Genomic DNA, 72089 nt, shown 5'->3' on the forward strand with positions numbered 1-72089 from the left:
TGGACATGAGTCTGAGTGAACTCCGGGAGTTGGTGATGGACAGGGAGGCCTGGCATGCTGTGGTTCATGGGGTTGCAAAGAGTCGGACATGACTGAGTTGCTGAACTGAATTGAACAATACAGATAAGGGTTTCCCAGGTGGTTCAGTGGTAAAGAATCTGCCTGCCAATGCAGGAGACACGGATTTGATCCCTGGGTAGGGAAGATCCCTTGGAGGAGAAAACGGTTCCCGGCTCCAGTATTCTTGTCTGGAAAATTCCATAGACAGAGGAACCTGGCAAGCTACAGTTCATAGAGTTGGACATGATTGTGCATTCACGCACGCACAAAACACATAAACCTTGAAGACATGCTAAGTAAAATAACCTGTCCCCAAAAAACAAATATTGTATGATTCCACCAATTGTATTGTATTGGGTTCAGTCACTCAATAATGTCTGACTCTTTGTGGCCCCATGGACTGTGTCCCATCAGGCTCCTCTGCCCATTGAATTTTTCAGACAAGAATATTGGAGTGGAGTGCCATTTCCTACTCCAGGGTATCTTGCCAACCTAGGAATTGAGCCCTTGGATTCTTTACCGCTAGTGCCACTGAGTAGTTAAATTCTTAGAGACAGAAAGTAGAATAGTAGTTGTCAGGAAGGCGGAAATTGAGAGTCATTTTTTAACAAGTATAAAGTTTAAGTTTGAGAAGATGAAAAAATTAATTCTGGAGATAGTGGTGATGGTGGCACAACAATGTGAATGTACTTAATGCCACTGAACTGTGCACTTAAAAATGGTTAAAATGGTGATTTTTTAAAAACTGAGGTATAAATAGGTATATAATTCATGATTTGGTATTTGTATAAATTGCAAAATTATCATCATAATAATAGCTAACATCTGTCACTTTACACAGTTCCAAAAATTTTTTTCTTATGGTTGGAATGTTTAAAATCTACTCTTTTAGCAACTTTCAAATATGCAATATAGTATTATTAGCTATAGTCACCATGCTGTACATTTTACATCCCCACGACTTATTTATTTTATGACTGAGTTCATACCTTTTTAATATCTTCACCCGTTTTTTCCACCCTCTTCATCCTCCCAACTCCCTGCCTTGCTTCTAGCAGCCACCAATCAGTTCTCTCTATCTCTGAGCTTGGTTTTTGGGGTTATTTTGATTATTTATTTTTGTTTTTGTTTTTTAGATCTCACATAAAATGAGGTCATGTAATATTGCTTTTCTCCATTTAACTCATTTCACTTAGTATAATGCCCTCAAGGTCCATCCATGAGGTAAAAAATGGCAAGATTTCATTCATTTTTATGGCTGAATAATATTCCATTACATATATGTACCACATTTTCTTATTCCATTCATTCATTAATAGACATTTAGATTGTTGCTGTTAAAATGGTCAATTTCATATGTGTGTTATCATGAATTTTTAAAATTTCCAACTGCTTCATAAATTTCTCTTTACAGGTTTTTTTTTGTCTGTTTGAATAAGATTCCAAAGTCTATGCATTACATTTGACTAACTGATCTCCTAAGTTTCTGTTAACTGATTACAATTCCATCTCACCTACCCCTATTTTAAAGTCATATGAAATAATCCTCTGTGTCATTAAAACACAGATCCACTCATTTGAAACATATTTATTTTGCTTCATTTTGTTTCCAGTGTTTATGGATTACCTTATTTATTTTTTCCTTTTTTATCTAGTTTTGTTTCAAGACAGTAAAATTCCATGGACAGAGGAGCCTGGCGGGCTACAGTCCACGGGGTCACAAAAAATAGGACATGATTGAGAAATTAGCACAAAAAAAACATTTACATAACTCCAACGTCAAATTTTGCCTTTTTGACTGTGTGGATCACAATAAACTGTGGAAAATTCTGAAAGAGATGGGAATACCAGACCACTTGATCTGCCTCTTGAGAAACCTATATGCAGGTCAGGAAGCAACAGTTAGAACTGGACATGGAACAACAGACTGGTTCCAAATAGGAAAAGGAGTACGTCAAGGCTATATATTGTCACCCTGCTTATTTAACTTCTATGCAGAGTACATCATGAGAAACGCTGCTCTGGATGAAGCACAAGCTGGAATGAAGATTGCCGGCAGAAATATCAATAACCTCAGATATGTAGATGACACCACCCTTATGGCAGAAAGTGAAGAGGAACTAAAAAGCCTCTTGATGAAAGTGAAAGAGGAGAGTGAAAAAGTTGGCTTAAAGCTCAACAATCAGAAAACGAAGATCATGGCATCCAGTCCCATCACTTCATGGGAAATAGATGGGGAAACAGTGGAAACAGTGTCAAACTTTGTTTTTATGGGCTCCAAAATCACTGCAGATGGTGATTGCAGCCATGAAATTAAAAGATGCTTACTCCTTGGAAGGAAAGTTATGACCAACCTAGATAGCATATTCAAAAGCAGAGATATTACTTTATCAACAAAGGTCCATCTAGTCAAGGCTATGGTTTTTCCTGTGGTCATGTATGGATGTGAGAGTTGGACTATAAAGAAAGCTGAGTGCCAAAGAATCGACGCTTTTGAACTGTGGTGTTGGAGAAGACTCTTGAGAGTCCCTTGGACTGCAAGGAGATCCAACCAGTCCATCCTAAATGAGATCAGTCCTGGGATTTCTTTGGAAGGACTGATGCTGAAGCTGAAACTCCAATACTTTGGCTACCTCATGCGAAGAGTTGACTCATTGGAAAAGACCCTGATGCTGGGAGGGATTGGGGGCAGGAGGAGAAGGGGACGACAGAGGATGAGATGGCTGGATGGCATCACCGACTCGATGGACACGAGTTTGAGTGAACTCCAGGAGCTGGTGATGGACAGGGAGGCCTGGCGTGCTGTGATTCATGGGGTCGCAAAGAGTCAGACACAACTGAGCAACTGAAATGAACTGAACTGAACTGAATGTCAAATTATCAAACTGTGTTTCAAGAAATCTAGCACCCAGATTTTTCACACCACCCAGATCCTCACCAATAACCATTTACAGTAGTTCTTTGTTTATCTTTCTGTTGTTTCATTAATACATGCAAAAACAAATATATATTTAAATCCCTTCTCCCTTCTAAAGATAAAAGGTAGCCTATTATAGATTGTTTTGCCCTTCGTTGTTTTTTTCCCCTAACTATTATTCACAGAAAGAAATAAAGATAATCTTCATTCTTTGTAACTACTCATGGTCCTCCATTGTGAGGCTGTTTCGTGGTTTATTTCAACTAGTTGCTTCTTGTTGAATGTTTGAGTTGTTCTCTATTTTGCTGTTATAAATTTGTGCCACTGTCAATTGCCTTGTATTTATGTCATTCCACACTTCCTGGTGAAACTTAAGGAAAGACTCCTTGAAATGAGGTTGCTGGATCAGAGCATAAATACCATATATTTATTGCTAGATATGGAAAAGTTTCTTTCACCAGGGCTGTATTCCCATCAGCAACATATGGGAAAGCCTGTTTTCCCACAGCCTTGCCAACAGAATGCAATTGTTACACTCCTGGATTTTTGCCAGCTTGGTAGATGAGCAATGGTGTTTTAATATAGTTTTAATTTTCATCTCTCTCATTAGGACCAAGTTTGAGCATCTTCTTTGTATCTGTAAAGTGCTGTTTATATTTCTTTTCCTTTGAACTGTGTGTGTATAGTTCTTGTTCAGTTTTATAATGTGATTTGTTTTCTTCTCACTTTGTAGAGTTCTTTAGATATTAGAGATATGAAGCCTTTTTCTGCAAGAGAAGTTGTCACTTGTATTTTCACTTTGCTTTTAGTGGCTTTTTGCCACCCAGAATTTTTAAATATAGCTAGAGTTATTAAAATTTTCACTTAACTTGAGAAATTTTCACTTAATCATATGTTGTAAAGGATTCACCATGCTTTTTTCTAGTATTTGTGTAGCTTCATTTTTTACATTCAGATCTTGTACCTATTTAGAATTTACACTGGTATACAGAATGCAGATTTTTATCTTTTTCACATGCCTGTCCATTTATCTCAGCATCACTTTTCTAAAAGTCTATATTTCTCCACTGATTTCAGATGTGGCCTTTATCATAACCTAAAATTCCATGTGAAATTTGGTTTATTTCCGGGTTTTCTATTTGGTTCTACTAATTTGTCTGTTTATTCACTTGCCAATATAATATCCTTCTAATTATAGAGATTTTGTGATACATTTTAACATCTGGTTTAAGATTTCACCCTCTCCCATTGTTTCCTTTTTTAAGACTTTCCAGGCTATTTATGTTTAATTGCTTTTCCAAATGAAATATATAATCTATTTGTTTAGCTTCAAGAAGAAATCCTGATAATCTGTGTATTATCAGAAAAGATACTTTACAATATTGAGCCTTCCTATTCAAACTGATGGTATGGCTTACTATCTATTCATGTTTCTTTTGTGTCGTTCAGGTATATTTTGTAGTTTCTTTCATCTATGTCTTGGTCATTTCCTATTAAATTTATGCTAAGTACTTTTTAAAATTTTTTGTTGCAATTATTAAAGGGGTCTTTTTATCAGTTATAATTTTTACATATGAAAGCTATTGCTGTCTACAAATTGATTTTACTAAGTTTCTCTTAAGTGCATTTGTAGCTTTTTCAATTATTTTTTGTTAGCTTTGCAGATATATAGTCTATAAATAAACAATCTCTCTCTAGTGGCACTGAATAATTTGAAAATTATTTTGGATAGTAATAATGATATTATCCATACAGTCAATGCTATGGTTTTTTTCAGTAGTCATGTATGGATGTGAGAGTTGGACCATAATGAAGACTGAGAGCCGAAGAATTGATGCTTTCAAATTGTGGTGCTAGAGAAGACTCTTGAGAGTCCCTTGGACAGCAAGGGCATCAAACCTGTCAATGCTAAAGGAAATCAACCCTGAATATTCACTGGAAGGACTGATGCTGAAGTTGAAGCTCTAATACTTTGGCCACCTGATGCAAAGAGCCAACTCATTGGAAAAGGCCTTGATGTTGGGAAAGATTGAGGGCAGGAGGAGAAGGGGACATCAGAGGATGAGATGGTTGGATGGCATCACCGATTCAAAGGACATGAGTTTGAGCAAACTCTGGGAGGTGATGAAGGACAGGGAAGCCTGGGGTGCTAAAGTCCATGGGGTCGCAAAGAGTCAAGACACGACTGAGCAACTGAAAACAACAACAAATGGTATTGGCCATCCTTGTCTTATTCCTGGCAGATATTTCTTTCCTTATTAAGTAAGATGCTGGCTTTGGGGATGAGATACCAATATTTTTCTGATGTACTTTTAGCTCCTAATAAACCTATCACTCTACTTATTATAGCTAAATGATGCTTCAGTATTACAGAAATCACCGAGTTGTTTTTCAAATGTTAACATATATGCAAATTACCAGGAGAGCCTATTTAAGTACAGATTATGATTCAGCAGGTATGAGCTGGGAGCTGAGGTTCTGTGTTTTTAATAAGCGTGCCCAGGATAGGCTGGGCTGCTGCTGCCCAAAGTGGACTACACTTTGAGCAGTGATGATCTGAAGCAAAGATAGCATTTTCTACTTTGCTTTTCAAAATAAACTTTAAAATAATTCAAAGTAGAGGCAAAATTATGAAAATTCTGGCTTTCAGTTTTAAGAGCCAGACTCTTAAAAGAGAACTGAGGGTTTGCTTGTTTTAGAAACATCTCCCCAAACTGATCTTTTAGCTCTCTGTGGACCAAGCCTGGAGAGCTAGTGTAGAGGTTTTCTCATAAGACACAGAGTATCAAGATGCAGGATATGACAAAAGGGCGGCTTCCTGCCACACAGGAAGAGGAAAAAAAGTACTCTGCAGCTATGAGGAGGAGTTCGAGGAGACAGAATTGAAACTTAGTTTCTGCAGCCCTTGTCAGAAAACCTCCCACAGGGCACTGCAGATAGAAAAGAACAGATAGTTCAAAGAACTCCAGAAGTGGAGGGAAGGCAGGATCCAGTCCAGCTCACTGGTACACTACAAGAGCCTTACAGGCACAAAGGCCGATGTTCAAAGCCCTCACAGAATGAGACGCTTTAGAAGCGACTAGCCAGAGAAGGCAATGGCACCCCACTCCAGTACTCTTGCCTGGAAAATCCTGTGGATGGAGGAGCCTGGTAGGCTGCAGTCCATGGGGTCACTGAGAGTTGGACACACTCAGTGACTTCACTTTCACTTTTCACTTTAATGCATTGGAGAAGGAAATGGCAACCCACTCCAGTGTTCTTGCCTGGAGAACCCCAGGGATGGGACTGCCATCTATGGAGTCTCACAGAGTTGGACACGACTGAAGTGACTTAGCAGCAGCTGCAGCTGCAGCCAGGCTCAAAGGACTAAGACCAGTCTTACCTTTCCCAGTGCCAGTATAAGTATTTATTATTGCTATTGGGTCTGGATTTCACACATGAAAAAATATTAAATAAATCGGAAGCAGACAGAGTCAGTCCATTCACCCACCCATTCATGCACTCTGCAGACTGAGTACTTAGTGTGTGCCAAGTTCTAGGGACACAATAAATAAGACAGAGCTTTCGACCTCATGGAGCTTAAAGTCAATAATGTCTGACATCTATCAGCAATGGTACTTTACCCAGGGATATAGATCTGAAAATCTACATACCCAAACCTGCACCTGGCAATCTAGTTCAATGGGTCTGGGAAGGACCCAGGAAAATATATTTTTTAAGTGCCCAAGTATTTCTCATGCTCAATTCTAGTTTCAGTACTTATATATCAGTAGAGTATTTAATTTTCCAACTAATTAAAAACTACAAATTTAACATTATGAGTATATGGTAGAATACTTTACAGTCTTTGGGGTTCTGAAAAACATTTTTGGAATATATGAAAATTATTTTTAGGAGACTTCCATATTAGTCATACTTTATTTTGGGACAATGCTTCACAATCTTTTAAATTATAACCTAACATGCACAAATCAAGATTCAAACATAGGGTATTATTTAATTAACACTTTCTTTTAATAATTTAAGCCAATTAGTATTTGCATATTTAATAATACTGTGAAAAGGAAGTTCTGGGGTTCAAATAGTAATTCTGTGAAAAACTGTTAAGTATATATATTTTTGTATTTGGGGTGTGAATGCATATGTATGTGTGTATGATTGTCCTATATTTGCAAATTCTGAATCTTGATATGTGTTGATATTTATAAAATAAAATTATTTATAAGATTTCTTGTATATAAAGATACGTATTTTTCCAGTAAAGACATTACTTTAATCCAAACTTTTTCCTGGAATCTTCTCCAAGCTTCATCCACACTCACACCCTAGATTTTGATTGTGCCAACGGTGGTTGAAGTTTTGTTGCATTGCCACAGCATAATTGCCCAAACCACTCTAAAAGGGAAATGTGATTACAGAGACCTAAATGAAGTCTGATATTTCCAAGATCTTGTTCAAATATCATCTCTCTGTTAGTTACCATATCCTATTACACTTCTTGTCACATTGCATTATGACATCAATTTACAAGTCTATCTCAAGTAGACTGCAAAGAGAAGTTTTTGATCTCAAGTCTGACACATCAATAAATCAATAAATGCTTAAGAAATAAATGAATGACTAGATGTGCATTTCCCATCTTCTTTTAAGAAATAATTTAACCAGCAGCATTTAGATAGTCTTCATTTTTTGTGCTCCTAAAATTTGACTTTACAATCAAACTCAATCATATAGAGCTTAGATCTCTTACTTCATCGGTGAGCTGTTTCTTTATCCTGAAGGCATAGAATCCACTGGACTAAGCAGTGGAAAGGATAGCAGTGGAAAAAAGCTTCTCTACATTCCAGACTCTGTTCTCAGGAAACCAGCCAAACCACAGACCTGAAAGTCAGTTAGTGTATTTGTGATAATAAGAAAGGCAAAATAAAATAGAAACTCTTACAGAATAGTTGCTTTTACAACAGTTCTACACTTACTTATTAAGCCAACCTTATACTCCTTTGCCTTAGTCAAGCCTAATGGTTTTGTTTCAAGTCCTTTTTATAATCTGGGAACTAACAACTTTCTTAAAAATCTTTCACTGTTTTTTATGAATTGCTTGAAGAAGGAACAATGGAGTTAGGTATACCAAAAAAGACCTAAGTACTGGAGATATAGAAGGAAAAGAGATCAAATGCATGTGTCCAGGGTTTGTGTAAAGCAAATTTTTTCCACAACCATGAAACTTAAAAGCTTAGAAACAGAGTATTTCTACAGAGAGTTGAAAAGACAATGTAGGTGAAGAAATATTGCCCCAAGAGTCTGAGCAATCCTAAACATATAGAGGGATTCCATGATAGCTGGTAAAGAATCCACATGCAATGTCGGAGACCCTGGTTTGATTCCTGAGCTGGGAATGGCTACCTACTCCAGTATTCTGGCCTGGAGAATCTGAGTTTCACTTCACTTACTGTTAAAAAAAATATAAAGACAGAGGGATAAGAATTGAATCCAGAAAAATAAACTAAGGCAAGAAAGCACAGATAAGTAAAGTCCTCATACCTCTGCACTGACATCTGGAAATGCAGAGAGTCAGCAAGAACAACAACAGAGAATAAAGCTAAATTCTGTGCCTAAGGCATGAGCTGCATTCAACTGGGATTTGACATCCTTAGTGTACCATAGTAAAAGGAGAGTAAGAGGTTACTGCAGATGAACCATTATCCTATTTCAGTGCTGGTATCACCAAATGTTGTCCCCCAAACATAAGCAATTTATGTGAGACATCAGGACCTCTGGAAAGTCATGGATAGAGAATGGATAATTTAAGCCATTACAGTAAATAAAAGATTAATATAATCTACACCATATAAATACACTTCATTTTTATCATTTTTGGCATTTGTTAATGTTTATGTTTTTGTGACATATTTGATATGGAAATATAGCCAGAGCAAAGATATAGTCCCTAGAAACAAATCTGTTTCCATTTACATTTTTATATTGACTGATGTTCTAGAAGAAAACTGTCAGAAAATAACTTTATAAAATATTTTTTCAAGCCAATACCCTGTGGAAAGTTTTGCAGATTAATTTATTAAAGAAACATATTTCTTAGATACAAAAGTTGCTGATACAAAAAAAAAAAACTATAGAAAGTGCCAAAAGAGTGAAAGAACTCAGTAAGTAAGCTTTGCTGTGCCATCAAATGAGAAAAGAATTTGGAGTCTAAAGACTCAGGAACAAATGCTATTTCTGCCACTACTACATTTATTTACCCATTTGAGAAAAATAATTATACTACATCACAAAATTTTAAGAGAATTAAATAAGATACTCTGTGTGCAGGAGCAATGTCAGCAAGATGGCAGAATAGGAAGTTCCAGACCTCATTCTTTCACAGAAACACCAATTTGAAAACCATCAAGAGATAAGAGCACCTGCCAAGAGCTCCAGAACCCAGATGAGAGATTATAGCACTGTGTGTACAGAAATGAACAAAAACATGCACTGAAGAGGGTAGGAAGGGCAGTCTCACTTTACCTCCAACTTCTTCAAATGAAGCTACACAATCAACAAAAGGGGACAAGGATCATGAAGAATCATGGAAACCTGACACCATCAAAGGCACAAAGTAAAACACCAGTAACTGGCCCTAAAGAAATGGAGATCTATGAATGACCTGTTAAGTAATTCAGGATATTCATCTTAAAGAAGCTCAGTGATCTACAAGGGAACACAGATAGACAAGTAATTGAAATCAGGAAAACAATACACACAAAAAATAAGAAGTTTAACAAAGAGATAGAAATCATAAAAAAAAAAAAGAAGAAGAAGCAAGCAGAAAGTCTGGAAGTGAAAAACCAATAATTGATCTAAAAATTCAAGAGAGAACTTCAATAACAGAATAAAGAATCAATGAACTTGAGAATAAATCATTCAAAATTACCCAATCAGAGGGGAAAATAAGAAAGAAAAGGAGTAAAGAAAGCCTATGGGGCTTTGGGATCATGTCTTGTAAGACATTATCAACTGAACCAATATATGCATATGGGAGTCCCAAAAGAAGAAGAGAACAAGAAAGGAGCAGAAAGCTTATTTAAAGAAATAATGGCAAAAATCGACTCAAAATTGAGAATGAAAATGGTCATCTAAATTTGTGAAGCCTGAAAGACCCCAAATAGATTTAACTTAAAGGGACTTGCACTGACCTAACATAGCTAAACAGTCAAAAGTCAACAAAAATTCTGAAATAAATAGAAGAAAAAGGGACCTTGTCACATACAAGGGAATCCCCATAACACTAGAAGCAGATTTCTCAGTAGAAATCTTGCAGGCTAGAAAAGAGTTAAATCATATATTCAAAGTGCTAAAAGAAAAAATGATCACTACCAGCCAAGAATTGATACTTTCAAACTGTGGTGTTTGAGAAGACTCTTGGGAGTCACTTGGGCAGCAAGGCAAGCAAATCAGTCAATCCTAAAGGAAATCAACCCTGAATATTCATTGGAAGAACTGATGCTGAAGCTGAAGCTCCAATACACTGGCAACCAAATGCCAAGAGCCAACTCAATGGAAAAGACCGCGAGGCTGGGAAAAATTGAGGGCATGAGGAGAAAGAGGCAACAGAGGATGATATGGTTGGAAAGCATCACTGACTCAAAGGACATGAGTTTGAGTAAACTCTGGGAAACAGTGAAAGACTGGGAAGCCTGGCGTGCAGCAGTCCATGGGGTCACAAAGAGCTGGACACAACTTGGTGACTGAATGATATAAATGGAGGGCTGCCCTGGTGGTTTAGTGGTAAAGAATCTGCTGCCAATACAGGAGACATGGGTTTGAGCCCTGATCCCAGAAGATCTCGCATGCTGCAAGGCAACTAGTCCATGAGCTGCAACTGTTGAGCTTGTGCTTTATAGCCTGGGAGCCACGACTACTGAGTCCACATGCTGCAACTAGTGAAGGCTGTGTGCCCTAGAGCCCATGCTCCACTCAAGAAAAGCCGCCACAGTGAGCAGCCTAAGCGTCACAACCAGAGAACAGCTCCCACTCTTAATACAACTAGGAAAAGCCCTCAAGCAATGAAGATCCAGCACAGTCAACATGAATACCTAAAATTACTTTTTTAATGGATTAAACTCACCAATTAAAAGACAGAGTGGTGAAATAGATTTAAAAAGATAAGATCCTACTACCTACTGTTAATGAAAGATCCATTTTAGATTTAAGGACATATATAGGCCAAAATGAAGGGATGGAAAATGATATTCCAAGCAAATGATAACCAAATGAAGGACTTCCTTGGTAGTCCAGTGGTTAAGACATCATCCTCTAAGGCAGGGAGCGCAGTTCAGTCCCTGGTCAGGGAGCTAAGATTCCACATGCCTCAGAACCAAGAAACATAAAACGGAAGCAATATTGTAACAAGCTCAATAAAAACATTAAAAATGGCCCACATTGGAAAAATCTTTTTAAAAAATAATCAAATGAAAGCAGGATTGCCTATAATTATACCAAAACTGTTGTTATATGTATCTAATATCAGAGTATCAAAATTTACAAAGCAATCATTTACAGATCTGAAGGAGCAAATAGACATTACAATAACAGGAAAGTTCAATAATCTGCCTATTCAGTTCAGTTCAGTTCAGGCGCTCAGTCGTGTCCGACTCTTTGCAACCCCATGAATCGCAGCACACCAGGCCTCCCTGTCCATCACCATCTCCCGGAGTTCACTCAGACTCACGTCCATCGAGTCCGTGATGCCATCCAGCCATCTCATCCTCGGTCGTCCCCTTCTCCTCCTGCCCCCAATCCCTCCCAGCATCAGAGTCTTTTCCAATGAGTCAACTCTTCGCATGAGGTGGCCAAAGTACTGGAGTTTCAGCTTTAGCATCATTCCTTCCAAAGACATCCCAGGGTTGATCTCCTTCAGAATGGACTGGTTGGATCTCCTTGCAGTCCAAGGGACTCTCAAGAGTCTTCTCCAACATCACAGTTCAAAAGCATCAATTCTTCGGCGCTCAGCCTTTTTCACAGTCCAACTCTCATATCCATACATGACCACAGGAAAAACCATAGCCTTGACTAGACGGACCTTAGTCGGCAAAGTTCTCATGATGTACTCTGCATAGAAGTTAAACAGGGTGACAATATACAGCCTTGACGTACTCCTTTTCCTATTTGGAACCAGTCTGTTGTTCCATGTCCAGTTCTAACTGTTGCTTCCTGACCTGCATACAGATTTCTCAAGAGGCAGGTCAGGTGGTCTGGTATTCCCATCTCTTTCAGAATTTTCCACAGTTTATTGTGATCCACACAGTCAAAGGCTTTGGCATAGTCAATAAAGCAGAAATAGATGTTTTTCTGGAACTCTCTTGCTTTTTCGATGATCCAGCAGATGTTGGCAATTTGATGTCTGGTTCCTCTGCCTTTTCTAAAACCCGCTTGAACGTCAGGGAGTTCACGGTTCACGTATTGCTGAAGCCTGGCAAACTCTAGAACCAGACATGTTGGAATGTGAAGTCAAGTGGGCCTTAGAAAGCATCACTATGAACAAAGCTAGTGGAGGTGATGGAATTCCATTTGAGCTGTTTCAAATCCTGAAAGATGATACTGTGAACGTGCTGCACTGAATACGCCAGCAAATTTGGAAAACCCAGCAGTGGCCACAGGACTGGAAAAGGTCAGTTTTCATTCCAGTTCCAAAGAAAGGCAATGCCAAAGAATGTTCAGACTACCACACAATTGCCCTCATCTCACATGCTAGTAAAGTAATGCTCAAAATTCTCCAAGCCAGGCTTCAGCAATACGTGAATGGTCTTGATCCCTGTCTCCTGCACAATGTCACGAACTTCATTCCATAGTTCATCAGGCACTCTATCTATCAGATCTAGACCCTTAAATCTGTTTCTCACTTTCACTGTATAATCATAAGGGATTTGATTTAGGTCATACCTGAATGGTCTAGCGGTTTTCCCTACTTTCTTCAATTTAAGTCTGAATTTGGTAATAAGCAGTTCATGATCTGAGCCACAGTCAGCTCCTGGTCTTGTTTTTGTTGGCTGTATAGAGCTTCTCCATCTTTGGCTGCATAGAATATAATCAATCTGATTTCAGTGTTGACCATCTGGTGATGTCCATGTGTAGAGTCTTCTCTTGTGTTGTTGGAAGAGGGTGTTTGCTATGACCAGTGCATTTTCTTGGCAAAACTCTATTAGACTTTGCCCTGCTTCATTCCGTATTCCAAGGCCAAATTTGCCTGTTACTCCAGGTGTTTCTTGACTTCCGACTTTTGCATTCCAGTCCCCTATAATGAAAAGGACATCTTTTTTGGGTGTTAGTTCTAAAAGGTCTTGTAGGTCTTCATAAAACCGTTCAACTTCAGCTTCTTCAGCGTTACTGGTTGGGGCATAGACTTGGATAACTGTGATATTGAATGGTTTGCATAATGACCAAATTATCCAAACAGAAAATCAATAAGGAAACAGCAGATTTGAACTATAATACAGACCAAACTAAGAGACATACAAACAATTCTTCCCAACAGGAGCAGAACATACATTCTTCTCAAGTGCACACAGAACATTCTCCATGACAGATCACATGCTAGGTCACAAAACAAGTCTTAATACATTTAAGAAGACTGAAATCATTCCAAGAATCTTTTCTAACTACAATGGAACAAAACAAGAGCTGAAAAACCAAAGAAAATGGGGAAAAAATCACAAATCCATGAAAATTAAACAACACGCTCTTGAAATATTTGGCCAAAGAAGAAATCAGAAAAGGAAGTTAGGGGTCTCACTGATGGTCTAATGAATAAGAATCTGCCTTGCAATGCAGGGGATGTGGCTTTGATCCCTGGTCAAGGAACTAAGTTCCCACATGCTGCAGAGTAACTAAGCCCATGGCCACAGTTACTGAAGTGTGCATGCCCTAGAGCCCATGCACCACAGATAAAGAGTACATGCACTGCCCTGAAAGATTCCACATAATGCCACAAACTAAGACCACAACTAAGACCCAATGCAGCCAAATAAATAAATTTTTTAAAGGAAATTAGAAAATATTATGAGACAAGTGAAAACAAAAATACAACACACCAGAGGGAAATTTATAGTGATACATGCCTACATTAGAAAAGAAGAAAGATCTCTTATTAACAACTTGGCATTACACCTCAGAGAACTAGAAAAAGAACACATTGAGTCCAAAGTTAGCAGAAGGAAATAATACTAGAGCAGAAATAAATGAAATAGAGTATTGAAAAAACAATAAAGTAAGTTGATGAAACTAAGACCTGGTTCCTTGAAAAAAAATAAAGTTAATAAATCCTTAGCTAAACTAAAAAGAAAAGAAAAATTAAATAAGTAAAATAAGAAATAGGAAAGGAGACAACCAATGCTTTGGAAATGTTTTTAAAACATCATAAGAAGCTATTATGCTAATATGCTGACAAACTGAACATTCTACAAGAATGGATAAATTTTTACAAACATACATCCAACCAAGACTGAATCAAGGAGAAAGAAAAAGACTGAACAGACCAATACCACATAAAGAGACTGAATCTGTTATAAAAATAATTTCCCAACAAAGAGAAGCCCAAGACAGGCAAATCCCACCAAACATTGAAAGAAGAATTAGTGCCAATCCTTCCAAGCTTTCACAAAAAATAAGAGGGAATATTTCCAAACGCTTTCTACTGAGCCAGCATTACCCTTAAAGCAAAGCCAGACAAATATGCTATAAGAAAATAAAACTATAGGCCAATATCCCTGATGAACAAGGATGAAAAAATCCTCAACAAAATATTGGCAAGAAACAGAAATAAAAGGTATCCAAATCAAAACAGAAGAAGTAAAATTATGCCTGCTTGCAGATGACACTTAAAAAATACCCTAAAGACTACCAAAAAAATCATTATAACTAATTCAGCACAATTGCAGGATACAAAAATCAATATAAATAAGTTGCACTTCTACACACTAACAACAAATTATCCAAAAAGGAAATCAATAATCTCATTTAGAAAAGCATCAAAAATAAAATAAAATACTTAGCAATAAACTTAACCAATGAGGTCAAAAATCTTCGCACTGCAAACTACAAAACACACTGTAAGAAACTGAAGAAGACACAAAAATGTGGAGATACTGTGAGTTCTTAGATGGGAAGAATGTTTTTAAAATGTCTGTACTGCCTGAAGTGTCTACAGATTTAGTGCAATTCCTATCAAAAGCCCAATGTCATTTTCCACAGAAATAGAACCAAAAAAATCCTAAGATTTTTGTGAAACCATAAAAGAATTCAAATAATCAGAGCAATCTTGAAAAAGAAATAACAAAAATAGAGGTATCACACTTTCCAATTTCAACATATATTGCAAGCTACTGTAATTAAAACAGTAAGGTACTAGAACCAACACATAAACATATACATACACCAACAGAATAGAGAGTAGAGAAATAAACTCACACATATGTATCAACTGATTTTGTCAAGAATGCCAAGAATACACAATGGGAAAGTATAATCTTCAATTAGTTGAGAAAACTGGATATATTCATATAAAATAATTGAATTGGATCCTTATCTCACACCATATACAAAGATGAACTCAAAATAGTTTAAACATTTAAACATAAGAACATTAAATCCCTAGAAGAAAACAAAGGGAAAAAGCAAATTGACACTAGTATTAGTAATGACTTCTTAAATATAGCATCAACAGCACAGACAACAAAAGAAAAAATAAAGTCGTGTTATATCAAACTAAAATCCTCTCTATAGCAAAAGAAATAATTAATGAAATGAAAATGCAACCTACAGAATGAAATGAATGTTTGCTAGTCATTTGCCTGATAAAGGATTAATATCTAAAACATATAAGGAATTCTTACAACTCAATAATAAAATAAACCAAATAACCCAGTTTAAAAATGAGCAAAGGAACTGAGTAGACATTTCTCCAAAGGAGGCATATAAATGATCAACGGGTGCATTAAAAGATGCTCAATATCACTCACTACCAGGGAAATGCAAGTCAGAATCACAATGAGATACCACCTCACAGCTGTTACAATGGCTTTTATACATTAGAAAAATTAATGTTGGTGAGGATGTGGAGAAAAGGAACCCTTGTGCATGGTTGGTGGGTATGTATATTGGTGAAGCTGCCATAGAAAAGAAGTTCCTCATAAAAACTAAAAATAGAACCACCATCTCATCCAGAAAATCCATTCTGGGTTAATATCCAAAGGACCTGAAATCAGGATCTTGAAGGGATGTCTGCATGTTCATTGCAGCATTATTCATGACAGTCAAGATATGGAAACAACCTCGGTGTCCACTGATGAATGAATGTTCAAAGAAAATGTTATATATAAATACAGTGGAATTTTATTCATCCTTTAAAAAGAAGAAAATCTTGCCATCTGTGACACCGATGAGACTAGAGGACATTATTCAGTTCAGTTCAGTCACTCAGTTGTGTCTGACTCTTTGCGACCCCATGGACTACAGCACGCCAGCCTTCCCTGTCCTTTACCACATCCTGGAGCTGCTCAAGCTCATGTCCATAGAGTCAATGACGACATCCAACTATCTCATCCTCTGTCATCCCCTTCTCCTGCCTTCAATCTTTCCCAGCATCATGGTCTTTTTTTAATGAGTTATTTCTTTGCATCAGGTGGCCAATATATTGGATCTTAGCTTCAGCCGTCAGTCCTTCCAATGAATATTCAGGACTGATTTCCTTTAGGACTTCACTTTTAGGATTGGCTGGTTTGATCCCCTTGCAGTCCAAAGGACTCTCATGATTCTTGTCCAACACCACAGTTAAAAAGCATCAGTTCTTCAGTGTTCAGCTTTCTTTATGGTCCAGTTCTCACATGGTGAGTGAAATAAGCCAGAAACAGAAGAATAAATTCTGCATTATGACAATTATGGTCCCATCAATTCATGGGAAATAGATGGGGAAACAGTGAAAGTGAAAGTGAAGTCGTGTCCGACTCTGTGACCCCAGGGACTGTAGCCTACTAGGCTCCTCTGTTCATGGGATTTTCCAGGCAATAGTACTGGAGTGGATTGCCATTTCCTTCTCCAGGGGCAACAGTGGCTGACTTTATTTTTTGGGCTCCAAAATCACTGCTGATGGTGATTGCAGCCATGAAATTAAAAGATGCTTACTCCTTGGAAGGAAAGTTATGACTAACCTAGATAGCATATTCAAAAGCAGAGACATTACCTTGCCAACAAGGGTCCGTCTAGTCAAGGCTATGGTTTTTCCTGTGGTCATGTATGGATGTGAGAGTTGGACTGTGAAGAGACTGAGTGCCAAAGAGTCGATGCTTTTGAACTGTGGTTGGAGAAGACTCTTGAGGGTCCCCTGGACTGCAAGGAGATCCAACCAGTCCATCCTAAAGGAGATCAGTCCTGGGTGTTCTTTGGAAGGACTGATGCTAATGCTGAAACTCCAGTACTTTGGCCACCTCATGCGAAGAGCTGACTCATTGAAAAGACTCTGATGCTGGAAGGGATTGGGGGCAGGAGGAGAAGGGGACGACAGAGGATGAGATGGCTGGATGGCATCATCGACTCGATGGACCTGAGTTTGAGTGAACTCCAGGAGTTGGTGATGGACAGGGAGGCCTGGCGTGCTGCAATTCATGGGTTTGCAAGGAGTCGGACACGACTGAGCGACTGAACTGAACTGAATGATGAATCTAAAATAACCAAACTCATAGAAGCAGAGAAAAATGTGATTGCCAAGGCCTGGGAAGACAGGAAAACAGGGAGAAAGGAGTCAAAGGGTATAAAGTTTCAGTTATGCAAGATGAATAAGTCCTAGAGATCTATACAGCATAAAGCATGCAGTTAACAATACTGTATTATATACTTAAAATTTTGCTAAGAAGGTAGATTTTGTATTGTAATCTTATCAGAAAATAATAATAATAGCAACAATAAAAAAAATAAGAGGGAAGGAGGAAACTTTTGGAGGTAACAGGTTTATAGCATAGACTTTTGTATTTTTTTAACAAATGTATATTTACTTTCAAACTCAAATTTGCACATATTAGTTACATAGCTTTTTGTATGCGAAAAAATTTTAATAAATAAACAGATATGGTAGGAACACTGCAAAAAATTAAAGTTAGTTTTGAACAGCTTAGATATATAAATCTTTTTTTAACTGTATGTTTTATAAACTATAAATATGGGTCTACTATATCCATTGAAAATTGAGTGTATCAATTGAAAAGTGTTGTAAACAGAAAATATACACTGAATTTTGAAAGCTTAGTATAAGGAAAGGAGTATAAACTATCTCATTGATAATTTTTAATATTGATCACATGCTCAAAAGCTAATATTTGTGTCTATATGATTAAATAAAATATTTGCATATACATTTTTTTAAAAAATACTGTGTGTGAAAGCATCTGGGACTAAAACTCAAAATCTTTAGCACATGACAGCCACTCAAAAATTTTCATTTCTTCCCTAGCGTTGCAACTTTTAGTTAACCTCTTCAAGCTTTAGTTTCCCCACCTCAAAAACTGAAATAGGAAAATAATCTAAAAAAAGAGTGAATATATATATGTATAACACAGTCACTCTTCTGTACAGCAGAGATTGGCACAACATTGTAAATGAACTATATTTCAATTTAAAAAGACAGAAATACAGAAATACTTTAAGTTATTTTTAAAAAATCAAATGAAAAACATTCCAAGGGACTCTGTTAACTGCAAAGCATTATTTGACTCTTAGTTATCAATGTGGTAAGGGACATTTGGCATGTGGGGTTTTTCAGTGTATAAATCCACATTCTATTTGAGGGAAATCCTAAGATAGGTGGGGAGCAAAGGCCACACTTCATGATGGAAGCCAAAGAAGGATAAATATTCCTGACTCCTGGCAGGTAAAGCAGATGCAAGCAATGGCTCCTGCCTGGACATCGAAACTTAATGGAGCCATCAAAGGCACGAGGTCAGAGATTCAGTGCAACAGCTGCGGTGCCTTGGAGTACAGTCTCTAGATGGCATACACGCAGAGTGGCGCTGCCAGCAGCAGCAGTGTCCAGTGGCAACTGTGCCAGGGGCAATATCCTCAACAGAGAGAGCCTAGGGCAGAATCTTGGCTGTGTCTCATCATGCTTGGAGCCTGCCCGCGTCTGGCTTTTCAGCCTTCCCCGGGATTCTTTTTGCACAAGAGATATGCAGAGGCCATTTCTCTTTTCATAATTAAAAAATCCTGATTAGTATACATACCATCACCAAGCCCAAGGAGTTGGTATGGGGTCTGGACTTAATAGTCAAATTGCTGATGATAGAATGATTTATACCCATTTGGTTATTTATATATTGGCTAAAACTCAAAATAATCAGATTTTTTCTTTTTCGTATCAGATGAGGAAAAAAATTAACCAATGCCTAAAGTAAATCTTCAGTTGAAAGCTTATATAGTTAGAAATCCAGATTTTCTGTGAATTCTACATTAAATAGCAGTAAATCTTTACAATTAGGACAAGTGATTTTGTTCCATGCTCTTCATCAAATGAATGCTAGCAAAAAGGAAAAACAAAAATAAGCCAGTCTTTCTTAGATACCAAAGGAAAGATACCTGAAATTAATGTCTTCCATAAATTTTCTTAATATCTTAAGAATAGTGTTTCTCGGTTGTTTTTTTTCCCTCCCTCCTTACTAACATCTAAGGAGGGAGAATTTTAATTTAACAAGAAAAATTAAATATTAAGGAATAAGATTTTGCCAAATAGGGTTGCACCATGGAGACCCCCCACAGTTACAGCCAAGGTTTTTCTGCCCACAGAAACCAATTTTGACTCCCTTGAGAATACATGCTTTAGAATTATGATCCTGAACAGTAAACTAAGCAAGGAACAATTGCATGGTAAGTGGTATCTGTACTTCCTATTCAATGCCTGAATAAATATTTATTTGGAGCCTCAGTCAGCTGAGTTTATTACATCTAAAAATGTTGTCAGGATCATGGATTGATATCTACTGTTCAAACTTTGCCTATAATTTACACTCTGATAATATATTGATTTGTTTGAAACAACAGGAGTTTCTTTGTTAACCTCAGATGGAGTTGAAATTTAAATTACCTATTTTCTGACAGAGAGAACATAATAGCTTTCTAGACTGGAAAGGATACACTCCATACCCAATTCATTCTGGACCCTGAGGGCAGAGGTATATAACCACTTTCTTCCTCTATTCCACAAATTCTCCCCAGTTTACTTAATCATGCCTTTAGCTTTAACTATGATTAAGTTGTTAATCATACCAAATCTCTATCACTAATTCAAATCCCTTTCCTTACCTCCAGATCCATTTATCCAACCTCCAATAAATATCCATAACTGGGATTTCCTCCAAGAATATACAATTCACTATGTCCCAAACTCAATCTATCCTTTGGCTTTTGTTTTATATTACCTAGATTAATTAATGATAATCAATTTCCAAGGACATAAGTCTGAGTCATTCTAGGTTTTTCTTCTTTCTTGCTTTCTTGTACAATTAAATTACTGTTCTTACCAATTTTACCTCTTAAGCATCTCTACAACCCCTGATCCATTCCAGATCATCTCTCTGAGTCCTATCACAGACACCTAAGAGATTTCTGCCTCCAGTCTTATCTCCTTTAACCCCTTCTTTATACTTCACATTGGACATCTCATTATGATGAAAAGGGAAACTATCCCAACTCAAAATTTTGAGTGCACATCATTTGCATCTTTTTTCTTGGTCTCATGTTTAAGACACTTCTGCAACAGTGACGCATATGTTCTATTTTAAATTGCCTATCACACTCAAATCATGCCTTTTTATGAAAAAATTAGTGATTTTCTTAGTGGATCTCAGGGAATATACTGCTTAGCTTTTCAGAGTCAGCCAGTCCATAGATAAACCCCACCTGCTGTTCATCTGTAGGGTCAATTTTTAAGGGCAGGCTCTGTCCCTTTGAGAAAGGGGTGCTTCAGTTTAAGGGATAAAAGTAGTTCAGGAAGAACTACTAACAAGCCTGTATGACTGTACCTCTAAGCTATATCATCCAATCCAGTTTTTATCTATAATAAAATTGCTTTCTTTTTTTTCCCCCAGAATTCATCGAACTCTCCCACTTCCTTTCTTTGCAATGCTATTTTCTCTGCTGCTTTTGCATTTGGAAAACTCTTCTCATATTTAAGCTAAAATGATACACCCAGATGTGCTGGAGAGCTCTTATTTTGTTCCTACTAAAGATTATCTTTGTATCCATGCTGACATTACCATATTACATTGTAATTAGTTGTTTGCATATTTGACTGTAGTTTGTTCCTCCAAGCCAGGAAATGTATCTAAATTCATCCTTGAATTCCTAGGAGCTAACACTGAGTCACATTGTAGGCCATCAGTATTAATTATTCAGTAAACAAATAAATGAGCTTAGCATGTACCCTCACACCCAAAATTTTGAATTAAAAACCACGCTGGCCATATAATTACATGAATACTAAATCAGGGTTAAGATGTGCCACAGTCCTTTTTTACTGTATGCCAACTTTAGTTAAAGGAGAATTATTAGTCCTTAAATGTGTTTTAACAAGATACCAGTCCAAAAATAAAATCAGCTCTATTTATAATCCCTATTCTATAAACTCCTCCAAGTAGGAAATTATACATCAAATATGTTAAAAAAGAATGCAATTTTTCTAGATAAAATCAGTCTTACAGAAAATTGTGCACAATTGATTTTTAATCTTGCAGTACTTGCAGCTTATGGGCTCCAAAAATGCTGATCACACCCTTTTATGAGATTTAGTCATAAAGAACTGTGTTTTGGACAAAGCATGGCACCGCTGTAATTACATTAGTTCATTTAGGTTCAGTCGCTCAGTCGTGTCCGATTCTTTGCGACCCCATGGACTGCAGCGTGTCAGGCCTCCCTGTCTTATCACCAACTCCCAGAGTTAACCCAAACTCATGTCCATTGAGTTGGTCATGCCAACCAACCATCTAATCCTCTGTTGTCCCCTTCTCCTCCTGCCTTCAATCTTACCCCAAATCAGGGTCTTTTCTAATGAGTCAGTTCTTCGCATCAAGTGGCCAAAGTATTGGAGTTTCAGCTTCAACATTAGTCCTTTCAATGAATACCCAGGACTGATCTCCTTTAAGATGGACTGGTTGAACTCCTTGCAGTCCAAGGGACTTGCAAGAGTCTTCTCCAACACCACAGTTCAAAAGCATCAATTCTTCGGTGCTCAGCCTTCTTCACAGTCCAACTCTCACATCCATACATGACCACAGGAAAAACTTTAGCCTTGACTAGACGGACCTTAGTCGGCAAAGTAATATCTCTGCTTTTGAATATGCTATCTAGGTTGGTCATAACTTTCCTTCCAAGGAGTAAGCATCTTCTCCTTGGAAGAAGGAGACCAAATTTCATGGCTGCAGTCACGATCTGCAGTGATTTTGGAGCCTCCCCCCCAAAAAAAATCTGTCACTGTTTCCACTATTATCCCATCTATTTGTCATGAGGTGATGGGGCCAGATACCATGATCTTAGTTTTCTGAATGTTGAGCTTTAAGCCAACTTTTTATTTCCTCTTTCACTTTCATCAAGAGGCTCTTTAGTTCCTCTTCACTTTCTGCCATAAGGGTGGTGTCATCTGCATATCTGAGGTTTTTGATATTTCTCCCTGCAATCTTGATTCCATACTGTGCTTCATCCAGCCCAGCGTTTCTCATGATATACTCTGCATAGAAGTTAAATAAGCAGGGTGACAATATACAGCCTTCACGTACTCCTTTTCCTCTTTGGAACTAGTCTGTTGTTCCATGTCCAGTTGTAACTCTTGCTTCCTGACCTGCATACAGATTTCTCAAGAGGCAGGTCAGGTGGTCTGGTATTCCCATCTCTTTCAGAATTTTCCACAGTTTGTTGTGATCCACACAGTCAAAGGCTTTGGCATAGTCAATAAAGCAGAAGTAGATGTTTTTCTGGAACTCTCTTGCTTTTTCAGTGATCCAGTAGGTGTTGATAATTTGATCTCTGGTTCCTCTGCCTTTTCTAAAACCAGCTTAAACATCTGGAATTTCACAGTTCACGTATTGCTGAAGCCTGGCTTGGAGAATTTTGAGCATTACTTTACTAGCATGTGAGATGAGTACGATTGTGCGAGAGTTTGAGTATTCTTTGACATTGCCTTTCTTTGGGATTGGAATGAAAACTGACCTTTTCCAATCCTGTGGCCACTGCTGAAGTTTCCAGATTTGCTGGCATATTGAGTGCAGCACTTTCACAGCATCATCTTTTAGGATTTGAAATAGCTCAACTGGAATTCCTTTACCTCCACTAGCTTTGTTCATAGTGATGTTTTCTAAGGCCCACTTGACTTCACATTCCAGTATGTCTGGCTCTAGGTGATCACACCATCATGATCATCTGAGTCATGACTTTCTTTTTTGTACAGTTCTTCTGTGTATTCTTGTCACCTCTTCTTCATATCTTCTGCTTTTGTTAGGTCCATACCATTTCTGTCCTTTTTGAGCCTATCTTTGAGTGAAATGTTGCCTTGGTATCTCTCATTTTCTTGAAGAGATCTCTAGTCTTTCCCATTCTCTTGTTTTCCTCTGTATCTTTGCACTGATCTTTGAGGAAGGCTTTCTCATCTCTCCTTGCCATTCTTTGGAACTCTGCATTCAAATGGGTATATCTTTCCTTTTCTCCTTTGCTTTTTGCTTCTCTTTTTTCACAGCTATTTGTAAGGCCTCCTCAGAGAGCCATTTTTCTTTTTTGCATTTCTCTTTCTTGGAGATGGTCTTGATCCCTGTCTCCTGTACAATGTCATGAACATTTGTCCATAGTTCAATAGGCATTCTGTCTATCAGATCTAGTCCCTTAAATCTATTTCCCACTTCCACTGTATAATTGTAAGGGATTTGATTTAGATCATAACTGAATGGTCTAGTGGTTTTCCCTACTTTCTTCAATTTAAGTCTGAATTTGGCAATAAGGAGTCCATGATCTAAGCTACAGTCAGCTCCCAGTTTGGTTCTGTTTTTTTTTTTTTTTTTTTGCTGACTGTACAGAGTGTCTCCATCTTTGGCTGCAAACAATATAATCAATCTGATTTTGGTGTTGACCATCTGGTGATGTTCATGTGTAGAGTCTTCTCTTGTGTTGTTGGAAGAGAGTGTTTAGTATTATAGAATAAGATTTTATATATATATATATATATATTTTTTTTTTATTATTAAAGTTAACCCTCTTAAAACCGCTCCCAAACAAAAATTAAGCCATTTTAGAATAAAGGATACTAAAACATATTTATACATCATCTCCTTGAAAACAGTCTTCAAATAGAACGGAAATATAATTAAATAAAAATCAGTTGAAAGAAAAAAATCAGTGTAGAAAAACAAGACAAAATCCTCAATGAAATTAGGACACAAATGTATGCCATTACATTCTATAACCTTTCAGAGGTTGCATATAAATTTTCCCTTAAAGAGAATTTGGCAATTTCCTATGAACTTGCATGTTCTACATTAGCATAAACACACTTATTAAGCTCTCTGTTTAATAAATGCATCTTAGGACACAGCTTATTCACAGCAATGGAATAGGATCTAAATAAAAGATAAATAAATTATAAATAATCACATATCATCCTAAAATTTTCTTCTTACAAAATGTTAAAGGATTTGTAGTGAGGTGGCCAAATTTAAAGACAAGGTATACTGTAAGCAGAACTTTTATCTTAGAGGCCCAGTTGTTGTTTTTCAGTCGCTAAGTAATGTCTTACTCTTTGAGGCCACATGGACACAGCATGCCAGGTTTCCCCATCCTCCGCTGTCTCCCAGAGTTTGCTCAAACTCAGTGATGCTATCTAACCATCTCATCTTCTGCCACTCCCTTCTCCTTTTGCCTTCAGTCTTTCCCAGATCGGGGTCTTTTCCAATGAGGCGGCTCTTCACATCAGATGGCCAAAGTGCGGAAGCTTCAGTTTCAGCATCAGTCCTTCCAATAATTGATTTGATCTTCTTGAAGTCCAGGGGACCCTCAAGAGTCTTCTCCAGCATCACCATTCAAAATCATCAATTATTCAGTGCTCAGTCTTTCTTACGGACCAACTCTCACATCCATACATGACTCCTGGATAAACCATAGCTTTGCTTATATGGACATTTGTCTGCAAAGTGATGTCTTCCTTTTAATACGCTGTGTCTTTTAATTTCATGGTTGCAGGTATTATAATCTAGATGTTATAATTATTTAAATAAAAATACCCAAAGAGGATTTCTGAATGATTGATAAATACCTTTCAAAGAGGAGTTCTGATCACAGTTCTGGAGGCTGGCAAGTTCAAGATCAAGTTACCGGATCCAAATGTCAGATAAGTTCAGACCAACTACCCAAAATCAGCCCTCCCTGTCAGAAGAGGGAGCTTTTTGATAATCAGACCTATACAATAGTAATCAGACCCATAAAATACCAGGCTGTCTACCTACATTAACCAACACAGTCCTTTATCCTTAAACAGATAACCAAACATTTGAGGAAAACTTGATGCACAAAAGAAAAAGATCAATAAGCAACAAATAACTGATCAAGAATAAGGAGAGATGATGCAGGGAACAGAAGAGCTTTCATAAATTAAAAATTGATCTTGAAAATAAAGTTGCAGAAATGGTAGATATTACTAAAGAAGAAAGCAGAAATAAAACAAGGAAGAAGAAATAATATTAATAAAAGAAAATGGTACTGGGAAAAAATCTAGAATCGGAAAAGAAAATCAGAAAGAAGATTCCATTGTACAAATTAGAGGATTAAAACCTGTAAGTTCTTAACTGTGAAATGATGGTGTAAAATTTCCTTTTAAGAAAAAAAAAAGAAAGGCAATTGGAAATTCAATTTGGGACCATATTTTTTGAGTGAAATAAAAGAGAATGCTTAGAATATTCTCATTCCAAAACATATTTAATCACACAAATACTTCTGTAAACATGAAATCAATCACTTCCACTTGTTTTTCCAAAGTATGTTAACATGCTCAGTATTGTAAATATATCTTATTTGTTTTCCATTTTAGAAGTAATTATAGGAAAAGAATGGAAAATGTATTTTATATAAAATAGAAAGTAAATAATAGAAGCTTTATTAATATACAAGTGATAGATTAGTTAAGATAAAAAGAAGAGGCATAGAAGAGGTGTATGCCAGGGAAGTACAGCTGTCTTTATTACCTCACTTTATAGAGCAAAGAGTTAAGTACAAATATAAACCATTACAAACTTATAAAGGTAAATACTAAAATAGGTAAAAAATACACCTAGCCAAAACTTAGAAGTAGAGAGGGAAAGCAGAGCAGAGATGAATATAAGTGAACTAAATTCGAATTATTCCCTGGTGATCCAGTGGTTAGGATTCCAGGCTTTCACTACCAGGGTACCAGTTCAATTTCCGGTTGGAGACCTACCTTGGTCAGGGAAACTAAGATCCCCACAAGCTACAGGGCACAGTAAAAAAAAAAAAGCACACTAGATTCTTCACCTTTCATAGCATAAAGCCACTCAGATTTTAAAAGCATACACACTGAGGAAACCAGAATTGAAAGAGACACATGTACCCCAATGTTCATCGCAGCATTGTTTATAATAGCCAGGACATGGAAACAACCTAGATGTCCATCAGCAGATGAATGGATAAGAAAGCTGTGGTACATATACACAATGGAGTATTACTCAGCCGTTAAAAAGAATACATTTGAATCAGTTCTGATGAGATGGATGAAACTGGAGCCGATTATACAGAGTGAAGTGAGCCAGAAAGAAAAACACCAATACAGTATACTAACACATATATATGGAATTTAGAAAGATGGCAATGATGACCCTGTATGCAGGACAGCAAAAAAGACACAGATGTGTATAACGGACTTTTGGACTCAGTGGGAGAGGGAGAGGGTGAGATGACTTGGGAGAATGGTATTGAAACATGTATAATATCATGTAAGAATCTAACTGCCAGTCTATGTCCGATGCAGGATATGGCATGCTTGGGGCTGGTACGCGGGGATGACCCAGAAAGATGTTGTGGGGAAGGGGGTGGGAGGGGAGTTCAGGTTTGGGAACGCATGTACACCCGTGGTGGATTCATGTCAATGTATGGCAAAACCAATACAGAATTGTAAAGTACAATAAAAAATAAATAAATTAAAAAAATAAAAAATAAAAAAATAAAAGCAGGAAACATGAATAATTAGAATGCATGTACTGGAATGAAATAAAAAATAGCTTAAAGGAGAAACATCTGAAGAGTTTGTTTTCTTACTATTTTTTGTTTGTTTTTACTATATGGTCCACCCTAAAGGAGATCAGTCCTAGGTGTTATTTGGAAGGACTGATGTTGAAGCTGACAGTCCAATACCTTGGACACATGATGCAAAGAGCTGACTCATTGGAAAAGACTCTGATGCTGGGAAAGATTGAGGGCAGGAGGAGAAGGGGATGACAGAGGATGAGATGGTTGGATGACATCACTGACTCAATGGATATGCATTTGGGTAGACTCCAGCAATTGGTGATGGACAGGGAGGCCTGGCATGCTGCAGTTCACGGGGCTGCAAAGAGTCAGACATGACTGAGCAACTCAACTGAACTGAACTGAACCATATGTATGTATTAGTTTTAAAACAGAATTGGGTCAGTGAGTGGCTGGCTGGCTGGATGGGTGGATGAATGAATGGAAGTAAAGAGCTGCACTACTTTCTGGAAGAAGTTATAGTCAAGCGGAAACCTGGAAAAAGAGAAGGAGGTATCAGTTCCTTGGCAGTCTGGTTAGAATTCTGGACTTTCACTGCAGTCATTCAGGTTCAGCCTGAAAGCCTCACAGCCAAAAAAAAAAAAAAAAAAAAAAAACACAATAAAGTAGGAGTTTTCTAAATGAGGAGAAAAAGAAATGCAGAAAAGCAAAATGGCTGTCTCAGGAGGCCTTACAATAGCTGTGAAAAGAAAAGAAGCCAAAAGCAAAGGAGAAAAGGAAAGATATATCCATTTGAATGCAGAGTTCCAAACAATAGCAAGGAGAGATGAGAAAGCCTTCCTCAGTGATCAGTGCAAAGAAATAGAGGAAAACAATAGAATAGGAAAGACCAGAGATCTCTTCAGGAAATTAGAGATACAAGGGAACATTTCATGTAAAAATGGGCTCAATAAAGGACAGAAATGGTATGGACATAACAGAAGCAGAAGATATTAAGAAGAGGTAGCAAGTATACACAGAAGAACTGTACAAAAAAGATCTTCACGACCCAGATAAATCACAATGGTGTGATCACTCATCTAGGGCCAGACATCCTGGAATGTGACCTCAAGTGGGCTTCAGGAAGCATCACTATGAACAAAGTTAGCGGAGGTGATGGAATTCCAGTTGAGCTATTACAAATCCTAAAAGATGATGCTGTGAAAGTGCTGCATTCAATATGCCAGCAAATTTGGAAAACTCAGCAGTGGCCACAGAACTGAAAAAGGTCAATTTTCATCCAATCCCAAAGAAAGATAATGCCAAAGAATGCTCAAATTACTGCACAATTACACTCATTCCACACGCTAGTAAGTCATGCTCAAAATTCTCCAAGCCAGGCTTCAACAATACGTGAACCATGAACTTCTAGATGTTCAAGCTGGTTTTAGAAAAGGCAGAGGAACCAGAGATCAAATTGCCAACATCCACTGAATCATTGAAAAAGCAAAAGAGTTCCAGAAGAACATCTACTACTGCTTGATTGAATATGCCAAAGCCTTTGACTGTGTGAATCACAATAAACTGGAAAATTCTGAAAGAGATGGGAATACCAGACCACCTGACCTGCCTCTTGAGAAACCTATATTCAAGTCAGGAAGCAACAGTTAGAACTGGACATGGAACAACAGACTGGTTCCAAAGAGGAAAAGGAGTACGTGAAGGCTGTATATTGTCACCCTGCTTATTTAACTTCTATGCAGAGTACATCATAAGAAACGCCGGGCTGGAATAAGCACAAGCTGGAGTCAAGATTGCCGGGAGAAATATCAATAACCTCAGATATGCAGATGACACCACCCTTATGGCAGAAAGTGAAGAGGAACTAAAGAGCCTCTTGATGAAAGTGAAAGAGGAGAGTGAAAAAGTTGGCTTAAAGCTCAACATTCAGAAAACTAAGATCATGGCATCCAGTCCCATCACTTCATGGCAAATAGATGGGGAAACAGTGGCTGACTTTATTTTGGGGGGCTCCCGAATCACTGCAGATGGTGATTGCAGCCATGAAATTAAAAGATGCTTACTCCTTGAAAGGAAAGTTATGACCAACCTAGACAGCATATTAAAAAGCAGACATTAGTCAACAGAGGTCAGTCTAGTCAAGGCTATGGTTTTTCCAGTAGTCATGTATGGATGTGAGAGTTGGACTATAAAGAAAGCTGAGCGCCAAAGAATTGATGCTTTTGAACTGTGGTGTTGGAGAAGACTCTTGAGAGTCCCTTGGACTGCTAGGAGATCCAACCAGTCCATCCTAAAGGAGATCAGTCCTGGGGGTTCATTGGAAGGACAGATGCTGAAGCTGAAACTCCAATACTCTGGCCACTGATATGAAGAGGCCTGGCGTGCTGCAGTCCATGGGGTGACAAAGAGTTGGACATGACTGAATGACTCAACTGAACTGACTGAAATGAGGAGAAAGAGGAATGACTATTTCATGCAGAGAATCCAGGCTTGAAAGAAGTTCATTGACTGACAAATAGAGTAAAAAGGAGACATGAAATGAGGTCGGAGAGATAGATAGGAGGTAGGGCTTGTATGCTGTGTTAAGGAGTTCAGGGGAGAAGCTACTCAAGTGTTTCCTAAAAAGAGAGCATGGTAATAATAAGCAGGGCTTTACACATGTGCAACCATGGCATTAAGTAGTCATAATCTCTAACCATTATCCATACCTGCTGCTCTGCAGCCTCCTGTCTCAACTTGATAGAAGACAGGCTTTAACAAACCATCCCCTCCAGAGTCCTATAAATTTACATGATTCCATGAAGTGATGAATGGAAGATAGACTTCAGAACATGCTTAATCCATGTGAGTATATCATAATGGTGTTTGGTCTATAAAATGCCACACACTACCTTCCTCTTAGTTTAAGAGATAATATCTGGACTCAACATTTTATCAACTTATTATGTGAGACTTGGTTGAATCCATCTTGTTTTTTGTAAACTTTTCTCCAGCCATCTAAGACAACACATTGGACAAAGGTGAGAACTGGGAATATTTCTGATAAAAGGATATGGTAAGCTTCAAAATCTAGTATTCAATCCACTGAAGGGGCTTCCCTGGTAGCTCAGTTGGTAAAAAAACATCTTCCTGCAGTGCAGAAGACCTGGGTTTGATCCCTGGGTTGGGAAGATCCCCTGGAGAAGGAAATGGCAAACAATTCCAGTGTTCTTTCCTGGAAAATCCCATGGACAGAGGAGCCTTGTGGGCTATAGTCCATGGGATTGCTAGATTAAGACACGACTTAGCAACTAAACCACCACCACAGTCCCCTGAAGGATGCTCCCAGAAAAGTAAGCATGGAAGCTTGTATCTCCTTCAGAATATCTCCAAGTAAGTCAAATTATTTTCAAGTAAGGAGTTCAGAATGCTTAATAGCCCTCTCATTGCCCCAAGACCTTGTATCTTGGAATCCATTCATCAGGAAACTTTTTAAGAATATTAATGAGATGGCAACCTGCTCTAGTACTCTTGCCTAGAAAATCCCATGGATGGAGGAGCCTGGTACAGGCTACTGTCCATGGGGTCGCAAAGAGTCAGACACGACTGAGCGATTTCAATTCACTTCAATGATGTAGTCCAAATCACTGGATATAAATCTAAACTTTTTAAAAAAAACTAATATACAGACCTCCATAACAACACTACTATTAATGTCTAAAACAAGTACACACACACATAATATAATCCCCCACAATAACAGATAGTATATATACATCTATATTATCTTAATAGTCTCATCTCAGGATGGCAGAATTATAGACATTTTTACTTTCTTGTTTGTACTTTGTATGTGTTGCAAATTTTATTAATGGGCAACTTTTCATTCAAAAAGTTTAATTTTTAACCCTAAGAAACTAAATACAAAATAAAATCAGTATTAAAAATTATAAAAACTCTGAAAGTCAAGAAATTTAAAGTGGTTACCAAAGGTAAGCAGTGATGAGAGGGTGACTTGGATGAAGGCAGTCAAAAGATACAAATTTACAGTTAGATTAACAAGTACTTAGGAATATAATGTACAATATAATAAATATAATTAACATTGCTGTGTGTTACATGTCAAAGTTAGAGTAAATCCTGAGAGTTCTCATCACAAGAAAAAATCATTATTTTTATTTCTTTAATGTTGTGTCTATAAGAGATGATGGATGTTCAGGAAAACTATTGTGATGATCATTCAGGATGTAAGTAAAATCATTTTGTGTTATACACATTAAACTTAAACTTTCAATTATGTGTCCTCAGTTACTCAGTTGTGTCCATGGAAGTTACTCCTTGTGGCCCCATGGACTGTAGCCCACCAGGCTCCTTTTTCCATGGAATTTTCTAGTTAAGAATACACCAGGGAAGCCATATATCAATTAGATATCAATAATAAAAAATCAAATAGCAAGCACTAAGGCAGCATGAAATTGTTATATAAAGCCAAGATGCGGAGCCAGTCAACAGAGTACATCTTTCATAAGAGGCATAAAGAAAAAAGAGTGAGAAGAGAGCAATAAAGCAATCCAACTGTAGAGCAGCAAGTGGCCTCAATCCACAGTAAAGTTGTCTGGTTGAAGAAACTTCCCTGGGAAAATCTCCTCTGGTTCTACCATGCTCTTTAGTGACTCAAACCTTAGGCAAGGGAACCACAAGATACCCTCCTTCGCTCCTCTTTTGGCCATAGCTGAATTTTCACCAGTTCCATGGAGGATGGTCACAGGGCTGACAGTGAGCAGTCCCCACCTATCAAAAGCTTCAAAATCTGTGACCATTCAGTCCTGGAATCTGCTAGGCTCTTGCATGCCAAAGCAAAGTACTATGTCCCCCAGAGCAAACATTTACAACTTGATTTCATTCATTTATTTACTAAACACTTATAGCCGACTGTTTACTAACTTGCCACTTCTTCAGAAGAGTCTTCCCTAACAACTCAACCTAAAGAAGTTTCCCTATATCACTTTCTCTTTTGAAAATCTCTGTTTTTGTCCTTCATAGGCTTTTCCTAGTTTGCCATAATTTATTCATGTACTTACTGTCTTACTAGATGATAAGCGTCACAAAAACAGAGATCACACTGTTTTTTTTACGATTAGAGAACTCAGTATTGGCACTTAGTAGGCCATCTATAAATATTTATTGGATGACTGGATGGATGGAATGAAGGATCATTGTGAAGATATACAGATAGATATGTGAATATAATAAAGCCCCATGCTAAAGAATTGCAAAAAAGCAGAATGGCCATCTGGGGAGGCCTTACAAATAGCTGTGAAAAGAAGAGAAGTGAAAAGCAAAGGAGAAAAGAAAAGATATAAGCATCTGAATGCAGACTTCCAAACAATAGCAAGGAGAGATAAGAAAGCCTTCTTCAGTGGTCAATGCAAAGAAATAGAGGAAAACAACAGAATAGGAAAGACTAGATCTCTTCAAGAAAATTAGAGATACCAAAGGAACATTTCATGCAAAGACGGGTTCGATAAAGGACAAAATGGTACGGACCTAACAGAAGCAGAAAATATTAAGAAGAGGTGGCAAGAATACACAGAAGAACTGTACAAAAAAGATCTTCATGACCCAGATAATCACGATGATGTGATCACTCAGCTAGAGCCAGACATCCTGGAATGTGAAGTCAAGTGGGCCTTAGAAAGCATCACTATGAACAAAGCTAGTGGAGGTGATGGAATTCCAGTTGAGCTATTTCAAATCCTGAAAGATGATGCTGTGAAAATGCTGCACTCAATATGCCAGCAAATTTGGAAAACTCAGCAGTGGCCACAGGACTGGAAAACGTCAGTTTTCATTCCAATCCTAAAGAAAGGCAATGCCAAAGAATGCTCAAATTCCCGCACAATTACACTCATCTCACATGCTAGTAAAGTAATGCTCAAAATTCTCCAAGCCAGGCTTCAACAACACATGAACCATGAACTTCTAGATGTTCAAGCTGGTTTTAGAAAAGGCAGAGGAACCAGAGATCAAATTGCCAACATCTGCTGGATCATCGAAAAAAGCAAGAGAGTTCCAGAAAAACATCTATTTCTGCTTTACTGACTATGCCAAAGCCTTTGAATGTGTGGATCACAACAAACTGTGGAAAAATCTGAAAGAGATAGGAATACCAGACCACCTGACCTGCCTCTTGAGAAAACTATATGCGGGTCAGGAAGCAACAGTTAGAACTGGACATGGAACAACAGACTGGAGGAAAAGGAGTACGTCAAGGCGGTATATTGTCACCCTGCTTATTTTACTTCTATGCAGAGTATATCATGAGAAACGCTGGGCTGGAAGAAACACAAGCTGGAATCAAGATTGCCGGGAGAAATATCAATAACCTCAGATATGCAAATGACACCACCGTTATGGCAGAAAGTGAAGAACTAAAGAGCCTCTTGATGAAAGTGAAAGAGGAGAGTGAAAAAGTTGGCTTAAAGCTCAACATTCAGAAAACTAAGATCATGGCATCCGGTCCCATCACTTCACGGCAAATAGATGGGGAAACAGTGGAAACAGTGCTGACTTTATTTTGGGGGGCTCCAAAATCACTGCAGATGTTAATTGCAGCCATGAAATTAAAAGAAGCTTACTCCTTGGAAGGAAAGTCATGACGAAACTAGACAGCATATTAAAAAGCAGAGACATCACTTTGTCAACAAAGGTCCATCTAGTCAAGGCTATGGTTTTTCCAGTGGCCATGTGTGGATGTGAGAGTTGGAGTATAAAGAAAGCTGAGCGCCAAAGAATTGATGCTTTTGAACTGTGGGTGCTGGAGAAGACTCTTGAGAGTCCCTTGGACTGCAAGGAGATACAACCAGTCCATCCTAAAGGAGATCAGTCCTGGGTGTTCATTGGAAGGACTGATGGATGTTGAAGCTGAAACTCCAATACTTTGGCCACCTGATGTGAAGAGCTGACTCATTGGGAAAGTCCATGATGCTGGGAGGGATTGGGGGCAGGAAGAGAAGGGGACAACAGAAGATGAGATGTCTGAATGGCATCACCGACTCAATGGTCATGTGTTTGTGTAGACTCCGGGAGTTAGTGATGGACAGGGACCTTGATGTGCTGCAGTCCATGGGGTGACAAAGAGTTGGACACAATTGAGAGACTGAATTGAACTGAACTATGCTATTTATATTATCTTTGTAGCCCTACATCTCCAATAGTGCTTGGTTATAGTATATGCTTATAACTACAGGTGACAACTAGATTTATCATGGTGATCAGTTTGAAACATATAGAAATATGGACTCACTACGTTGTGTGGAAGGAATTAGCATAGTGCTATAGGTCAATTATATTTCAAATGCAAACAAGCAAACTCATAGAAAGAATGATTCAACTTGTAGTTACCAGAGGCAGGTGATTATGAGTTGGTGAATTGGATGAAGTTAGTCAAAAGATACAACTTTCCAGTTATAATATAAACAAGTACTAGGGTTGTAATATACAACATGATAAATATAATTAACATGATAAAATTAAGTAATATGATAACACACTACTCTGTGTTATATATGAATGGTGTTAAGAGAGTAAATCCTGAGAGTTCTCATCACAAAAACAGATTTTTTTTTCTATATCTTCAGTTCAGTTCAGTTCAGTCGCTCAGTCGAGTCCGACTCTTTGTGACCCCATGAATCGCAGCACACCAGGCCTCCCTGTCCATCACCAACTCCCGGAGATCATTCAGACTCACATCCATCGAGTCCATGATGCCATCCAGCCATCTCATCCTCTGTCGTCCCCTTCTCCTCCTGCTCCCAATCCCTCCCAGCATCAGAGTGTTTTCCAATGAGTCAACTTCGCATGAGGTGGCCAAAGTACTGGAGTTTCAGCTTTAGCATCATTCCTTCCAAAGAAATCCCAGGGCTGATCTCTTTCAGAATGGATTGGTTGGATCTCCTCCAGTCCAAGGGACTCTCAAGAGTCTTCTCCAACACCACAGTTCAAAAGCATCAATTCTTCGGCGCTCAGCCTTCTTCCCAGTCCGACTCTCACATCCATACGTGACTACTGGAAAAACCATAGCATTGACTAGACGGACCTTAGTCGGCAAAGTAATGACTCTGCTTTTGAATATACTATCTAGGTTGGTCATAACTTTTCTTCCAAGGAGTAAGTGTCTTTTAATTTCATGGCTGCAATTAACATCTGCAGTGATTTTGGAGCCCCCCAAAATAAAGTCTGACACTGTTTCCACTGATTCCCCATCTATTTCCCATGGAATGATGGGACCGGATGCCATGATCTTCGTTTTCTGAATGTTGAGCTTTAAGCCAACTTTTTCACTCTCCTCTTTCACTTTCATCAAGAGGCTTTTTAGTTCCTCTTCACTTTCTGCCATAAGGGTGGTGTCATCTGCATATCTGAGGTTATTGATATTTCTCCCAGCAATCTTGATTCCAGCTTGTGCTTCTTCCAGCCCAGCATTTCCCATGATGTACTCTGCATAGAAGTTAAATAAGCAGGGTGACAATATACAGCTTTGACATACTCCTTTTCCTCTTTGGAACCAGTCTGTTGTTCTATGTCCAGTTCGAACTGTTGCTTCCTGACCTGCATACAGATTTCTCAAGAGGCAGGTCAAGTGGTCTGGTATTCCCATCTCTTTCAGAATTTTCCACAGTTTGTTGTGATCCACACAGTCAAAGAATTTGGCATAGTCAATAAAGCAGAAATAGATGTTTTTCTGGAACTCTGTTGCTTTTTCCATGATCCACCGGATGTTGGCAATTTGATGTCTGGTTCCTCTGCCTTTTCTAAAACCAGCTTGAACATCAGGAATTTCATGGTTCACGTATTGCTGAAGCCTGGCTTGGAGAATTTTGAGCATTACTTTACTAGTGTGTGAGATGAGTACGATTGTGTGGGAGTTTGAGCATTCTTTGGCATCGCCTTTCTTTAGGATTGGAATGAAAACTGACCTTTTCCAGTCATGTGGCCACTGCTGAGTTTTCCTGTATCTTTAGTTGTATCTATATGAGATGATGGATGTTCACAAAACCTATAGGTAGCTGTATACCTTAGTCACTGGGGATGAAAAAATCAGTAGAACACTGTTCCTACCTTTCAGAAGTCAAATTTTAGAGAGCAAAACATATAAATGAAGAATTGCAGCAGTGTGACATATATGGTAAGTTAGAAATACAAACAGGGCAGTGTGGCAGCCCAAAGAGGAATGTGCTTAACTGCCTGCTGAGTTCAAAGAAACCTCCTGAGGGAGGCTGTACTTGAGCTAGCCTTAAAGTATGCCAAGAAACTTGCTGAATAAAGAACAGAGGAAAACCACTGCAGAAGATGGAATGTAAAGATAGAGAGGATCATTGGAGGAATTCAACATGGCTGCCGAACACTAGGGGCAACAGAGTCTCCACAGATGAGCCTGAAACACGGACAAAGGCCAGATGGTGCTGAAAAGCTTCAGCTCTGTCTTGCAAATGATGACAAGACATGGGATGACAATTGTGAGAATGACATGATCACAGCTGCATCTAAGAATGGTCACTCTGGCCAGGCCATAGCGTAGCTCACATATTAGAAGGGCATGGCGATGTGGGCACTAGTGAGAATTCACGTAAGAAATGATGTGGGCTTGAATGTGGCAGTGACACTGAAAAGAGAGAAGAGATAAATTCAGGGGATATTTGAAAGGTAGAAGAGGCAGAACAAGATAGTTAGCAGAGGAATATACTGATAGAGAGGGGGCTCTTTCAGATGATTGCTAGGTTTCTAGCTTGAGCTCCAGGATGAACTGTGGTGCCATTAGCCAAAAGTTGGGAAGGGAAAGAAGAGAACATTTGCAAATATGTTGCTTTTGAGGTTCTCCAATCTAAAACAGGGTCTTCCCAGATTGCTCTGGAGGTAAAGAACCCACCTGCCAATGCAGGAGATATAAGAGACGTGGGTTCAATCCCTGGGTCAGAAAGGAGGGAGGAGTTTCCTCCTGGAGGAGAAATTGGCAACCCACTCCACTATTCTTGCCTGGAAAATTAAATGGATGGAGGAGCCTGGTGGGCTACAGTCCATGGGGTCGCAAAGAGTTGGAAGCGACTGCAAGGAGATCCAACCAGTCCATTCTGAAGGAGATCAGCCCTGGGATTTCTTTGGAAGGAATGATGCTAAAGCTGAAACTCCAGTACTTTGGCCACCTCATGCGAAGAGTTGTCTCATGGGAAAAGACTTTGATGCTGGGAGGGGTTGGGGGCAGGAGAAGGGGATGACAGAGGATGAGATGGCTGGATGGCATCACTGAGTCAATGGACGTGAGTTTGAGTGAACTCCAGGAGTTGATGATGGACAGGGAGGCCTGGCGTGCTGCGATTCATGGGGTCGCAAAGAGTCGGACACGATTGAGCGATTGAACTGAACTGAACTGAGCACAATCTATAATGAGATAGTAATTGAAAAGTTAAGTTTGTAACACATGACAGCAGTCAGAGGTGAGGATGACATTTGGCAGAGAGCAGTTCCTGGGTGAGAGTTACAGAAATGGGTGAAGAATTGCCCAGGGGAACCAAGAAGGGAGAAGGGACCTGCGTGTGGAATCCTGTGAAATACGTGCAATTCATTTGATATCACTTTATGATTTATTTGGTATAATTTTCTTCCCGAAGGTTTAATAACTTATTCACTCCGGTTAGAGATTCCTACAACTTAATCTTATTAATACGTATGTAGTATTACCACTGTTGCTGCTGACAACTCAAGGCTAATATTTTAATCTTTTTTTTAATGTTTTAATTATTTGTTTGTATAACTAAAGCTTTTACTGCATAAATCGTGGTCTTTTTATGTCTTTGGTTTAATTACAAAATAAACATGCAGATACAGATGAACTTTGAAATGGCCTCCTCCTTGCCTCTTCTTTCCTCTGCTTGTCTATTGTTGTTTGTATTATTCAAATACTATCACAACTGTGCCCTGCTTTTGAGAGGGAGAAAGTTATCTGGCAAATTGACATTTCAAAGTTCTTAAAGAGTTGGTGAGGAGGGAGGGGGGAAAAAGAGTTGCTGAAACAAAAATCCACAAAACAGAGCGAGGGAATAGTTATTTGTATATTCATAAACTTAGATATAAGGTCAAACTCAGTATTTTCATTCCAAAGACACCTACTTATGTCATTGATGATGCTTTTTGTTCTACAGTCATTAGATTAATGCTTATGTAACCTGAGTAAATTCCCAGAGGCGTTTATGTTTTAAAAATATGAACATACAGAAGAAAGTTTGTTTCAGTAGTTAAAGGTACTCATTAAAATACTGCAATGATTTAGGCAGCTCTGTAGATTTCAGAACAATCTGTTGTCTTTTAAGAGCCTCGTAATCTCATGATGAACAGTTCCTTCCATTCACTTATATATAAGGATAATAAAAAATGTGACATAACATTAAAATATTCATATTATCATTGTCTTTTTTCAACTATTTATTTTTTTAACTTTTTATTTTAAAATTATCGTTGTTTTTTATACTGAGACTTTTCAAAGAAGTATAGGGACAGCAAGAATTTCTTTAGCAGGATTTTCATCAAGAAACACAAAGAACCTTTACGTTAGTTTGGAGAAAAATTGTGAGAAAAGTCATGAAGCATTTAAAAATTCTCTTGGACACTAAAAATCAGTATGATGTACACAAAAATCAAACGGCAGGGATATTTTGTATATAACACGTGGCACCTTCAGTTGCCCAAAATTTAGGCAAAGAGGGAGCCACTTAAAGATGTGAGAGTCATAATTATATCTACCTGACAGGGAAAAGGGCTGATGAGAATGAGACCGTGCTTTTTCTCCTGTTTCACTTCCTGAGCCCTGGATTACCCTGAGATAAGTCGCCAGGCGTGGGTGAAAGTCTTTTTTCTCTCCCCCACTCTGATAAAGCCGAAACCCTAAAAAGATCTTTTGTGCCTTCATAAACTCTTGCTCCTCTGTTCTTTTATGCTATAATTTTTAGTAAAACAGGATTTTTCCCCTTAGAAAAATGTCAAGGCATAATCATTTTTAAAAATGGCTTTGACTCCCAGACATATTTCCCAAATATCCCAAGTATATTTCTGTTTCTACACTTTGCATGGGTTCCCTTATACGTCTCTCTGTTACCACCTCCCAGCACTCAGTAGCTCCCCGTTGCCAACGCTCATCCGCATCACTTAGGGCCGACTTGAACGTTGTCACCTCTGTGTGGCCCTCTCTGCTTTCCTTTGCCAACCCGCCTCAAGTCGACTGCTTTCTCGGAGGTGATTGCTTTACTAAAATGGGATTATTGTTACTATTAAATGAATTAATCTATTAATAAAGTGCTTGGAATACTTCCTGGGATGTAGTATGTGTTCAGTGGGTGTTGGTTGCATCTTCAGCATCGTGTCTATTTCTGAAGTAACTTCTACAGACCTCCACTATAACATGACTTTTTTCCTATGGCTTAACCTTTCTTCTTACTTCTTACTCAAGAATCGCCTTCTCAGTGATGCTTTCCCAGCCCACCAATCTAAAATTTTGAAACAAACTCCTTTTTGTGTGTGTGATTGTTATAATTTTTGGAATGGTTCATAAATTTTCCAAATTCTTTTAAATTTGTACCTTTTATCTTTTTTCTTTTCCAATTGTGAACCATTCCATATTGCATCTTTATTGCAAAAGTCAACATGCTTCTTAGAAATTCAGATTGTAATTGATAAAGCAAACATTACATATATAAATTCAAATGTATAAACAGCTAGAAATGCAACAATATATCCTATTATACAAGTTCACAATTTTGTAAAAACTGCAGGCATACTATACATCAAGAGGACCACAGTTCCTTTTCACATGATTTTTCTCTTTTTTAAAAAATAATGATCCATACCATGGAGCTTTTTTCTTTCACCATAACCAGACATTCCCCAATTTATCACCTTAGCTAGTGACAATGTTTTCTCAATGTTACAACATGAAGAAATTGAGGGAAATTCTGCATTCCCTGGGGTTACCTTTTTAAGCCTAGGCAGCAATCCACTAGCAAACCAAACTAACCAAGCCAGGTTGATGGCTGTTATTGCTCAACAGGTAGTTAGAAAAATGTCATACATGTTAAAAGGGACAGAATTTGCCTCATATTGTATTTCTTATTTCTGTAAGTGAAAATGCCAAGAAAACAAGTGATATTTACTTGCATTTAAGAGAAATTCTAATGTTTGGGGATCTCAGTCCTAAAGGAAAAAACTGTATATTCAATTAGTTTATGCTAACCTTAACTTGAATTTTCAAATATTTAACACATATTTTGAATTCATTTTTGAGAGTCAAACATGGTTTAGAATTCTTAGAAAGGATATTTTAAAAGTATTTTAGTCATTTAAAGTGTATCAAAAACTAAGTTTTAAAGGGCCTAAAAACTTCCTGGAAAAAGTGTCTATTTATTCTTCACTTTAACATCCTTCTCTTTTACCCCCACTCCGCTAAGAACTAAAAAGTCAAACATATCCTTGATTTGCTCTGTACTGAGAGTATAATAAGAGGTCAATTTTAAAAATGGTATGAAAAGGAATCCCATTCTGCTGAACTGTGAGTCTCCTGAAAATTTTCTTACAGCTCCAATAATTTACTGTAATTTTCAGTTTCCAAATACAAAAATACAAGAATTCTTATTTAAATCTATACAAAAATACAATAATTCTTATTGAAACCTATGCAGTACTTTTAATATAAAAAAAACTGTTTACAAAATTATACACTTTAAGAAAAAAAATTGTACAAAAATATGTAAATCCTTTATTCCCTCTCTCATGTTTAAACTGTCATCATAAAGAATCTTTTAAAATATATTCTGACTGAGCCACAGACACCAAGAAAATTTCATTAAAGATGATAGAGGAAGATGGAGCAAGATTACTTATTCTAGGTATCCCACTGTGATGCTTTCCTTCTCTTATAAGCTTTGTGTTATCAGAAATATAGTAATAACCTAGAAAGAGGAAATCCTTATTACTATGAAGGAAAAATTACATGAAAACTTAAAAATGATCCTGGTTTGACAGATCATTCCAGGAAAATATGCAGAAGAGGAAAGATATTCACAATGTGAAATTTAACTTTTTAAAGAGATGGGACTACCAGACCACCTGACCTGCCTCCTGAGAAACCTGTATGAAGGTCAGGAAGCAACAGTTAGAACTGGACATGGAACAACAGACTGGTTCCAAATCGGGAAATGAATACGTCAAGGGTATTTATTGTCACCCTGCTTATTTAACTTATATGCAGAGTATATCATGAGAAATGCTGGGCTGGAGGAAGCACAAGCTGGAATCAAGATTGCTGGGAGAAATATCTATAACCTCAGATATGCAGATGACACCACCCTTATGGCTAAAGAACTAAACAGCCTCTTGATAAAAGTGAAAGAGGAGAGTGAAAAAGTTGGCTAAAAGCTCAACGTTCAGAAAACGAAGATCATGGCATCTGGTCCCATCACTTCATGGCAAATAGATGGGGAAACAGTGGAAACAGTGGCAGACTTTATTTTGGGGGGGCTCCAAAATCACTGCAGATGGTGACTGCAGCCATGAAATTAAAAGATGCTTGCTCCTAGGAAGAAAAGTTATGACCAACCTAGACAGCATATTAAAAGCAGAGACATTACTTTGCCAACAAAGGTCAGTCTAATCAAAACTATGGTTTTTCCAGTAGTCATGTATGGATATGAGAGTTTGACTATAAAAAAAGTTGAGCAACAAAGAAGAATTGATGCTTTTGAACTGTGGTATTGGAGAAGACTCTTGAGAGTCCCTTGGACTGAAAGGAGATCCAATAACCAGTCCATCCTAAAGGAGATCAGTCCTGAATGTTCATTGGAAGGACTGATGTTGAAGCTAAAACTCCAATACTTTGGCCACCTGATGCCAAGAACTGACTTATTGGAAAAGACCCTGACACTGGGCAAGATTGAAGGCAGGAGGAGAAGGGGATGACAGAGGATGAGATGGTTGGATGACATCACTAGCTCAGTAGACATGAGTTTGGGTAATCCTCAGGAGCTGGTGATGGACAGGGAGGCCTGGCGTGCTGCAGTACATGGGGTCGCAAAAAGTCAGACACGACTGAGCAGCTGAACTGAACTGAATTGAATTAAAATTTTTCCAGGTCCTTTTCCCAGGAGAAGCAAACCAGCACTTGCAACTCCACTACCAAAAATTAAAAAAAACAAAAATGGCAACGAAAGCTAACTGGACTGTCAACACTAAAGAAAGACAAATAGTGTCAAGATGTTTCAGGACAGTTGATGACCACTGGGCTGCTTTTCCTGCCCGGATGGGGTGCAGTGATTCAAAGAGGAAACTGCACTTTCCTAGTACACATCACCAGGCTTGGGTACCTCAAGTCACTCCCTGAAGATTCTGGCTGCTTACCTGATGTGAAGAACTGACTCATTGGAAAAGACACTCATGCTGGGAATGATTGAAGGTGGGAGGAGAAGGGGACAACAGAGGATGAGATAGTTGGATGGCATCAACAACTCAATGGACATAAGTTTGAGTAAACTCCAGGAGTTGGTGATGGACAGGGAAGCCTGGTGTGCTGCAATCCATGGGGTCACAAAGAGTTGGACACGACTGAGCAACTGAACTGAACTGAACTGAACTTCTTGCTGCCAAGTAGATCTAGAGTCTTGATGCTTTAAAGTTTCTTAAAACTTAATAGTTTTACATTTTAAGCGAATAGTTAATATAGTGAGAAAAAGTCTTTACCTCAGAAAACAAAATCTTTGACATGGTGATCACCAAGAAACTTCTGAAGTCAACAGGAGGTTTCAAATTTTCACACCACATGTATTTATAAAAACATAAATGATTGTATCCTTGAAAAAGTGACATCCTATGTACATTAATCATTTCTCCAGATGCCAATACAGTGTAGTACTGCTCTTCTGCTTTTCCATCTAATATTCAGAACGCAAGGACATAAATTTACAGATACATTTTACCTAACATATAAAATGTATAGTGTACAGTAAACATATATTCTATACAGTGTGCAGTAAAAATGCACGCAGTGAAGGAACTGTCTACTGAAGAATGCATATGTTCATGAATAGCAACAAGCTACAAAATGATGAAAATGTAAGGTCATCTGATCAAAGTCAAGCCATTATTGCCCTATCCCACTCCCAACCTAACCCTGTCACCTCACCATCATGGTTTAAATTTAGGAAAAGAATTTCAGACACTTTTAAACACTTCTGCATTACTATTAACTGAAGTGAAGTCGCTCAGTCGTGTCCGACTCTTTGCGACCCCATGGACTGTAGCCTATCAGGCTCCTCCGTCCATGGGATTTTCCAGGCAAGAGTGCTGGAGTGGATTGCCGTTTCCTTCTCCAGGGGAACTTCCCGACCCAGGAATCGAACCCAGGTCTTCCTCATTGCAGGCAGACACTTTACCGTCTGAGCCACCACTTCATTAACTGAAGTGAAGCTTTAAAAAAAAGCTGGTGACTCTCTCTCCCCACTAATCCTTGCATCATTCTCATCAAAATACCACTTATTTATCAAGGTGCTGATTTAAACTTTTTTTATTTAAACTGACTTTTGGTGGCCCCAAAGAATCACTTATCTCAATAATGGCTAAGTCAGGCTATTAATAAAAAGGTAGGAGAAAGAAAATGGGAATGAAAAGGGGCAACAGGTGAAAGCCTTTTACAGCCTGAGGAAGTTGAAAAAAGAACCGACTGAACTAAAGCTCAATAATTTCAAAGCAAACTAAAACCCAATAGCAGAAGTCCAGGAGAATTAACATGATGACAGAATGAAAATATCACAGAGCCTAACTTATAGCATTGAAGAACAGTTATGATTTACACTAAAATAGTACTTACTGCCAGAGAAGGCACTGGCGACCCACTCCAGTACTCTTGCCTGGAAAATTCCATGGACGGAGGAGCCTGGTGGGCTGCAGTCGATGGGGTCGCTAAGAGTCGGACATGACTGAGCGACTTCACTATCACTTTCATGCACTGGAGAAGGAAATGGCAACCCATTCCAGTGTTCTTGCCTGGAGAATCCCAGGGACAGGGGAGCCTGGTGGGCTGCTGTCTATGGGGTCGCACAGAATCGGACATGACTGAAGCGAGTTAGCAGCAGCAGCAGTACTTACTGCTGCATATTAAATCCCTCCAAAATTTAGACTGAATACAAGTTGGGCTACTCCTCAATAAAAAAATTAAATTTACTTTTCTTCCAAGACAACTATTGAAAGCAAAAGGGTATTTTAATTACAAGTAACTCTACTGTCTGATGACCCATCCATAATAGCTGAGTTAAGAGATTCCAATCAGTTTTCACATTTAATGAAATTTTATAATCCAAAATAAAATTTCTGAACACCCTGTCATTTACATCATAATCCAACACCAATAGCAACAAAAATAGGTGGTGTGGAAAATAAGGCTCTAGAGATTATCCATGTCACTCCTGGGGATCTTCACAACTGTGTAAAAGTCTCTAGGCCTTTGTGCTTTAATATCATGAACAGTTATGAGATGTATTTAAATAGTAAACTTGCTGTCCTTAAACCTACTGTGTTGAAAAGAAAAATTAAAAAACAATTTGGCTCATGGACTTCTTTAAATAATTTTTAAAAGTTGCTCTTCTAAACAATATTCCTAAAAATTATATAGCTCATATCAGATTTCATCTTCACCATGAATGAGACTCATTTTCATCTTCATCGTCATGTAAAAACAAATTGAGAATACTGTTTCCTCCTCTTTGACTTCTTCCCCAGACTCAGTAGATACAGAAGGCACCTTGGCTTTTTGCCGTGATACTTGTAGCCAAAGATCTTTGAACTTTGACCCTTGGTTGGCAGGTGGAAAATGCTAAAGTAAGTCATCTTTCTCTTCCTCAATGAAGCCATCAACTGTGAGTGCTTTGGTCCACCACCATGTGACTTAGTGAACCCCTTCCTCTTCCTCCGTGGCCTTGGCCTCTTGCTCAACCTTGAGAGGACGTAGTCTTTCCTTGACCCACAAGTAAAATACCTCCCTTTAAAAATCCTTTTCCTGATTTTGAAAAATCTTTAGCACTTCCCACTATATACATTTTACCTCATTATCTTGTTATCTTTTTTGTTGACTGTCTCTCTTCAGAAGACAGTAAACAGCTGTTCAGTAAAAAAAAAAAAAAAAGTTTGTATCTGGTTTCACCATATCTACAGAGAACCTAATAGCAACAGGCACTCAGGGCATCAGGTGAGTAACGGAAAGATCTAGAATTCAGAGGCCATTCCTGAGGATGGCACATCTGAACGGAAGGTCCCAGTGAGAAACAGTCAATTACATCATGAAGGCACTGAATGTTAAGGGGAAAGGAAACTTTCTCAATGTGGACACCGCAAATTTATACCTTTTTCTCAACAGTGGTTACTAGGGAAGGCTCTGGGTCCCAAGTACATTGTTTATATTTGATTCAAATGGATCATTTATGACAATTACTGATTCACATTTGGCAAAGGCAGATAAAGCTGACATTTCTACAAATTGTTTCAAAATAAATTTAAGGTTAGAGTAAGATCTTTGTATTACAACACTGTATGATGGGCACAGTTTTTTAAAAGCATAATCCAGGGCCATTTTTTTCCATTATACCATATAGTGTTTTTGTATTGAAATTATCTCCATGATCATACTGTAAAATATTGTGAAAATATCACATGTGGGTAGTGCAGAGTCATTTTTAAATAGGGAATCATTTTGAATGCCCATGTAACTGAACATTTTCTTAATAATTGTAATCAAAAGATTTCAGGGAATTTGGGAAAGTGTCACCAATAGTTGCTGAGCAGGAATAGTATGGAATAAAAATCAGGGTTTCTTAACTAAATTAAAATAAACTGACTTAGAATTTGGAGGTCAAAATCCCAGCTCACTTGCATGGTATCTGCCATGCCCTGTTCATGGAGGATACATTCCTAGCCAGGAACGTCAAGTCCTAAATAAGTCTATCCAGAATGACATGGAAACAGATCAAAATAACCTAACAGCTATGGCAGACCGAATGTCCTATCACAAAGATCAGAAAGTTTTGAATCTCATCCCACTTAGTGGTTGTGTGACCTCAAATAAGAAACTTAACCTCTTTGGGCTTTTGTGGCCTCATCTCAAAGCGATAACACATTAGTGCTGACTTCCCTAGTTGTTTGAGGATCTAATGTATATGTGCAAAAACATTTGGTAAACTCTGAATTGCTGTGTAACAATGTTACAGGTCTTTGGCACTCAATCCTTGTTTCAATAAATGACCTCTTTGTTCTCAAGTTCATTTTGCTTGATCTTATATTACCCCAAGATTTAATTTCTCACGCATTGAAATGATTTCTTTAGACTTTGCCTCTGCCCAGTTCTTTCTTGGACTACTAGGACTTAATGACTTTTCAGGCTTCCTTTTGATTCAGCATTTAATTTTAGGCCTACACTGAACCTGCCACAAAAAGAACTGTGTGTAAACTAAGGATACACTCTCCTGTCTACTGTAATCCATCTAAGTAATCTGTAGTATCTGAGGATAGAGACAAGGTACCAAGGAATTTCTCTTCTCTTTCAGAGACTTAAACCAACTCCTTACCGTGAAGGAGACTCATTTGAAAAGACTTCCAATTCCTCCTCACGAAATAATGTAGAAACCATTATTCCTTCTGTTTGTCTCTCCCTGCAGTATTGAGCTGAATGTACTTATAAACTAAAACCAGGAGGCATTACAGTCTGCAAAGACTTTAATAGGAAACCAGAATTGACGGCTAATGCTAACAGTGAAAGTCTATGTCCTCATTTCTTCTTCATAAAAATAATAATACCCAACAGATATAGCACTTACTGCATGCCAGGGTCTTTACATGTATTGGGTTGGCCAAAAAGTTAGTTCAGTTTTCTCCATAACCTGGCTTTAGTAGCACTTGCTTGCCTGTTAAATCGCTTTAGTCGTGTCCAACTTTTTGTGATCCTATGGACTGTAGCCCACCAGGCTCCTCTGTCCATGGGATTCTCCAGGCTAGAATACTGGAGTGGGTTGCCGTGCCCTCCTCCAGGGCGTCTTCCCAACCCAGGGATCAAACACTCATCTCTTGCATTGGCAGTCAGGTTCTTTACCACTAGCGCCACCTGGGAAGACCCCTAGTAGCACTTAGTTGTCTTTAATTTCATTTGAAACAAATTGTTAGTTTGTATTGTGACAGCTGTCATATCAGCATGCATTGAAAACAAAACTTATCAAAATTGGTGAATTCTTGTGTAAGCATTTTAATATTAAAGATGGAAAGAAAAGACAACATTTTTGACATATTGTGCTTTATTATTTCAAAAAAAGGTAAAAATGCAACTGAAATGCAAAAAAATGCTGTGTTCAATGTATGGAGAAGGTTCTACGACTGATTGAATACGTCAAAAGTGGTTTGCAAGGTTTCATGCTGGAGATTTATCGCTGGATGACAAATCTAAATAACCAATCGCTCCCCGGTTGGGTAGACCAGTTGAAGTTGATATTGATCAAATCAAGACATTAATTGAGAATAATTAATGCTATACCCAGGGAAATGGCTGACATACTCAAAATATCCAAATCAAGCATTGAAAATCATTTGCTCCAGCTTGATTATGTTCATTTCTTTGACATTTGGGTTCATGTAAGGTAAGCAAAACAAACCCTTCTTGACCACATTTCCCCATGCGAGTTTGTGCCCAGTGGACTGTAGCCTGCCAGGCTCCTCTGTCCATGGGATTCTTTACACAAGAATACTGAGCAACTGAGCACGCACGCATATAACAAATTACCCCAGAATTTATGGGCTTAAGACGTCCCAGTGTATGTGTATTAGGAATCTGGGTACAATTTCACTAGATCTTGTTTCAGCATCTTTTCCAAGTTGAAGTCAAAGTGTCATCTGGGGCTGTAGTCATTTCAAGGCTCAAGCAGGGAAGGACCCACTTCCAAGCTCACTCACATAGTTGTTGACAGGATTCAGATTCTTGCAAGGTGTTGGATGAAAGTTATCCTAATTCTGTGTCAACATGGCAGTTTGCAAAGTATACAAGCTTGGAAGACAACAGTGATCCAGCAAAGAGGAAGTCACCATATAGCAAAATGTCATCACAGAAGTGACATCCTATCACTTTTGCCAGATTCTATGGGACGAGAATGGATACATGTATGTGTTTGGCTGAGTCCATTCACTGTTCACCTGAAACTATCTCAACATTGTTAATTGGCTCTGAGTGTGTGTGTTAATCACTCAGTTGTGTCTGACCCTTTGTGGACCCCATCAGTTCAGTTCAGTTGCTCGGTTGTGTCCAGCTCTTTGAGACCCAATGTACTGAAGCATGACAGGCTTCCCTGTCCATCACCAACTCCCAGAGCTTGCTCAAACTCATGTCCATCAAGTTGGTGATGTTATCCAACCATCTCATCCTCTGTTGTCCCCTTCTTCTCCTGCCTGCAATCTTGCCCAGCATCAGGGTCTTTTCCAATGAGTCAGTTCTTTTCGTTAGGTGGCCAAAGTGTTGGAGTTTCAGCCTCAGCATCAGTCCTTCCAATGTATTTTCAGGACTGATGTCCTTTAGGATGGACTGGTTGGATCTCCTTGCAGTCCAAGGGACTCTCAAGAGTCTTCTCCAACACCACAGTTCAAAAGCATCAATTCTTTGGTGCTCAGCTTTCTTTATAGTCCAACTCTAACATCCATACATGACCACTGGACCCCATAGTCCAATGCAAAATGAAAAGCTAAAAATAAACAAAGAAAAAGAAGCAAGTCACTAAGCCCACTCATAGTCAAGTGGAGAGGGTCACAAAGAGCATAAAAACCAGGAGGTGAAGACAAATGGAAGTCATGTCAGAAGCTGCCTACCCCCATAATAATTCATAGTAGCTAAAGTTTACTGAAGGCTGAGTATTGGCCAGGTAATAATCCAGAGCTTTTACATATATTAATTCATTAATCCTCAAAGCAAACCCCATTCAACAGATGCGTTAGTAACAGGGAGTGTCATGATCACACTTAAGAGGGGAAAATAGTGAAGAAAAAAATGAAGAATACTACTTTCTTGTATTCCAACAGAAAACAATTTAGAATGCTTCAAAACTATAATGACAAGTTGACTTTACCACACCACATAATGGGCCATCTGTAGCTAAGGGCAACCAGTACTTTCTCAAAGCACTTCTCTAGCTCTGCTAGCCCTGGGGGTGGGGAAGAAGATTATCCTTAAAAAATAAATAAAAACCACTATTTCTCAGTCACATTGTTTTAAAAATGAATATATCTTTACATTGATTCAGTTTTCAAAAGTGAACTAATAATCATCATAAGGCTTCTATTTGAAAATCTACCAAGGACTCAAAGACAGCCAAATGAATTACAGTTTTAGTTCTAAATTTTTCCAGATCCTGTTTCTCTTCAAAAGTTGAGATGGCTGGCTCCCAGCTGGCCAACCTTAAAGAAAGATAAGGCAGAACAAGTATTTCCTCTGAAAGAGTCCAGGCAATGTGGAATTGTGTGGAGGGAGCCCCGAAGCACTGAGCCTCTCTCTCCGCAAGTGCTGGTAGCTCAGTCATGTCCAACTCTTTGCAACCCCATATTGATACCTGTCAGGCTCCTCTGTTCATGGGATTCTCCAGGCAAGAATACTGGGGTGGGTCGCCATTCCCTTCTTCAGGGAATCTTCCCAACCCAGGGATTTGAACTCAGGTCTCCTGCATTGCAGATTTTTTTACCATCTGAACCATCTGGGAAGCCCCTTTCTCCGTAAACTTGCCCTCAAAATCAGAGTCTTGTGGAAGAGGCAGGTCACAGGACGGGAGGTGCTGGCAGTCCTCTCCCCTATTTTAATAGGACTATAGCAGTTGCTTATTATGAGAGCTGTGTGGAAGGCATCCCAGATTCTTAGGCCACTGGGTGTATGTCTATTTTCAAGTCTCTGATATTTGCAATGACACATCCTTTAAACATCTAGAAGCCAGTTTCTGGTCAAGTTAAAAATATCGACAAGTGAATATAGATTCCAAATCCTAAATGTGAGCAAATGAAATTTAACTGTGTCTTGTTAAAAGAGAAACATTTACCAAGGAGTGTTAGTTCAGTAATATAGGAAGGATTATTAATATGCTAACGATTCACCACATTCATAAGTCAAAGAAGTAATAAATCTCAATAAAAGCCAAAAGGATCTTTTGGCTAAAATGTGACAGCTATTCATAATTAAAGAAAAAATATCTCATTAAACTGGGGTTGTTGTTGTTCAGCAGTTAAGTCATGTCTGACTCTTGGCGACCCCATGGACTGCAGCACGCCAGGCTTCCCTGTCCTTCACTGTCTCCTGGAGTTTCCTCAAACCCATGTCCATTGAGTTGGTGATGCCATCCAACCATCTCATCCTCTGCTGTGCCCTTCTCCTTTTGCCTTCAATCTTTCCCAGCATCAGGGTCTTTTCCAATGAGTAGACTCTTCCCATCAGGTTGCCAAAGTATTGGAGTTTCAGCTTCAGCATCAGTCCTTCCAAAGAATATTCAGGTTTGATTTCCAAATCCTACATGGGAGCAAATGAAATTTAACTAATGTTTCTTAACATTAATTAATGTTTCTTATTGAAAAAGTAACATTTACTGAGAAGGGTTAATTCAATAACATAGAAAGAATTATTAATATGTTAATGATTCATCATTTTAATAAATCAAGGGAAAAATACAATCTCAATAAAGCCAAAAAGGTATTTGCTAGAGTGTGACAGCTATTCATAATTAAAGAAAAACTATCTCATTAAACTTAGGTAGAGGAAGCTTATTTTACCATGACAAAGAATTTTTATCTAAACTGGTATCATGTTTAACAATGAAACACTAAGAGAATTCCCAAAGTCAGAGTTAAGGCAAAGATGTTCTTTATTACTTTTTAAAGTGCAAAAATGAAAATCTAAATGTTCAGCAGTTGTGTAAAAAATAATTTCTGATATGCATATAATATAGAATTATGCAGGTGGTATAGTCATGCTGTACATTACGTGTACATGTATGCATGAGATTCATAGGCACATAATACAGTTGACCCTTGAACAATAAGAGCACTAGGGGTCTAACTTTACAGAGCTGAAAATCTTCATATAACTTTACCATCAGCCTTCCTATCCAAGGTTCCACATCTGCAGATTCAACCAACTGCAGATCATATAGCACGGTAGTATTTAACGAAAAAAACCCACATGTAAGTTGATCCACACAGTTCACCTCTATGTTAAGGGTCAACTACATGCATAAATCTATACATACATAGGAACTGTATGTTTGTAGATACAAAATATATTTATTTATATAATGCTTTTGGTACACGATTAAATTCACACAAACTGTTAACAGTGATTCTTTTAGAAGAGTGGAATTGGTAGAATTGAAGAATTAGAATGGAAAGATGCTACGTAAAGAGAGTCCTGTTTAAAGAGCAATTCTGTACATTATGAAATTTCCATTTAAAAACAAGAGTAGGTACCAGTTCGGTTCAGTTGTTCAGTTGTGTCGGACTCTTTGCGACCCCATGAATAGCAGCACGCCAGGCCTCCCTGTCCATCACCAACTCCCGGAGCTCACTCAGACTCACGTCCATCGAGTCAGTGATGCCATCCAGCCATCTCATCCTCTGTTGTCCCCTTCTTCTCCTGCCCCCAATCCCTCCCAGCATCAGAGTCTTTTCCAGTGAGTCAACTCTTCACATGAGGTGGCCAAAGTACTGGAGTTTCAGCTTTAGCATCATTCCTTCCAAAGAAATCCCAGGACTGATCTCCTTTAGGATGGACTGGTTGGATCTCCTTGCAGTCCAAGGGACTCTCAAGAGTTTTCTCCAACACCACAGTTCAAAAGCATCAATTCTTTGTCCCTCAGCTTTCTTTATAGTCCAACTCTAACATCCATACATGACCACTGGAAAAACCATAGCCTTGAATAGATGGACCTTTGTTGACAAAGTAATATCTCTGCTTTTGAATATGCTATCTAGGTTGATCATAACTTTCCTTCCAAGGAGTAAGCATCTTTTAATTTCATGGCTGCAATCACCATCTGCAGTGATTTTTCAACCCCCAAAAATAAAGTCTGACACTGTTTCCACTGTTTCCCCATCTATTTCCCATGAAGTGGTGGGACCAGATGCCATGATCTTCGTTTTCTGAATGTTGAGGTTTCAGCCAACTTTTTCACTCTCCTCTTTCACTTTCATCAAGAGGCCTTTTAGTTCCTCTTCACTTTCTGCCATAAAGGTATAAGACATATTAATACATCAAAAAGTAATCTAAATGATATACCCCTAAATTTTGATTTTCATTGTTATTGTTTTATGAATTTTTCCCTTTGTTCTTTGGTCACATTTTCCAAGTTCTATTAATCACACATTCATTTTGTAATTAAGGAAAAGACTAAAGAAAACTATGGCAATGTTTACTTTGTAGATCACACCAAACTATTGCAGAGTTCATAGGGGAATCTGCTTATCATAATCTGGTTTCTAGAAGGGTCATGATGCCTCCTAACTCTATCACAGTCTTATAAAACAATTCGGAAGGCTAAATGCTTCCATTTTATTGCAGGGCCAGCTCCCTTTTGGTCTTTTCTCTGAGGTTCAAAACCTTGGAATCAATCTTTATTCCTTTCCCTCTTTTCCATCTGGAGTTATTCATGAAATTCTCTCAATAATCCTTCCTTCGTTTCACACATCACTTTTCCATTCTGATCCCATATCCTCTACTGGTCTAGGGCTTAATTACTTCACATCTGGACCACTGAGACATCTCAGGGGGTCTCCTTGCCTGCCAATATTGTCCCTCTGTAGTTCACATCTCCTGTCTTGCCCTCATGTCATTCACTGCCTATGTGTACCCTTTACAGTATCCAAGTACTCTAGTCCTTGTTTCTCTAAACTTCCTACCTCCCACATTCCTCCTTCCATGTCTATGCTCTTGACATTTCTCCTTGCAATAGATAGTGCCTAAGTTTCATGGTTTCTTCCTAATTAATCCCGCCTCCATCATGGTCTCTGCTTCCTCCTCGTCCCTGTATATTTCCAGTCCTTCATTTGTACACATTTCTTAAGCATGGACTATATACCAGACAATGAACTAGACAGGGAGTGCTGACTAGTTTTCTACATTAGTGACTAGACCTCAAAGGTTATGAATCTCAAGTTCATAACATTTTGTGCTTCAATATTTTACCATATTCTCCAATAGCAACAGAGTTCTCTAGGTGCCCTACACCACTCTGCTTCCCTCTGACTCAAATCTCAAGATACCTTTATTGCACTCAACAATTAATGGCAACCCACTCCAGTGCTCTTGCCTAGAAAATTCCATGGATGGAGGAGCCTGGTGGGCTACAGTCCATGGGGTTGCAAAGAGTTGGACACGACTGAGCAAATTCACTATTCACTTCATATATTCTAGGCTTTATGCTATATTCTAGGAATTTAAAGGTGAATAAGACCTGTTTTGTACTCACCAAGAGCTTCAGTTTAATGGGGAAGGTAGACAGGAAATTGAATATAGCAATGAGTAAAAGGTACGCTAACAGAAATGTACAGAACAACAAAAGAGAGTGTTTAATTCTACCTGGGAGGAGCAAGGAAAGCTTCTCATATGAAATAATACTTGAGCTGATAGCAGATAGAAAAGATGAGGAGAGTATTCCAAACATTAAGAATAGTATTGCGAAGTATTTAATGCAAAGTATTAAATAGCACAGCTTGTCGGGAAACCGTAAGTATTTCCGTATGACTGGAGCACATGAGACTAGGGAGCTGGGTTGGGGCCAGATCTTATTTTGACTTGTTTTGCACTTGAGAGAGTGAGTAAACAGTAAAGAATTTTAAGCAACGAGGTAACATGATTAGGTTCCTGTTTTGAAAAGTACCTCTGGTGGCTATATGGAAAATAGTTGAGGAGGGGTGAGTGATGGGCTAAATAAAAAGTCACAGGAGGTTGTTATAGTCCAGGAACTTAATGAAAACCAAGCAAGAAATGAAGAAGAGTGGGGATGAAGATGGTGAAGAAGAAATGGTTTGGAGAAATATCAGAGAGGTGACATCAACAGGACTTACCAACTTTTGGTTTTTAAAGGATAAATAAGAGAGAAGATTAAACAATGACTTCTGAGTTTCTCATTTAGGTTATATAGATCTCAAGCAGAAAATATGGTAGGCATTGATGCTTTATAGGAGGAGGGTATATATGAGTAGCTTGGTAGGCCTTGAGGTTGAAGGTCTTGGGAGCTGTTGGATATATGTCTTAAATGCAAGATTTTGTTTGGGTTAGAAGTACAGATATAGAAGTGAGAGTATCAATGGTGGTCATAAGCACGCACGTGTGTGTACATGCTCAGTCACTCAGCTGTGTCTGACTCTTTGTGGCCCCAAGGACTGGGGCCTGCAGGCTCCCCTGTCCATAGAATTTTCCAGGCAAGAATACTGGAGTGGGTTGCCATTTCTTCGTCCAGGGGATCTTCCTGACCCAGATATCAAGCCTGCATCCTCTGCATCTCCTAGATTATCAAGCAGATTCTTACCAGTGAGCTACCTGGGAAGCCCTCCATAATCATGACAATGGGTAATATTATCCAGAGAAATGCATGTGATGCAAGAGGTGCTAAAGACAGAGCTCCCAGGAAAACAAACCGTCAAGGGCCCAGAGTACAGGGAGCCAGGAAAGGATCCGGGAAGAAATGGCCAGAGAAAGAGGAGGACAAACCAGATAAGCTATTGTATGGGTTTCCTATTGCTGCTGTAACAAATAATTACAACTTTAGTAGCTTAAAGCAACGCAAATTTACTACCTTACAGTTCTATAGGTTTAGAAGTCCAAGACACAGCTCACTGGTCTAAAGTCAAGGTGTGTACAGAGTAGCTTTCCTATTTGAAGACTCTAGGGTAGAATTAACTTCCTTGTCCTTTCCATCTTCTGGAGGCCACCTGGATTCCTGGGCATTTTTCTTGTCCTCAAAGCCACCAACAGTGGGGTCCAGTAAGTCTCAGATCACATCACTCTGATCTTGCTTCTGCTGTCACACCACTTTCGTTTGACTCTCTTATTCTGCCTCCTTCCACGTTTGTTTGTTTGTTGTTGTTGTTGTTCTTTTTTTGGCCACACCATGCAGCTTATCAAATCATAAGCTGGACAAATTAGTCGATCTTTTTTTCTCCCTGTGTCTATCTACAAAATGGAAATAACAAACCTATATCATAGGATAGATATGGGCTTAAATGGGCTAGTATTTATAAAGTACATAAAACTGTGCTGGCTTAAAATTAAAAAAAAAAGAAATTAGAGATATTAAATAAGTCAAGGACTTAAAACTGGCTATTGGATTTGTTAATTAGGCAATTAGTGGTTTTCATCATTACAGTGCAGGGATATGATGGTTGTAGTCTAATTATGGTAAGGTAAAGGTAAGATAAAGATAAAGGTGACTCACTGGAAAAGACTCAGATGCTGGCAAAGATTGAAGGTGAAAGGAGAATGGGGTGGGAGACGATGAAATGGTTAGATAGCATCATCAATTCAATGGACATTAATTTGAGCAAATTCTGGGAGATATCAGAGGGTAAAGGAGCCTGGCATGCTGCAGTCCTTGGGGTTGAAAAGAGTTAGACACTACTTAGCAACCAAACAACAACAACAAATTTCAATATCACTCATTCTGTGACTGAACAACGAACAAAGGTAAGAAACTGGAGAACTCAAGTAAATACAATGTTTTTGAAAAGCTGTTTAGGAACAGAAGGAGAAAGAGGGCAAGAGCAGGCTTAGCTAGAGGCAGGTGGGAAGTTACAGGAAATCTGAACACAATTTCATGCTATGGGGAAGCGAATGTAGATAGAAAGGCTGAATATATGAGAACAGGAATACAGGAATAGTTGATGTAATAAAATCCCAGAGGAGGTGAAATAGATGTGATCAACAGTTCAGATATAGGAGCGCACTTTGAACAGAAGAAACAATTAATTCTCTGAGTCTAGAGGGAAAGCTAGAAGGGTGAATCCCAGGAATTAAATATAGTTCCTTTCCTTGTTGCTGTCTATCAGTAGGAATTACTCACAACCCTCCACCTGAGGCTATGATGCCAGCGTTCTCATTCAGCATTCAATATCAGTGGAGGTTACCTCCTTCCTCAGGAAGTTTCTACTGAGTGTTCAAGTTTAGAATTAGCCAATGAAAACCTCATTTTTTTTTTCAAGGTTGTTAATTTTGTAAACAATACCTGTCCCTTTCAAAAGATGCAGCTGACCAAGGTATGTATGTTACATTGCCCCTCCCCACATTTTTCTATTTTTCTGATTAAAAAATAGAGGCAGAGAAAATCAATCCAATTAAGTATAGGTTCATGTTAACAAAACAAGCCTTCTTTATTTACTTTTAACTTTCATCACAGAAATTTTCAAATGTACACTAAAGAAAATAATAAAATAAACTACCGATACCCATCATTTCAATAATTACAACCTATAGCCAGTTTTGTTTCATCTATAACCCCTTCTCATCACACTTCCACTCCCAGTATTTTAGAACAAATAGTCTTCCTTAAAAAATAAAACCACTACAATATTGTAATTAGCCTCCAATTAAAGTAAATACATTTAAAAAATAAAATAAAAATTGCTATGTTACCAAAAAAATAAAATAAAACTTTTAAACTTAGCGGTTACACACCTTACATATCTGTTTTTCTTTCATCACCTCACCAAGACACTAGATACAGTAGGGAACCACTTTATACAAAGATTTAGTAGCAAAACAAAAGTATTAACAAAGTCTCATTTTAGATGTTAATCTGAGAATTGTTTTTAAAATACCAAGACTTGTGCAATTATTAAAAATCGCATAATTTCAGAATTGGTAAGCAAGTAAATATTTTTCATGTTTTTTGTCACCACAGCTGCTCAAACAGAAATGCCTATCTATCCTTTATGAACACCCTGTTTGTATAGTTTGGAATGGAATAATTGGTGATTATTTTTCAGATTAACACTTGCCATTATTCTAATGTAAAATTGTCTTTAATAGCCTGAAAACATGTGCCCACAATGGTGCTTGAAAACTCTCTCCCATATTAATAACTTTGGAAGAAGTTAAATGTGATAAATTGCTCTGAAGAAGTCAAGTTCCACAACAGCCAGTATTGTTAGTTTAGAATAGGGCTCACTGCAAAATATTAGAAATAATGCTGAGACATTTTCATGCAATGGCACTTAAATGCAGCGATACGTTTTTAACCTTTAAAACCACCTAGTATCTGGGCAAGGATAATGGAGAAAAAATACTGGCGACTCAGCTGCAAGATCAATATCACTGTAATAGATTTATAGGCTCTGAAATAGTATTCTAGCCCACAGCACCTCCACCACCACCATTCATTTTATATTTATTCCTATTGGGATATTATACCAGATCTTCAAGAATAAAATGCAACTGTTCTGCTATCAAAATTAATGTAAATATCTGAATGTACACTGGACAACACTATTTTTACAGACCTTCAAGATAGAAGAAGAAAAGGAAAAGATTTAAGACTGTTTTTAATTTTGTTTTTCAAAATAGCTTTTACCAACTACATTTGCCTGTCCTTGAAGCTAAATGTAAAGCTCTGACTTAGTTTTGGCCAGTGGGATGTACATGAAAGTGCTACGTGGCAGTTTACAAGACTTTCTGCAGAGGGTGAAAGTGAAAGTAGAAAGTGAAAGTTAAGCTGCTCAGTCCTGTCCGACTGTTTGCGACCCCGTGGACTGTAGGCCACCAGGCTTCTCCGTCCATGGGATTCTCCAGGCAAGAGTACTGGAGTGGGTTGCCATTTTCTTCTCCAGGGGATCTTCCCGACCCAGGGATCGAACCTGGGTCTCCCGCATCGTAGGCAGATGCTTTAACCTCTGAGCCACTGTTTACCCTCTGCAGAGGGTAGCTGGAGTCTTTTAAGCAAATGGTGTTGGGAAAACTAGATATCTATATGCAAAAGAATGAAATTGGACCCTACATAACACATTTACAAAAACTAACCCAGTATGGATCAAAGACCTAAATATAACAGCAAAATTATAAAACTCTTCAAAGAAAACACAGAAGGAAAGCTTCATAACATTGGATTTGGTAATAATTCCCCATATAAAAGTGCAAGCAACAAAATAAGAAACAAATAAATCAGTTTATATCGAAATGTAATACTTTTATGCATCAAATGATACTATCAACAGAGTGAAAAAGCAACCTGTGGAATGGGAAAAAATATTTGCAAATTATGTATCTGATAAGGGGTTCATGCCCAAAATATATCAAGAACTCTTACAACTAGTAAACAACAAGAAGAAAACAGTCCAACTGAAAAATGGACAAAGGAGTTAAGGAGACATCTCTCCAAAGAAGATATACAAATGGCCAATAAGTATGTGAAAAGATCCTCAACATCAGGAATCTTTAGAGAGATGAGAGAGAAAAATCACATGAGATATCACTTCATGTGCATCACAGTGGATATTATCCAAACACCTGAAAATAACAAATGTTGGTGAGGATGCAGAGAAATTATAACCCTTGTGCTCTACTGGTAGGAATGCAAAATGGCAAGCCTGCTATAGAGAACAGGATGACAGTTTCTCAAAAAGTTAAAAGTAGAGTTACCAATTCCACTTGTGGACACATACTTAAAAGAATTAAAAGAAAGGACTCCAAGAGATATTTGGACATCTATGTTCCTTAGCAGCATTCTTGACAATAGCCAAAAGGTGGAAGCAACACAAGTTGGATAAATGGATATACAAAATGTAGTACTTTATTCAGCCTTAAAAAGGAAGGAAATTCTCACACATGCTACAACATGGATGAACCTAGAACACATTATGTTAAATGAAAAATTCCAATCACAAAAAGACAACTACTGTGTGATTCCACTCATACATGGGACACAGCATAGTCAAATTCATAGAGACAGAAAGTAGGATGGTGGTTTCCAGCACTGGGGAGAGGAGAGACTGAGGAGTTATTCTTCAGTGGGTACAGAGCCAAGTGAACATGCTAGTAATAGCAAACACCCTTTTCCAACAGAAGAGACGACTCTACACATGTACATCACCAGATGGTTAATATAAAAATCGGGTTGATTATGTTCTTTGCAGCTGAGATGGAGATCTTCTATATGTACTCAGTGAAAACAAGACCTGGAGCTGTCTGTGGCTCAGATCATGAGCTTTATTGAAAAATTCAATAGGGGAGAAGAAAGTAAGTGAAACCACTAGGCAGTTCTGGTATTAGTTAAATCAAATCCCTTATGACGAGTATAGAATGGAGGTGATGGATGGGTTTAAGGAAACAGATCTGGAACACAGAGTGTCTGAAGAACTATGGATGATACTTCACAATGTTGTACAGGAGGCAGTGAGAAAAATGATCTCAAAGAAAAAGAAATGCAAGAAGGCAAAGCAACTGTCTGAAGAGGCTTTACAAATAGCTGAGGAAAGAAGAGAAGCAAAGGGCAAGGGAAAAAGGGAAATATACACCCAACTGAATGCAGAGTTCCAGAGAATAGCAGGGAGAGATAAGAAGGACGTTTTAAATGAACAGTGCAAAGAAATAGAGGAAAACAATAGAAAGACTAGAGATCTCCTGAAGAAAATTGGAGATATCAAGTGAACATCTCATGCAGGCATGGGCATGATAAAGGACAGAAACAGTAAGGACCTAAGAGAAGCAGAAGAGATCAGCAGGAGAGGTGGCAAGAATACACAGAAATGTACAAGAAAGGTCTTAATGACCTGGATAACCATGATGGTGTGGTCACTTACCTAGAGCCAGAAATGCTGGAGTGTGAAGTCAACTGGGCCTTAGGAAGCATAACTACAAACAAAGCTAGTGGAGGTGATGGAATTCCAGCTGTGCTATTTCAAATCCTAAAAGATGATGCTGTTAAAGTGCTATATTCAATATGTCAGCAAATTTGGGAAACTTAGCAGTGGCTACAGGACTGGGAAAGGTCAGCTTTCATTCCAGTCCCAAAGAAGGGCAATGCCAAAGAATGTTCAAATTACTGCACAACTGTGCTCATTTCACATGCTAGCAAGTAGTAGCAGAGTGCTCAGTCACATCTGACTCTTTGCGACCCTATGGCCTATAGCCCACCAGACTCCTCTCTTTGTGGAATTTTCCAGGCAAGAATATTGGAGTGGGTTGCCATTTTCTTCTCCAGGGGATCTTCCCGACCCAGGGATTAAACCCGTGTCTCCGGCATCTCCTGCACTGGCAGGAGAGTTCTTTACCACTGCCCCTCCTTGGAACAAGGTTATGCTCAAAATCATTAAACCTAGGCTTCAGCAGTATGTGAGCCAAGAGCTTCCAGATGTAGATACTGGGCTTAGAAAAGGCAGAGGACCAGAGATCAAATTGCCAACATTTGTTGGATCATGGAGAGAGCAAAGGAATTCCAGAAAAACATCTACTTCTTCATCATTGACTATGCAAAAGCCTTTGACTGTGTAGATCACAACAAACTGTGGAAAATTTTTGAAGAGATGGGAATACCAGACCACCTTACCTGCCTGCTGAGAAACCTATACACAGATCAAGATGCAACAGTTAGAGCCAGATATAGAACAGCTGACTGGTTCAAAACTGGGAGAGGAGTAGTCAAGGCTATATATTGTCACCTTGCTTGTTTACCTTATATGCAGAGTACATCAGGTGAAATGCTGGGCTGGATGAATCCCAAGCTGGAATCAAGATTGTCAGAAGAAATATCAACAATCTCTAATAGCAGATGATACCATGTGAATGGCAATGTGAAAAGGAACTAAAGAGCCTCTTGATGAGGGTAAAAGAGGGGAGTGAAAAAGCTGACTTGAAACTCAACATTAAAAAAATGAAGATCGTGGCATCCAGTCTCATCACTTCGTGGCTAATAGAAGGGGGAAAAGTAGAAGCAGTGACAGATTTTCTTTTCTTGGGCTGCAAAATCACTGTGGATGGTGACTGCAGCCATGAAATTAAAAGACGCTTGCTCCTTGGAAGGAAGTGTTGTGTGTGTTAGTCTTTCAGTGGTGTCCAACTCTGCAACCCCATGGACTGTAGCTTGCCAGGCTCCTCTGTCCATGGAATTCTCCAGGCAAGAATACTGGAATGAGTAGCCCTTCCCCTCTGCAGGGGATCTTCCTGACCCAGGGATCAAACCTGTATCTTCTGCATTGTTGGCAAATTCTTTACCATCTGAGCCACCAGGGAGCTATGACAAACCTATACAGCATATTAAAAAGCAGAGACATCACTTTGCCAGTAAAGGTCCATATAGTCAAAGCTATGGTTTTTCCAGTAGTCATGTACGGATGTGAGAGTTGGACTATGGCCAAGAAGGCTGAGTGCCACAAAATTGATGCTTTCAAACTGTGGTTCTGGAAAAGACTCTTGAGAGTTCCTTGGACTGCAAGGAGATCAAACTAGTCAATCCTAAAGGAAATCAACCCTGAATATTTTTGGAAGGACTGATGATGAAGCTGAAGCTCCAATACTTTGGCCACCTGATGAAAAGAGCTAACTCAATGGAAAAGACTCTGATGCTGGGAAAGATTGAAGGCAAAAGGAGAAGGGGGTGGCAGAGGATGAGATTGTTAGACTCCATCACCTACTCAATGGACATGAATTTGAGCAAACTCTGGGAGATAGTGAAGGACAGAGGAGCCTGGCTTGCTACGATCCATGGGGTCACAAAGAGTTGGACATGACTTAGAGATTAAACAACAAGTTTCTGTTTGGGAAGATGGAAAAGTTATCTGGATATAGACTGTAATGATGAATCCACAACAATGTGAATGTACTTAATGCCACTACTAAACTAACCATACACTTAAAAAGGTTAAGATGGTAAATTTTATGTTATGTGTATTTTACTACACACATTAATAAATGTAGTTGATGTCTCCTTTGCCTTCTTTCTTTGTTCCTGTCTCTTTCCTGCTTTCCTGGAATGCAGATGTGATGCCTGGAACTGGAGCAGTCTTCTTGGACTTCACATGTTATGCTTTGCACCACTTAAAGGTACCATTTGGGCTTTCCCAGCGGCTCAGCAGGTAAAGAATCCACCTGCACAGCAGGAGTCACAGGAAATGCAGGTTTGATCCCTGGGTGGGAAAAATCCCCTGGAGGAGGGCATGGCATCCCACTCCAGTATTCTTGCCTGGAGAATCCCATAGACAGAGGAGCCTGACAGGCTACAGTCCATAGGGTCAAAAAGAGTCCGATATGACTGAAGCGACTTAGCACCCACGCATGCGCAACAGTACTATTTATACACTTTTACATGAGAGAAATATTCTTATTTAACTTATTTGATTACTATTACTTGTAAACAAACCTAATCCTAATTAATGCAATGGATTATATGTCTATATATCTTACGACACCAGTATTCATAGGCAATAACCTTCAGAGTTCAGTGGACTATGGACTGTCACAATAAAGTGAACAAATTCCAAATATATGTCTAATTCTGAACATCAGACCATCTGGCAGGATAAAAAGGCAATATAAAAGTACAAAAATCCCATTTTTCAATTTATTTAGGAAATCACGTTATAGTGACAAACATCGTCAAACTGTGAAATGGTTCATAATGGATAACGAAAACAATTTTTCTGCAAATATTATGCAATTGTGAAAAAGAACAAAGCAGGTATATGTAGAAGCAAAAGTTAGAATCAAAAAGTTATATTGCTTTCCATTTGTGTAGGAAAAAAACTGACCTGTGTGCTTACATATGTAGGAAAGAGACATAATAATAGCTAATATATGTAAACACACACACTACATGCTAGCCTTCATCCTAAAATCTGTGCCTAGATTATATCCATACATTGTCTAAACATGCCTGTGAGGTGTAGAACTTTATTTTTCCTGTTTTGCAGTTGAGGAAATTGAGGTACAGACAAGCAACATTCCTTGTCGAAGGTCACACAAATAGTAAATGTCAGAGCCAGAATATTAAGCATGTCTCTGCCTCTTCTGAAGGTTGATGGTAATGGGGAACTGTAGTGAAGGTAATGATTATACTCTTCTATTCAGTTTGACTTTTTTATTATGACTATATATTACGTTTTTAATAAATACTTGGTGATAGGAAGAAAAATGCTAAAGAAATATAAGGTAATAAAACCATGGTTGTCCCCCAGAGAGTTAAATAGAGCTGAATTCAGAAAACATATTTAGGATATCAACAGAGAAAAAAAGAAGTAATAAATAGAAACTTCTAAAGTATATTATATGTCAAAAGTCAGGATGATAGCTCTTAATACATTTAGTCAAGCAGATAGTATTGTGTAATGCAACATCTGTTAAATAATACTTGGACACTGAACACAGCCAGCCACTATAAAAACAAACAATATTTAATAACTTGCCTAGAAGACACAAAATAATAAAAAGGAAAAATTAGATTAATGATATGGAATTAAAATAGATTAAATAAATATATGCACAATGCACCATGGTACCACATGCTGTTGTAAGAACTGTGTCTACCCAACTGTAGGGAATTGCAGCAGACTCTGTAGTGCTCTGGCCTTTTGTTGTGTTCTAGCCAACTTTTACTCTCAGTGTCTGAAACTGCCTTTGGGGACTCCATTCCTCCACTCCCCACCTCACCCCAGAACCACAGAAAGCACCAGCCCTTGCTTCCAGCAGGCCAAGGTGCCAAGGAATCAACACTCCCACAACCATCCTAACAGCCCTCATCCAATAACTCATCTTAGCAGTTGGTATATAAATTCTACAGCTTCCTTCCCCTGCAGTTGGAGCAATTCTGAGGACTGTTTTGAACTCTTTCCCAGAGTTCTTCCATGGAATTAAGCTTCAGCCACCCACTGGAGTAGCTGGCTACATAATGTACCCTTTATTAGCTATCTCCCTTTTTCCTGGTATCACTTCCCCACCTTCCTGCCCTATTGTTTTTTCCACTTTCCAAATAAACTCTCACTCTGAAATCCCTGTCTGAGGGTCTACTTTCAGGAGAACTCAAGTTATGACAGGAGGCTTCATTCATATTGCAGTCTCTATGAATAGCAGCCCCTGGAAATGTCCATGGCTCAACCTGTGAAACCATCCAAGGCAGCTCTGTAAATATATTAACATCTCATTTCCACAGCAACGGGAGCAAGAAAGAAGATGAAAAGATGCCATGCTTTAGTTCTGAGGGCTTCCTTAGTGGCTCAGCTGGTAAAGAATCCGCCTGCAATATGGGAGGCCTGAGGCCTCAGGTTCGATTCCTGAGTTGGGAAGATCCCCTGGAGAATGGAATGGCTACCCACTCCAGTATTCTGGCCTGGAAAATTCCATAGACTGTATAGTCCTTGGGGTCACAAAGAGTCAGACATAACTGAATGACTTTCACTTCATAAATGCAAGTCACTGTTTTGAACCGAAAGTTTTAAAAGAATAAGGAATTATAATAAATAAGGGAAAAAAATCCACTAGAAACTTAGGGGGAACACAGTTGATAGGTCACATTTAATAGAGTAAATCTTGCCCCTCCCATTTTAACATTTTGTGTCAAGCACAGTATTTATTGAGAACCCGTTTATATCTATGGACCTGGCACTGTAACATGGGTATTTAACTTGCCCCAATTCTTGAGTTCATCTGTGGAATGAGGACAGAAAGAAACAAACAAAAAGCACTTAAACAGTTAAATCCTATGTGAGTCTTAACTTTGCCAAAACCATATTGTTCATTAGAGAGAAAGGTGAGTGATGGAGCATCACAGTGGCCTGCCCTATATATGTCACCATAAAAAATACAGAAATCTCTGAGACGCAGACGTCATACTAAGGACTCTGCTGTTTTAATTTTTTGAAAGAATTGCTCCAAATATAGTAAATAAAGTCAATCAATAATTAAGTATAAAAGAAGCATATTGGAGACGTGTAAAGCAAGTAAAAAGGAAAAGGCCTCTATCAGAGACCTGTTGATTTAGGTATTTAACAAATAAGTGAGTACCTACTCCACATGCAGTATTGGGAGGTATGGCTCACAATATGTGGAGAATATAAAACACAATACCATATGTTCCCTATCTTAAAAATAACTCCGAATTCATGCTATTTTTCTTAGGAATAATACAACCGTAGAGCCTCTTTCTTAGAAATTATGCAAGCCAGATCAGCATGCCAAATTCTTACTTTTAAGAGAAATCAGTTGCTAACAGATATGCCTCATGTGCCTAGAAAATTTAATGTGCAAGTCAAATAAAATATTGTATTTATGTGCATTTTTAGATCTCCATATATTAAAAAGAAAAAAAGGAATTGCATTTCATCAAATACATTTTGTATATTGGTGTGCATCTCCCCTTTTTAACCCACAGATCTAATGTGATGACCTACTTCATACTTACATCATTAGTTATGAGGATGAAAGTCGAAGTCAAGTTCACGTTATTAGTTTGTGATATTGGGCTATTAAATGGCCATTTTCAGTGACTTACCTCCACTTCCCCTGAGTCTGTGAAAAAGAAGGAGAGAAAATGCTACATGGCAGCAGGTTTTGGGGCTGTGTAGTAGTGTATGCAGATGGTGATTGCAGCCATGAAATTAAAAGATGCTTACTCCTTGGAAGGAAAGTCATGACTAACCTAGATAGCATATTGAAAAGCAGAGACATTACTTTGCCAACAAAGGTCCGTCTAGTCAAGGCTATGGTTTTTCCAGTAGGCATGTGGGGATGTGAGAGTTGGACGGTGAAGAAAGCTGAGCGCCGAAGAATTTATGCTTTTGAACTGTGGTGTTGGAAAAGACTCTTGAGAGTCCCTTGGACTGCAAGGAGATCCAACCAGTCCATCCTAAAGGAGTTCAGTCCTGGGTGTTCATTGGAAGGACTGACGTTGAAGCTGAAACTCCAATACTTTGGCCACCTGATGAGAAGAACTGACTCATTGGAAAAGACCCTGATGCTGGGAAAGATTGAAGGCAGGAGGAGAAGGGGACGACAGAGGATGAGACGGTTGGATGGCATCACCAACTGGATGGACAAGGGTTTGGGTGGACTCCAGGAGTTGGTGATGGACAGGGAGGCTGGAGTGCTGTGGTTCATGGGGTCGCAAAGAGTCGGACACGACTGAGCGACTGAACTGAACTGAACTGAAGTAGTGTATGTGCTCTGGCAAGATAGCAAGTCATAGCTACGATGGAATAGTCATAACGGAATCCATCAATTACCAAGCCAATGGTAAGAAAAGAGCCAGAAATGTAATTAAAAGATCATGATGAAGATGAAGATGTAGAGTGTCTTATAACACATTCTAAGTTTGTGTGTGTGTACGTGTGTTAACTTCATACTTCTATGTTCATCTTTATTGCACTTTAAGTTAATTTTTATTAAAATGGTGTGTATCAGCTCTTTTTGAGTGTCTTGGGGCGGCTTTATTTTGGTGTGTTTTATACAAAATGCTACTTTAAAACTATTCAAAGAGGCAAGGCACATAATTCAGTTCAGTTCAGTTCAGTTCAGTCACTCAGTCGTGTCCGACTCTGCGACCCCATGGATTGCAGCACGCCAGGCTTCCCTGTCCATCACCAACTCTGGAGCTTGCTCAGACTCATGTCCATCCAGTCGGCGATGCCATCCAACCATCTCATCCTCTGTAATAATAATGTTATAAATAATGTATAAATAGTGTTATAAGGCACATAATATAAGCTCCAAAAATTAATATTTACTGAACATTTACTTAAGTTTGTATTTAAAGCTCTATGCATTAAAATTCTAAAATTTGACACTACTGTGAATTTATATTGTAAGTAGACCTAAATAATATATGTATAAATTTAATATGTATATAAGAAAACATATTCAACAATTATATAAAGGCCTGGAAGGAAAAAATGGAAACTATACTATTGTGATCTTTTCAATTATTCTCAGAGGAATAATAAGAAATAATCCTACTGATATTATGCCAAATCTAAAAAATCCTAATTTTGGAAAACCTCTACTTGGCACTGACCTTTTAAAGTCAAGAAGGATATTTATGATAAAATCCAAAATAAAACCTGAAATGTATCCTATTAAGAGGAAAAAAGCAAGGATTAAAATGGTATTGTAGGACACACCAACCTAAAGTTCTGGCTCACATTTTATTAACAGCTACACAAACTAGGAATTAATCTTACACTTTAAGCACACACACACACACACACACACAAATACAAAGGCTTTAGGAAAGTCAGATGTTTGTTCCCCAAAGTTCTTACTAGCCAAGGGAAAAAATATGACACTGCCTTTGTCAACATAGAAGAGGAAGAAGATAGCTCCTTGCCACTATCACGTCCTTAAATAAAAGAACCTGAATTGATCAACAGTGTTGGGTTTGAGTCCAGGCTGCCAGGATGGACATCTAGTTTCACATGATGGGAATAAAATACTTAACCATCTCTTAGTCCAACTTTCTCATCTGTATAGCAGGGATAATTTCCGTACCTCCTTCATAGGGCTGTTGTGATGGTTAAATGAGATTACTGTAAAGTCCTCAATACAGTGTCCAGCACATAGTAAGTTGCAATCAATTTGAGCTTTAGTTACAATGTTTGTTTTACGGAAAGGCAGATTTGATGAAGCAATAAAACCATCACTTTGATGTAGAAAAAGAGTTTGTTAGAGAAATACCCATGTCCTAAACAGAATCAGTGGTGACAGAGCTTTCAGTCACAGTTTTCAACGTTATTATTTTATGTCTTGCTAAGCCCTTCAACCAAAACTTAAAAAGGAAGAGAAAAGTAAGGCAAAGCTAAGTCAGTAGTAAAACCAGTACTGTGCACACTTCATCCTCTCCTTACAACTACACCATGTAGGGAAAGGCAAAGAACTTTGTACAGTTTTTAGGCAATCCCTCTCTCATCAATTGTATTCTGATACAGCTTCCCTGGGGGCTCAGACAGTAAAGAATCTTGTCTGCAATACCTTGATAAGGAAGATCCCTGGAGTAGGAAATGGCAACTCCCTCCAGTATTCTTGCCTGGAGAATTCCATGGACAGAGGACCCTGGGAGGCTACAGTTCATGGAGTTTTGAAGAGTCAGACATAGCTGAGTGACTAACACCACTACTACTACTTACTCTTAGTAATCCATAAACTTTGAGGTGGAGTAAGTAGGGGTAGACTCTAATGTGAATCAAATCAAAAGGATCCAGAGGCTTCCCTGATGGCTCAATGGTAAAACTACCTGCCAACGCAGGATCCCTGATCTAGAAGATCCCATATGCCGAGCAGCAAATAAGCCTGTGTGCCACAACTATTGAGCCCGTGTGATAGAGCCTGGGAGCCGCAACTACTGAGCCCTCATACCCCAGAACCCATCTTCCACAACAAGAACAGCCACAGCAATGAGAAGCTGACACACTGCAGCTAGAGACTAGCTCACGCTCGCTGCAACTAGAGAAAAGCCAGCACAGCGACGAAGACCCAGCACAGCCAAAAATAAATACACAAATAAGTAAAACCATTTCTAAAAGCCCATTATAGATTTTCTCTCCAGAAAACTCCACATGAAGTATGTACCAAAATGTTCACATCAGTTCAGTTCAGTTCAGTCTCTCAGTCGTGTCCAACTCTTTGTGACCCCATGAACTGCAGCACGCCAGGCCTCCCTGTCCATCACCAACTCCCAAAGTCCACCCAAAGCCATGTACATTGAGTCGGTGATGCCATCCAACCATCTCATCCTCTTTCGTCCCCTTCTCCTCCTGCCCTCAATCTTTCCCAGCATCAGGGTCTTTTCCAATGAGTCAGTTTTTCGCATCAGGTGGCCAAAGTATTGGAGTTTCAGCTTCAACATCAGTCCTTCCAGTGAACACTCAGGACTGATCTCCTTTAGGATGGACTGGTTGGATCTCCTTGCAGTCCAAGGGACTCTCAACAGTCTTCTCCAACACTACAGGTCAAAAGCATCAATTCTTCGGCACATACAGTTAATTTTATTGCACTGAATGTTGATTTTCCTTATATAACAAAAATTATAACACTTTATTATATCCCCTACCTGTCTACCCCCACTTCATTTGTGAAAGCACTTCCTCCATCACTGGACAGTTCACATGGTGATTTCTCTTAAATATCCTCTCTCACAATCTTAAACTACATTAAAAACTTTACCTTAGTAATTTACTAAAGAATACATGTATGGGCTTTTCTCTCTTGTATTGTTCTTAGAATGGGCTTTGTCCCCCTATCCCCACACCTGAATAGTAGCAAAAGTAAAATGTTTGTTTGAAATGCAATGAAGCTCTTCAAGCCTGTTCTTAGGGAAAGTATACCAATCTTCTGTGTAGTTGAGAAGAGTGTCAAATACGCTTCTCGACAAAGTTCTTTTAAGGGGCTCACTGGCTTTCCTAGCTATAGGCAAAACTTAGAGCAGGTTTTGATGACGAAGTACCATGAGTGAGACTTGTTGATACATGGAGCTTCTTTCTTCATCAAATTTCCCAGACATTCTAGAGTAAAGCATTCTAGCCTTTGTACCTGAATGGGTTGGTGGTGTCCCAGCACATTACCCTTCTATCCATGAAACAACGGGATGGGGGCAGTCTCCTCTGTGAGCAACCATCTGTTCTATTTTACCATACAAAGATTCTATTTTCTGCGTATGCCAGCGACATAATGGGAACAGGTTGAGAAGTACGGTTAAAGTTTTGCTTGACAAAAAGGTTTTTGCCATTTCAAAGATATTGATTGCTCTTAAAGTGTCCAAAAGAGGTTCTTAAAATAGATGTGTTTTTGTTTTTTGAATGACATGGTATGCACGTAATAGATGGAAACCAGAAGTCGCTGCCCTCAGACCTGTCAGTACTAGTTTCATTCAGTGGCATACTAAAGGAAACTGCAGTAGCTGAAAATTCCTCCATGACTTGCTTCAAAATAGCAGAAGAAATGCCATCTATTTCAGAATGGATGACATCATTTGACAGAGATTTTACTTCAATTTTCTTCCTCAGCCTCAAATCACAAACTAACTTTACCATTTCCAGGGCATACGACTTCAAATTTCCTGCAATCGTGTGGCTTCTTTTGTTTCAAATTCTCTTCATCCCTCAGGGAAAGTCTCTTTTGTTTAGGATAGAAGCCAAATTTGATAGAGTACAAGTCTTTCCCCACTCGCTTTAGCTTCTCTCTTTAAAAAACAGGCATAATTCTTCATTTTGTTCTGTTTTGTGTGGGCTTGATAAGAGCACTTTCAAACACTAACATGTTAAATTTTGATGCTTAGCTAATTAGGAAATTGTGGACATCGTCATTTTTATTTAAGAGAGGAAAGCAGAGTCATAAAAGTAATGATGAATTGTCCAAAGCAATGGTTAATGACAAATATACCTCAAGCACCTCTGTTGTTAATAACATGTTTGATGTTATAGTGTTTTCTGCCTTCTTAGCCAGGCCTTAATTTAGAGACTAGCCTGTCTATTTTTCAAATTAAGAATATCTTTATGAAATGAGATGGTATGTTGTTGCTGAGCTGTCTAGTCGCCAAGATATGTCCCACTCTTTTGTGACCCCATGGACTGTGGTCCACCAGGCTCCCCTCTATCGGATTTCCCACGCAAGAATACCGGATTGGGTTGCCATTTCCTTCTCCGGGGGATCTTCCCAACCTGGGATTCAACACGTCTCCTGCATTGGAAGGCAGATTCATTACCACTGAGCTACCAGGAAAGCCCATATTAGTTTTAATTTACTGTCAAAATGGTTTTTAAAAAATATTCCAACTACATTGAGATATAATTGACAAATGGGACTTCCTTGGTGGCTCAGAGGGTAAAGAATCTGCCTGCAATGCAGGACACCAGGTTCAATCCCTGGGTTGGAAAGATCCCCTGGAGAAGGGGATAGCACCCACTCTGGTATTCTTGCCTGGGAAATCCAATAGACAGAAGAGCCTAGCAGGCTGTCGTCCATGGGGGTACAAAGAGTCAGACTTGATTGAACAACTAACACTATATATTTAGACATATAACTTGACATAAACATTGTGCAGTAATCATCACAATCAAACTTATTAATCAAACATAGTAACATCATTTCACATTGTTATTTCTTTTTTTAATTTTGTAGCAAGAACACTTAAGATCTACCTATTTAGCAAATTTCAAGTATACAGTACAGTATAGATAACTATAGTCACATTGCTCTTCATTATATCTCCAAAATTTGTTCATCTTGTATAACTAACATTTTAAAACCCTTGACCAACATCTCCCTATTTTCCCCTCCCAGGTTATGGTCCCAGGTAATTACCCTTCTACTCTCTGCTTCTATGAGTTTGACTATTTTAGATTCCACATGTATGGTAGATCATGCAGCATTTGTATCTTTGTGTCTGGCTTACTTCAGTTAGCATCAGGTCCTGTAGAGTGATCCATTTTATAGCAAATGGCAGGATTTTCCTTTTATTTTTTAAAGCTGAAAAATATTTCATTGTGCAGTATGTGTGTGTATACACACATATATGTCACATTTTCTCTTTCCCTCCAGTTTTATTGAAATATCATTGACATATAGCACTGTACAACTTTAAGATACAGAGTATAATGACTTGACATATATATAGTGTGAAATGACTGACACAATGAGTTTAGTCAACATCCATCACCTCATATAGGTCCCCCCTGGTTTTTTTCCCTTGTGATGAGAACTTTCAAGATTTACTCTCTTAGCAGCTTTCAAACACACCATACATCATACACACCATAACATACTGTACATCAGTGTTAACTACAGTTATCATATTATGCATTACTCAGTACTTATGCATTT

Source organism: Oryx dammah, unplaced genomic scaffold, assembly GCF_014754425.2.
Source record: "Oryx dammah isolate SB20612 unplaced genomic scaffold, SCBI_Odam_1.1 HiC_scaffold_29, whole genome shotgun sequence".
NCBI classification, from domain to species: domain Eukaryota; kingdom Metazoa; phylum Chordata; class Mammalia; order Artiodactyla; family Bovidae; genus Oryx; species Oryx dammah.